This window comes from Jaculus jaculus, chromosome 10, assembly GCF_020740685.1.
Source record: "Jaculus jaculus isolate mJacJac1 chromosome 10, mJacJac1.mat.Y.cur, whole genome shotgun sequence".
Taxonomy (NCBI): Eukaryota; Metazoa; Chordata; class Mammalia; order Rodentia; family Dipodidae; genus Jaculus; species Jaculus jaculus.
Window position 1 is genome coordinate 63,285,445 of NC_059111.1, and position 72,089 is coordinate 63,357,533.

Below are 72,089 nucleotides of genomic sequence, written 5' to 3' on the forward strand. Positions count from 1 at the left end.
CAAGGACCCAGGACCCCACAAAGCTCAGATTCTGAGCCCACACCCAGGCTGCCAGAACACTGTGAAGAGACTGTCTACAGGTCCCTTGTTCTATAGAATTGAAAGCATCTCTCCCATAACAAAGGAAAACCTTATGATATGCAGGATTATCTGGATGAATCAAAACTACCAATGTTCACAATATACTGATATGCTAGTTTTCAGCGCAATGTAGGTACATATAGTAACTTAAAAATACTGTTTCAATACTTTTGTATAAGAATGCGCCTTTATTGCCTGAAGGTAGGAGGCTTTTCTTTTAATTCTATATCCTATGTTAGTGAACTTCAACTTCTCTCAATCTTTAAATATCTCCACATAATATCCCCCTGTGTCAGTGCCCAATAAAACTGCTAAGAATATCAGTCACTGGACTGGGCTGAGACCACACTAATTTGTTGAGACCTAACATTAACAAGGTTAATCTCCAAAGACTCTATTTCCAAATAAGATCACAGTTTGAGATTTTGAGTAGACATGAATCTTTAGGATGCACTCTGTTTAACCAGTAAATCTAAGAGTTAGACCAATTGTGTTAAACCTTCCACTAGTATTAAGATAGCATTGCGACAGGAGAGGTGAGCATTAATTGGAAATCCTGACTTGAGGTAAGACATCCCCTCTCTTGAGAAGGACACTTTCTTTCCTGGCTATGTCAGAAGCAAAGATAAATGCAGTGGTTTATAATAATAATAATAAAAGTGTTGTATTTAGAATGACAATCAGCTCATCATTCTCCCACTTTGTGACCATTTCTGTTACATGCCTATTAGCATAATTGGATACAAGAAAGCTCCCAAACTGTGTTTGTAAATGCCTGATGGAAATTCACATCAGAGTACTGTAGACTATTATAAATTTTATAAGAAAGAACACATCTTCCAAGAAAATTCAGACATGAGTTTCACTAAATGAATGGATGTTGCTCCCTAGAAATTTGAGTCATGTATTAAAACTACAGTGCTGCAAAGGGGAAAAGGAAATATCAAATATGGAGTTACACGGGTTTATTTCTAGCACATTTATGGTCAGGTAAGCTTCTGATTTCTAAAAATTAAATTTGTAGATCAGCAGGTTTCAATAGTTTGGCTTTTTAAAGGCATGAGAAATGAATGTCTGTACTCTATACTTTGAAATCTCTGAATTTTTAAATGAGGCTAAAATTTGAAGTGAGAGCGTCCTACTGACTGGTAGTTTGAATAGGAATATCCTCATAGCCTATTGGCAGTTTTGGAAATGGAGCCTTTCTGGAGGAAGTATGTTTCTGGGGGTGAGCTTGGGGTGTTAAAGCTCCAGAGCTCTCTTTTCCAGGGCTAGCTCACTCTTGCTATCTTCCACCTACTGTGGAAAGATGTGATGTCCAGCCTCTGCTCTCTTATCCTTCCCCTACCGTGATGATACTTCCCCTTCATGCTTTAAGCCAGATAAATGCTTTCCTCCCATCAGCTGCTTTTGGTTGGGTTTTGTCCCAGCAATGAAAAGGTAACCACAACACTTACTGTCCTATTCACTCAACTCCATGTATGTACCCTCCCCTACTGTCTCAGCCTCACCTCAAGAATATTATTAAAAGGCTAAAATAAGCTAAAAACAAGTGCTTAGAATATGCTGTGACAAGTTGCTGCTATTATTAGTGTGTATGGTGGGATAAAACAATGTTCTGTGTTCAAACTAAATAATGGAGAATTATGGGTATAAATATCACTGCTTATTATAGTGGGCTTCATAGCAATTTTAATACAATAAGATTCAATAAATATAGATATTCTTTTTTTCCAAATTTTTATTAACAACTTCCATGATTATAAAAAATATCCCATGGAAATACCCTCCCTCCCCCACCTTCCCCTTTGAAACTCCATCATCCAGCATATCCCCTCCCCTTCTCAATCAGTCTCTCTCTTATTTTGATGTCATGATCTTTTCCTCCTCTTATGATGGTATATGTAGGTAGTGTCAGGCACTGTGAGGTCATGGATATCCAGGCCATTTTGTGTCTGGAGGGAGCACATTGTAAGGAATCCTACCCTTCCTTTGGCTCTTACATTTTTTTCCACCACCTCTTTCGCTATAGATCCTGAGCCTTGGAAGGTATGATCGAGATATTGCAGTACTGAGCACTGCGGTCAGTTCTTTCCAGCACCATGATACCTTCTGAGTCATCCCAAGGTCACTGCCATCTGAAAAGAGAAGATTCTCTACCAAAAGTGAGAGTAGCGGGCTGGAGAGATGTCTTAGTGTTTAAGTGCTTGCCTATGAAGCTTAAGGACCCTGGTTCAAGGCTCAATTACCCAGGACCAATGTTTGCCAGATGCACAAGGGGGCGCATGTTTGCAGTGGCTGGAGGCCCTGGTGTGCCCATTCTCTCTCTCTCTTTCTCTCTCTATCTGCCTTTGTCTGTCACTTTCAAATAAATAAAATAAAATTTAAAAAGTGAGAGTAGCATTAATATAAGGGTATGAACATTAAGAGAAGTGCTTACTGGGCAGTTTGATAAGCATATTATATACATTTAGCCAGACAGCAGCAGACGTTACACCCCTAGGGTTCATGACTACCCCTGTTTTAAGTTTTCAGTATCAGGGATGTATTCACTCCCATGGAGCAGGCCTCCAGTCCAATTAGAGGGCAGTTGGTCCACCATGATAGACGTGCCACTATTGCACCTGTTAGCTCATTTGGCCTGGCTGGCCAAATATAAGGCTTGCAGTGTCCACTGTTGAGTATCTTCACTGGTGATTTCTCACTCTCCCATTGAACTGCATGCAGAATGGCTTCTTCCAGCTGGTCTACATGGAGGAGGGTATCAGCTCAGTTTCAGCAGGATTTCTCCATGGCCTTGCAGCCCAAGTATGTGGAGTCTTCAGCAATAGCGTCTTACTATCTATTCCTGGTGGGAAACTAAGGGCCTCAGCAATGGCCTATAATGTCTTGGGGACATCAGGGACCTCCCTGGCCAACAACTCACTGGAAGGTATCCCATCACTGGCACTGAAAATTTTCTAGCAACAATGGCTCCTGAGTGTTCCATTGTCCAAAAAGGTAGGATTCCATATGATTTATTTACATCCTCTTAGAGTTTGATTAGCCCTCCCTCCACCTTTCCTTGACTCGATCTCTTCCCCTGACCTCACTTTGGGCCTTAACCAGATTTCAAGCTCAACATAATCACATAATAAGAAGCAGTCATTCAAATAACTTTCTCCAAGCTGTGAAACAATGAGTGGAGTAAGGCAGAGACACAAGCACCTAAAACATCTTAGTCGGTGGCTATGGAGTTTTCAGTGGAACACAGATGTCCTTCTGTGATGTGATTTAAATATTTTCTCTTCCCACTCATTTTTCTTTTCTTACCAATTTTGCTATTTCCTGGGTGAAAAATCAATGGTGAGAAAGTGGACAATACAAAATGATTATAGTCAAGCCAGAAAAACATTTGATTGTTACTCTACCCATATGCACTTTTTTGATTTAACTAGTCTCCAGTTATCTTTTGATTTTTTCTAACCTGTGAAGATGTGCATGCCAGGACTTTTAACTTATGAAATATAATTTAATTAAATAATATATAATTTGCAACTCAAAGTTGTGTTATCTAACAGAGATATTAAACTCTGAAAATCCAGAGCATACATGGAGAATTGAGGTTTTTTATTTGTTTTGTTTTGAAATAGGGTCTTGCTCTAGCCTTTCAAATAATAATATAGAAAATAATCCATCAATTCTTGAAGAAATTTAATCTAATATGGATCATTTTAACATCCCACTGTAATTGTACTTATACTTGTTTTTGTATATTTACATCAAATAAGCAACTTGCCTTTATTCTTAAAAAAATTAAACATAAATGAAATTTATGTTTGAAATTAAAATATTAAAAAGGAAACTTTAAAAGCCACTAATTTTAAAATCTGTAAGAGAAAAATGCACTTTATTTCAATGACTTTTCTGAAAATCTTTATCACAGGTAGCACCAATAATTTTTTTCCTTGAAAAGTTTATCTTAAGTACTTTAGCAAAAGTGGGTTGTTAAAAAATGCAGACAGTAATAAATTACCAGACTCTAAGGGTATTTATGTATGAATAAAAATTGAGGAGAAAGGAATAGTTATATTATTTTAAAATGCAAGTCAATAACTTAACAAACCTTTTTATTGAATATTAACATGCGTTTATATAAATTTCTGGTTTGGCTCTTTTCCAAATTCATTGCAGGACCCAAGGATGCTATGAATACAAATAAAGTCTGGCTTCGCTGTGCATTTACGAGTCACCCCATGAGCACAGGGATTTGAGAACCCCACTAGGAGCTGTTGGAATGTATATAATTGTACAATACTGACACTTATGAAGTCTGTAAAGTTGAGTTAATTTGTAAAAGGAAATAGTGAGGATTCAGTTTTTAAGTGCCATAAGAACTGTAATTACATTTAACATACATACTGTGGCTATACTTAACATTTTACTTTAATTTCTAATGTAATGATTAACTACACTTATATGAATTTTAAACCCAGTCCTACTACTTTTTAAAAATATTTTATTTGTTTGAGAGATAGAAAGAGGCAGACAGAGTATGAGTGCACCTGGCTTTACGTGGGTACTGGAGAATCAAACCCAGTGGTCAGCTCTTGCAAGCGAGGTGCCTTTAAGAGCTGAGCCATTTATCCAGCCCAGTCCTACTACTTTTGAGTTATTTGGCCAAAAGTATCAATTATCTATCTAATCTATCTATCTATCTATCTATCTATCTATCTATCTATCTATCATCTATCTATCTATCATCTATCTATCTATCTATCTATCTATCTATCTATCTATCTATCTATTTTTCTATCATCTATCTATCTATCTACCTATCATCTACCAATCAATCATCTATCATTGATTCATCTATTTATCTACCTATCATCTATCTGAAACTTTCTGTTCATTTTGAACATTAAAGAAAGATTAAAACTTGGTCTTGATACATTGTAAATCTGTCTAGTTTATTATGACTCCTATAAAAGTTTGTGAAGCATTCATCTAAATAGTCACACAGATTGAATCCTGTGGTAATTTGCATGTCCTCAGTAGATTCAGTTTTATTCAAGATTGTAACTTGGAGGAGGTGTTACTGTGGATGTATCCTAAGGTCCAACACCAAGTTGTATTTGGAGGCAGATCTGGAATTTCAGCCTAAGGTATGCAGAGAGTAGTCTGACCACTGCCTGGGTTGCTTGCTGTTTGGCTGCTGGTTTTTTGCTCTAGGATCAAGAAAACTGCGGAATCTACGGAATGATGCTGGCACAACTACCTTAAACATATCACAGGAGGAAAACCAAAATATCACCCTTACCCAGTCCCCATTTCACCTGTATACAGCACTTGCACTCTTTGCAGATGGACAGTTAATAAATACAGTAAGAATTTTCCCATAAAAATTGAGAAGTTGGCATGTGTAAAATATTCAAATGACCTTCTAAGTTCCCATTGCCTTGAAAAACATTATTTATAAATTAATTTAATGTCTTTTGAGTAGTTTCTAATATAATTTAAGTGAGAGTGTCTCATTACGGATACAAATAATTTCCATGCTTTTTCAAAGAACATCAATCATTAGTATAACAAGAGTATATTACAGCTGGTTTGAACCAGCTCACAAGAGCTGACTGTGGTGCACTTCCAAAACTCCATGTCATCAGTGCCACTCTGGTGCCTGAAACCAAAGGACAGATACAGAAATAATCACTATGATTAGGTCTTCTCACCATCACCTGCCCCAAGACCTGCTTTGAATATACACATGTAATTAAAAGAAATGACAAACTTGCTTGAAGAAAAACATCCAACATTTCTCATTACAAAAAGATTTGAAATTTTTCAGAGCAGAATGTAGATTAATATGATTCTTATCAAAAGTCACTGACATATTAAAATATATCCAACTATTCATAATATATATATCAGATAGAGTTAATAAATAATAATATCTGTTGGCTATTTAAGCAGTAAAATACCCAAGTTATTAAAATAGTGTGGAAATAGTAAAAGTGGTAAAAGGTTAAAAAACTGGACAGCAAAAACAAAAAAGAAAGAAAAACCCACATCTGAACATGTCTTTTTATGCTATAATAAGTAGGAGATGCTGCCACAGAGAATAGAAACTTGAAAGGGATCTAACTCTAATAACAAAAGCCAGATGATCTCAAAAAAGATTTTTAAAAAAGTCCACCAGATTGCTGAGAATGCAAAGACACCCAAACAAACTAACCGCCCCCCAATACCAGATAAAAAGATGAAACTTTCCTAGAAAAGACAAGCAGCTGTTTTTTTATTCCTGGCAGAGTAGTAGGAGCGGAAAGCAGCCAAAATTCCCTCACTGCATGCTTGCTGGTTTAACAGATTAGAATCCCAAGAACTTCAGAATAAACAAAGGTGGTGGCTTTCATTCAACCCCTACTCTAAGCTTTTTCAGGTGGTATTTCATTTAATTGTCACAATCAGCTTATAAGTGCCCTACTTCTATCTGTATGTGATTTCTATTTCCCTGTCACTAGTAGAGATGAGAGGCCAAAGACAGGAAGGGGGTGGCAGAGCCAGGGTGTACACCTAGGTAATGTGACCTCACTCCTTTCAGTTTTAGCTTTTAATGATGTTCTGCTTCCCAATAAATGACCATCTATTATTGATCAATATGGCCTGGCATCATTTACTGACTGAACTCAAATTATCACTTTTCCACCTTTCTAAAAATTACATTCAGTGCACATGATTTAAACTGTAAAAACATTAACAAATGAGAAAATTATCTTATAGAAACAGAAGCTTTTTATGTATGTGCTAGTTTTCTGCTTCAAAATGATAGCACAGAAAATGCTGTGTAAATCAGATTTAACATCTAGTCTCAAGTCACATCATATCCAATAAGTAATGCAACTATGTAACTAATTTAAATCCATCTAAACACATACACACACACACACACACAAAATTCCCTCCCATTCCTTCTAGCAGAGACCTATGCCTAGTAACTATAGTTAGATTTTCTAGTTTGGCATGCTTCCAAGGTCTCGTGCCTAGTAAAACAAAGTGATTAGATGTTTCAGGAAAAATCTGGATATCTTGGATTTTTATGTTTCTCTTTTTGAACCTGCTTTACTGTTTAAAATATATAATGCTCTGAACACCTGCAAGTCTTAGCTGCACAAATAACTATGATAATATAAATATTTTGTTAATTGCATTTTTATAGTCAACTTCTCAGAAACCTATCAGGTCTTTTATAGTATTAGAAATGGGCTTATAATTACAAAGGATTAGAATGTTTTTATATTTGATATTTCCCCCAAAATTTATTTCCAGGAATACTAAACAAGAAGGAAAAGGAATACTTTCTTAAGGGTCCCAAAATAGAAGGGAAGTTCTGGCCAAGGATCCCTATTAGAGCAGACACAGGTTAGTACTTCCAGAGGACCTCCCTGCCTGCTAGCACCTCAGCAAAAAGCAGTGATGAGGAAAAAGAGGAAATACCAAGTGCTAAGCAATTAATTTTTAAAAATTCAACCCAGTCTGGACAGATGGCTTAGTAGTTAAAGTGCTTGCCTCCTAACCCTATGGACCCAGGTTCAATTCCCCAGTACCCACGTAAGCCAAATGCACAGGGTGGCAAATGCATCCAGAGTTTGTCTGCAGTGGCTGGAGGCCCTAGAGAGTCCATTCTCTCTCTTTCTCTAAATAAATAAATATTCATAAAGTCAACCCATGTTATATAAGAATCACTTTTCCATCATCCTAAACTATTTTTTCTTGAAAGTTTTTTGAGGCTAAGTCCCATCTTTATTTAAAGTGTTCTTGCCAGGCATGGTGGCACACACTTTTAATCCTAGCACTCAGGAGGCAGAGGTAGGAGGATCACAGTAAGTTCGAGGACACCCTGAGACTACATAATGAATTCCAGGTCAGCCTGAGCTAGGGTGAGATCCTACCTCAAAAGAACAAACAAACAAAACCAAATAGTGTTCTGTTACTTCACAAAGCATTTTCATAAACTAGCTAAATGTTAATTCTGACATACACCTTTCTCTTGGCATCACTCATTACCCTGTCATTCACTTCCTCTACTTCCATTGGTGATCCTCTTGTTTTCATCTTCTAATTGTTTACTTTAGTCTCTGTTTACTCCATTTCTTTGCAGCTCAAAATACCAGGGAAGATCCTACCTTGGCCTCCAGAGTGCTGAGATTAGTGTGCACCACCATCGCCAACTATGGGAACTTTTAAAATTGAACTAAATACATTGAATTTTACATCATGGATGGTTGTGAGTTATGGGTGCCAGGAGTAGAATATGGTGGTTTGAATCAGATGTCTTCCATAAACTCATGCACATGGAAGCTTGGTTCTCAGCTGGTAGCTGTTTGGGAGATGGAGTCTTGTTGGAGGAAGTGTGTTGCTGGGGGTGGACCTTGAGGTTCATTCAGGTTGCCAGTGCTAGTTGGCACACTCTCCCGCTGCTGTTTCCACCTGCTGTGGCAGAGGCGATGTCTGGCCTCTGCTCATGCCATGCTTTCCCCTGTCATTAAGAAAGTTGCCCTCAATGCTATAAGCCACAAAAAAAAAAAAAAAAAATCCCTCCCCCCCAAAAAAAAATTACCAGGAAAGAATTGATTGTTCCTTAAACTCTGATGTCAGGTCATTGACACAGAACACAACAACAATTTTTTTTGTTTTTGAACCAATGAGTCATGCCCCAACTGCCTGACTGAAACACCTACCTGAGAGTTACATCATCATGTCAAGGTCTGAAACCAAACGTTTTACCCTTAAAATTCCCCTTCCTGACATTTAATTGCTATTAGTGACAGTGCAAATTAACAGTAGAGTGTGGCCATTATTAGCATTTACTATTATGTGCCTAGTGCTATCTGCTCTATTACCTTTTCTCCACCTCACAGGAATCCTGTGTAAAGGTGATATAATGAAGAAACTGAGGCCAGAAGAACTTAGTGAAGAAATGATTTGAATGTAGGTCAGTGGAAACAAACCAATGTTCTTCACACAGATCCCAGTCACTCAGTCCCACTGAGATCTAGAGTTTTCACCTGACAGTAGAAGCTCAATTGATGACATATTCTACCAGGAAAAAGACCACCACTTGAGTTAACAGAGAACTAGGGATAAGTGAAAAGGAAAACTTCAGCAACACCAGACAGGGCAGATTCTTAAGTAAAAATATAAAAAAATTAAAAGATTTTAGAAACTACAGGCAAAATTGTTCTTATTCTCTGACATAAAACAAATTCTAATTTTGCTTTTGTGTGGCTGTGAGCTTTCAAGACATTTCTCAGATCCTATATAAAGAAAGTGAGAGACTTAGAAGAACCCTGTCACTGGGGAGGATGAGGAAAAAGGATCTCACTGAGTTGGAGCCAGCCTGGGCTACAGAGAGAGTTCCAGGTCAGCCTGGACTAGAGTGAGACCCTACTTTAAAATAAATAAGCAAGCAAGCAAAAAATAAAGTGACTTAGACAAAGAAACACAAATGTTACTTAATATATTTTCATAAAAATTTATTTTTGAACCTATAAGAAGGTAAATTCCAAAATAAGAGTAATACACAGTATTTTATAATATTTTAATGTTTCTTTTCTATAAGCAGATACACTAGATTAAAACCACAATACTCTTAACTCCACGTTCAAAGGCTGAATGCTTTTAGCACCTACTTTGAGCACATAATAAAGCAAAGACTATTAATTTTGCTTAAACACTTTATTTCCAGTCAGAGCTTAACAATTACTGAATTTCACATTATTCTTTCACAAATGATAACCAAGTGGCTTACCCAAGTAGCTAAAATCATACAACTATTATAAAGTAAGTCAATGAAATTTATAAAAAGTTAATATAAAACAATAACGATGCTGATACACATGCCTATTAGGCCCTGGTAGAAATAGTTGAAATAGCAAACTTTATTCAAGGAGTTGATTGTACAAAGAATTATTTTGATCAAAAGTTATTATGATTGTAGGTGAAAGGAAATAGGCCTACAATTTTATATAACCATATGAGGGGAAAAAAAAAAAAAGAGCATTCTATCACAATCTCAAAGTGCACTGTCAGGCTTCCCAGGCATTCTACTGCTTGTCTAATGGCTGCAGAGAATTACATTTACAGTAGCAATAGGATATTGTACTGCTATTTAATCTGACAGTTAGCAAACACAGGAATAAAAATTCAGAGCCACAGTGACTTCAGACCATCTCATTACCCCTGAAAATAGGGGTCAACTTGAGTCAGTAAGAGATAATATCCAAAAAGCATTGTTATGATCTAATACGATTTAAACTTCAATGGGAAAGACCATATATAGTATTTGAAACTTAGGAATGCTGTGGTGCTGACTGTCAGTGTACTCCGAGCATTCACTGGAACAAATTCAAGGCCATGCTTACTTGCATCACCTCAGTTTAATGATCCAGTAAATGACAAAAAAGACAAACAACGAAAACAGCATCATGTAGCACAGTAATTTGGTTTGGCTCCCTCTGGATAAAATTTTCAGTCTTCCCATAGTTTTACCTAGGAATCCAGTTGTAGAATCAAACTGTGAATCCTAGGAGAAGAGAAGAAAAACGTAATAAACTCTAATATGGTTCCTATGTACCTTCAGTCAAAATACTGTCATTAGTGTACACATTTTTAATAAAAAAAATTGTATTTAATCAACTCTAGCATCTATAACCCATGTGATCAGCCTGATTACTCCATACAGGAAAAAAAAAAAAAAAAAGAGTTCTCTTGATAACTAAAGAGCTTTCTTTTATCATCCCATGGAGTAATTCAAACTCTCTCAAATGAGTTAGGTCTTTTTTTTTCCCCCTTGGTTTTTCGAGGTAGGGTTTCACTCTAGTCCAGGCTGACTTGGAATTCACTATGGAGTCTCAGGGTGGTCTTGAACTCACAGAGATCCTCCTACCTCTGCCCTCCGAGTGCTGGGATTAAGGGTGTGTGCCACCATGCTCGTTAGATTTAGGTGTTTTATAACTGTAAGTAGCTTGTTCTCTGTCGTTCAGGCTTTTGCTCACTTTTTTTTGTGGAATACTTTCCAAGTTTGAGCAGCTGTTACCCTTGTTTCAATATGGTTAGCTTATTACAGTTTAGAATGCCTTCACTCTTTAGAACCTTCTATTTAAATACCTGACTTTGATATACAGTGAAGTTTACTGGGAGTTAAGAGATTATCCATGTTGAAGCAGTGAAAAGCGAAAAGGTTGTAAAGACAGATAAGGAAAAATAATATTAAAATACAAAAAGAAAAAGACTTTAAGAGGAGAGTAGCACAGAACAGAAGTAACATATTTTTATCTCCATCTCAAATTCTGAGGTAAAAGGACCTGACATAACTAAAGACTCTATATAATTCAGGCATGTTAGGTCTATGGTTTTTCACAGGGGTCATATCAGAATATCCTTGTATAAATTTTTTCAAAATATATGTCCTTAACCTTAGCTTTTGTAAAAACTATTTAACAATTCACCACTTATTCCTTGAATATATCTTGTATCCAGAACTGTTTTTATGTTACTTATTTCTTATTTCCTCATATACATCAATATTTTGAACAACAATCCAAAAAAAGCATATTATAGACTACTTTTCAGGTTTAAAAAGTACAGCTACTTAGAATCCCCTCTATGAAAATGTGAATGAGTTTAGGTAGAGCAAGAAAATAGGCTTATACATTTTCAAAGAGTCCTCTGGATGATTGCATAAATTTAAAATCATAAATACTTACCATTTCAGCTAATAGTTTATTTTGATTTTTAACTTCATGGCCTATTTCAATGGAAAGCTATAAAGAAGAAAGCATATACATTACCACTCATGTAAAGTTACTCAAGAGTTCAAAATAAAAATTAGTAATGCCATCTTAAGTACTCAGATTTGTTCAGTGAAACTATATTCTAGAAATATATGCTTTTTTTTCCCTTCTGATTCTTTGTCCAGTAAAATTATTGAAAAATAAATTGAGAATGTCTACTACTTCCAACAATGGATATTTTCTGTCTTCACTCTGACATCATCATAATAGTAAAGCTAAACCTGGAAATGGCTCAGTGGCTACAGCATAATAGTCAAGTTATCTGTTAATTTGGTATACTCTTCTTGCTTCTCTTATTTTTAAATGCTTTATTCTCTACATGATTCACATAAAGTACTGCATTCTTCCTTCTTACATCTTAAGATATGCAAAAACACATTTAACCAATTCCAATATAGAAAGAAGTATTAATATTTTTCTAGCAAACATATTACTAGGAATATATGTCTAGATTGATTACTTTAAAGATTCTTTTCTTTATAATAAAATTGGACAAAACATAGAACTCAGTTTATCTATATGCTAGTGCTATGTAGAAAGAGATAAACCTGTAAAAACAGTGGCACAGGTAATTATGGAAGCTATACTCATTTACACCTACATCACACAACAAATTTCTCTAGTTTCCTTCCAAAGTATTTGAATACACATGATTGATTACTAAAAATCTTTGAAAACTTTTATAAATGTTGTCTTCAACTTAATCTGTGTGCAAAGCATGATGATAATAGTGACACAAAGCCATATCAGAACTGTGTAAGTCAGAACACAAGCTTTACCTCAAAATTTAGTGAAACAGATATAATAGAGCCAAGTAGCCCAAATCACCCAACTACTCTCAAGAAATGTCACTCGTGTGAAAGAAAATGATTTCCGAAACTTCACTACTTTCTTCTAACAAGGAATCTCAATGGTCAACATGAGAGCTTTATTTTGTTCTTCAAAAGGTATTCAGTTTTTATGTCCTCCAGATGTCCTACTCTCTAAATTCCAAACAGTACATAATGTTCTCTAAATTCCTTTTGCTTTATTATGACTTTGAAAACAACACTGAATGTCAGCATACTACATAGTCTCTGGCTGAATACAATTCAGTTTTCCAAAGACTAATGAAATACCTGTTAAGTTTTGGCAACATGAGCTTTTCCACAATTCTTTGTAAGTGTACAGTGTTGACAGTAAAGGAGATACAATCATATACACTATTAACATCATCTCTACAATGCCATTTTGTAGTAAAAATTTACTCAGTCAACAAACATAGAAACAAACATAGAAAGAACTATATTAAGCTCAATATAGAATACAAAGAAATGTGCAAGAGAAAAATTCTACATTTTGGTAAATTTCTTTAATAAACAATTCTAATGTACATCACTACACAATAATGCTGCAAGAATGGTTTAGTGTTCAAAGGGAAAGAGTTAATTTTGGATGTCACCATGAGGCAGGTCAAGCTTAGAGGGAGGAAGATACAACTCAGTGGAGTCTTTCAGGAAGAGAACCACTTCAATGTAAAGTGGGAAAGGATGGTCATGGCAGAGGCACCGTGTGATCAAAGATGGGGGTGGAGGTGGGGGCAGTGTCCATGTGCAGAGAGCACCAAAAGGACTCACATTTGTTTGGCAGAAAACACATATGTAGTCTGGATGTGCAGAAGGAAGTTCTGAAAAGTTGGAGCCAACCTTTAAAGGATCTATCACACCAAGATACAGAGTGAGAATTGATTAAATAACAGAGAAATCCAAAAGCATATAAGAGGAAAGGAAGTCATTTTACAAACACTACAAAATAGCCTGTGTAAGCTTGGGCAAGCACAGAAAGAACAAACATTTCTCACAATTTTTCACATATACAAGTCAAGGGTCATATTAGAGATAGAGGAACATGAGAAAGCATGAGCCTCAAAAAAGGTTCAATGGTACAAACAAGACAAACTACAACTTATACCTTATCAACCAGAGGAAATGTTAGAAGAGATAGTTGAGAGTAGAAGATAGACAGCTCTGTTTGAACTGCTACAGATAACACACAATCTCATTAGATCCCACCCTGGACCCACCATATACACAAAGCTGAAGTTTGAGAGAAAAAAAAAAAAATCAAACAAAATTACCATGTCTGTTATTTGCCACATTCTCTAATCTTCTTAAAGCATGATCTGGATTTTGAGAGTACTTTGACCTCATACATTCCTTACTGTGATGCTAACAAATGCACATTGTATAAGCATTTATTAGAAGTAAACAAGTGAAATGTGATAACATCTGTTATATACTTACAGATTTTATAGCAGTTACTTTGCTCCTCAGACTTTCAGTAAGTCTCTCGTTTTCTTCTTCACAGGCATTATACCCACTATTGGCATAGCCATAGTTCCCATAGCTACCAGGAGGTGCTCCTTCACCTGCAAGGGTCAGTGGCACAAATATAGAAAAACAAAAATCAAATCTATTTTTGAAAGCTTAGTACTTAGGAAAAAACTGAAAAAGACCCCTGGAGGGCGTAGCAGACCATGTATATCTACAATATTCATATTTCTAGTAATGTTTTTATAAAAATCATGACCAGAGATTAGAGAAAGTCTTTCTATCTCCTCTCCTAATCAAGACTTTGCATAAAGGCAATGCATTTTTCTTTAATATCAATCTATTGATCACTTATTGGTTGCTCAGATGGTACCAGAAAAGGGACTTATATACAAGGACATTTGGGATAAATTTCTTGAACACTAAAAATATGTATGCTAATAAAAGATCTAAAAGTTGTAACATCATCTACTCATTGAAAAGGTAGGCTATAAAATAGGCTACCTGTTGAATGATGGTGATGAACTAAATAAACAATAGGAAATGCAAAGTAAAGTGACTGGAATTTCTCAGCATTGCTAGAATGAAAGCTAGTTGCGGCAATACTGTGGATTCCATTCTCCCAGTTGTGTGTTCGCTCAACAGAGGGGCTCATTGGTCTTAGCCCTTGTGTAGATTCTTCTAGAACTGGAGGTTTGTAACTGCAGAAGAATAGAGTCCCAATAATAAGATTACTTGATAAAGAGTAGTAGTAATGGGCTGGAGAGATGGCTTAGCCGTTAAGTGCTTGCCTGTGAAGCCTAAGGATCCCAGTTCAAGGCTCAATTCCCCAGGACCCACTTTAGCCAGATGCACAAGGGGGTGCACATGTCTGGAGTTCGTTAGCAGTGGCTGGAGGCCCTGGAGTGCCCATTCTCTCTCTCTCTATCTGCCTCTTTCTCTCTCACTTTCAAATAAATACATAAAAATAAAAATAAAATTGTAAAAAAAGAGTAATGAAAAGTATGGCCTATGGGGACTAGATTGCCCACATTTGGAAAACACATCCACTAGTGGTCTGAGAAAGCAGAAGAAAAGAGTAAAAGTAAACTACAAGCTTCCATGAGCTAAAAACAAAAAAACAAAAACAGAGAATAGCAGTTGATAGTAGGAGCTGGAAACATGGGGTAGCCATTAGGTAATGGCAGCTAAATGAAGGTCAAAACATGAACAGGAAGCCCTTTTAAGATACAGCATACTTTTTTTAAAAAAAAAATTTCACTCAGGAGCAAAACTCCTGACTTCTTATGGCTCTAACACTGACTTCCTGATTGTACTAGCAGGGCAGAAGCTAAGTTTGTTTCTCATCATCATCTCATCACTCTGTATTCTCATAAACACACAGATACCCACAGGATGTTCATTGAAAACTGCAAATTTGCTGATTATAAAACCTAATTTTAATTTACTGTTACTCAGCTTTAAGAACAGAATCATATGATTCTCTGAAAGGAGGTAATGCTTCATGCTTCTATCTCCCCCTGTACCTAATGAGGAGCTTAAATGCATCAGATATCTACCTATTTCACACATGTAGCTATTCCACATCACTATAAAGCCCATGATACAATGCTGAATGGGTATATAACAAACAGAATACTACAAAAACAAATTTTCCCTCAACTGCTGTCATACTATCCCAGGAGTTCTCCATATGTTATCATACATACAGGATCAGACATGCTTTTCTCCATTAACTAAAATCATAAATTGAAAAAGTAAACCCTTGCTTATTTATCAGTAGTATGTGTAAAGTCTATTGCAACCCATAAAGAAAAGGACAAAGCCTTTTACTTATTTTAAGTGACTAAGGATCCAAGTGTGTAATATTTGTTCAACAATCATTATTGAGGGACTGAATATAACCACTAAACAATGTCACCAAGAAATTAGTTCTAAATTAAAAACTATTCTTTCCTTTGTCTTGGTCCGCTGACCTATAATTCTTCCACAGTTCCACTGTTAAGTAAAATTCTATTTTATATGTTGTGCAAAATCTGTTTTTCCTTCAAACTATCACCCACCCCCAATATAGAAAAAAAAAAATAATAGAGCTGCTATTCCAAACTCAGCCACTACTTTTTGTATGAATTACTACTATGAAAAATTGTAGAAAACTTAGTGAGGGGTGAAGATAACCTTCAGCCTTTGTCAGTTTAGATACATTACACTTCTTTTGGGAGCCTCCATCAGTAATTGTACCAAATCATTTAGCCACTCATGTCAAATGTTGGCAGCATCTACAAATGAATACCTATCAGATTCAGCTTTCTCCTGCTTTTAAAACTTAAGGTTAATACATGAGATAACACGTACAAAGGCTTTGTACTTTTACACCAATACAAATAATGGGAACACAAACCTAATAATTCTGCTCTGAAACACTGGGAAGCTTTAAGAAGGAAAGGGGAGGGAAGGTTCTATTTTGGAGATCTTAACTTAATTCAAAATCAAATTTTAAAATGTCTCAGGTAATGCTAATATACAATCAGGTCTAGAGACCCTATGCTACAGTGTAACAAAGCACAGACTAACACAAAAGCATCATAATGGGCCTGTGGCTTGCTGATGAAATGTACACTCATTGGGCTGGCAGACAAAGATCTCCAGAATGTAGCCCCATGGCATGTATGACTCTTACTTCAAAGTGGCTTAATCATTAGTAAATCTAATCTTAAATCTCTTTTTTGCCATCTTTCCTTCTGGAACTTACTTTTATCATACTCTACTGTTGAAGGCCTATTTCATATTCCCATGTTGCCAGAATCATGTAATGATCCATCCACAAAATCTCTGAGCCACTCACTGTCTGAAGAACTTATCTAGCATTTGAATGAAAAAGTACCACCTTGTAGAAATTTTCTTTTCACATATTTCTACTACCCAACTGTGCTGGAAGCTTTGGGGAACAAAACCAGGGTGACATATGACTCACTCAAGCTACAATAAATGTTTGTTGCTGTCAATAATGAAAATGTTCAAGTATACAAAACTAAATTTGCTTGAAATTATTTTTGCTTCATTTTACATGACCTATTTTCTTTCTATGATCTAAAGTATCCATAGAACTACATGTAACTGTGTAAGTGTATATTCATTGTCACCCTTCATCAACTTTAAATATCTGAATATTATGGAATACTTCCTTATTCCAATTTACAATGAAAAGAAGGTACAATATTTTTTGAATGCTTCATGCACTGCCTCAAGTATACTGATTTAGTACAGCTTTCTTTTTTGTTAAAAAAGTTAATATACAGCTTCAGAACCAGAAAGTGTTATTGTAATAACTATGTGTTATTATAAGGGCTTGAGTCTAACTAATTCCTGCTGCTTAATGTGCCGATCTGATCTCCTCCTAATCCATAAAGGCAAGAACATATGGTAAGTCATTACAACTTACCACTGTCCGTCGCCTTAACAGTAGGACAGGGTCCAGATAAGAAATGCTCTAGTTAAAATCGCCTTTGACCCCGACCTTACTCACCAGGGCCTTTAATAATAATGACACGTACATTCACCTTTGTAACTCCCTGGTGCCAGCTCATAATCATCATTAGTGAACTTAGCACGCAACAGCGACTTTTAAAATGCCACTTGTAAGGAGAATAAGATCGAGTCGGTAGATAGAGGAAACAGGGGATGGGGGGGGGCGCTTAGGGAAACACAGCAGCTTCCTTAACCTCAGCTTAGACACTCGACTACAGAGCTGACACCAGCATCCCACCACTTTCGGTAACCTACTATTCACACTTCTGTCTGAGGTAAACTTCAGGTGATGGCTGAGATCTGGGACAAATGATGTGTTTCCACTTGGCGCCGCCTCCATATATGCCCAGCACACAACTCACTTTCTGTCCCAAAAGCCAGTGACAGATCGGACTTCCTCCCACAACCCTGAACCCAGTACCGCCGGCCCTCAGGGTCCCAAACTTGAAACTTCAGCCGTCTTCTTACCCAGGCCTGCACGCCTCATCCTGCCAGAGGAGGGAGGGGAAAGGCGGGCGAGGGAGGGGTGTGTAGGAAAGACCAGGAGTTACTGGGACCTCGCCTTCAGTCCCAGGGCCCTCAGAATACCAACTTCTTCATTCAAAGCGCCACGACATCAGACGAGTCTAAACAGCGCGCCGGCTGATGGCGTCACTCGCTCGCCTATTGGCGCCTCAGGAGAGGGTCGAAGAGCATTCTGGGAAATGTAGTTCTCTGTTAAGAAAGAGTGCGTGGCGAGGGGCGTGAGACCGGTTCCAGGAGCGGGCGGGGCTTCCGGCAAGAGCAACTATGGCGACTGACGCTTCCAAGTGCAGGAGTTAGAATCTTCTTGGGAGTTGCTGGAGGTGTCCAGGACATTACTCTCTGATGTGTGGCCTGAGGTTTAACTCAGTAGACATGCATTATTCCAGGGCTACAAGGATAATTGACTCATCTTTTCCTTCAGCCTCTTATCTAGTCAGATGATGGAAAGTCGGGAAACTTTGTCCAAGTTTCTGATCTTGCAAGCCAGCGGTCTGAATCCCCAGCAGGGAGAGGAAAGAGGTTGATTTGTGTGTGGTCTCACTCTGCGGGAGAAATCCTGTCTCCTTGCAGCAGGACTTCTGGTAGGGGAGCGTGGACTGTCGTCTAAGCCTTTTCATGATTTTTCCCTATTAAAGGGGTAGAAAGAACCCCCGCACTCCCTCGCACTTAGGTTTTTTTTTTTTTTTTTTTTTTGTAGTTACACAAAGGACACAGATACTGCTTACACATAGCATGCTGTAAATTCAGGGGTTAAAAGCTTGTTGGAGTGGGGAGTACACTGGTGAATTTTATCTCGAAGGCTTGATGTGAGATTACAATGAAATAATGGTTTTAGAAGGCTTACTTAGAAGATGTTTACAACCCACTTATTTTTAGACTCCTACGGCTTTATTTGGTGCTCTGACATGGTATTGTCTCCATACTGGAGCTTACTGAAAATATAATCTCTGTAGTGTAGTATTTCCCAATATAAACACTGACTATAATAAACATTGACTAAATTTCTCAAAAAACATTTGCCTATATTCATAGCTTAAGTTTCTACCTTAATGTTTTCATAAAATCCAGAGCTATTCTTACTAGGAAGTATTAATCTGGCAAATAAATTAACCCAACAGCGTTTTCAGAGGGGAAAAAAGGCTTTATTAAAAAATAAAATGTTATTTAAAAGCAATGGAACAGAATAATGATTACAATCAGATAAATATAACAAACACAGAATTTAGTAAGATAATGATAATGAGGCTATTTCACATACATATTGTGACATTTTCTCTTAGCATTCAAAATATAGGGCAGAAAAATAGCTTAATACAGAGGAATAATTATTAAACATGTCCACACTTGGCATAGAACACAGAATCTCTTTTCTAAAATTTTCATTTCTAGGTTAAGATCTCTATTTTTTCCAACTGAAGACAAATGGAAGTTCTGGAAGATAAATAGGATCTTTTTTTTTTTTCCTGTTTTTTCTCATAGGATAATCTTTACAGAAACATCTCATCCTTGAGGGTCACCAGTAGATGACTGAGTAGAAGTGACAAAATACCATTAAGTATATCCCTTGTAGTAATTACAGGCACAAGATAACAGGCAAAACATGCCTATATTTGTTAGGAAATTGGGACAGTTCATTTTTCCTGTTTTTTTTTTTTTCTGCTTTCTGTTCATATTTATTTTCTCTTTCTGACTAGATAACAGCACTACACCAAAAGAAGACCTCAAAGCTGTCAAACCTTGCTAAGTAAACACCAGCATGTGGCAATAAATCCCTTGAGAAAGTATTTCAACTGTAAGAGTTACAAATAGTCTATGAAACAAAAGTTAGTTTGTAAATCAGTTTTCCCTTCTTAGGAAATAAATTGTGTTAGGTTCCAAAGCCAGTGCAAAAACATGGTTATTATGGTTTCCTATGTTGGCTAATCAAAAAGCTATGCAACGCATAGAAGTAGTGAACTATACATTTTCAGTGAAGACCATGTGTTAAAATAGGCAATACCATAAAAGAAGAAATTGAGTTTATAGAAATTATTACTGTTATTCTTGCTTAAGAAAGAATGGACTTATTTAAAAGTTTTGTATACTGCAAAGAAAAAATTTAATGTTTTCAAAGGGATATCAATGACCTTCCCATTCCATGATTCATGAATATTACTAACATTGATGTAATATTTCTCAGCCTTACGAAAAGAAGGCACAAAATTTCAACCTGAAAGTCTTTAGTAGAACCAGCTACATAATTTGTAGGGCTCAGTGCAAAATAAAAATTCAGTACCACTATTTCAAAATAATCAGGAAAAATGTATAATAATAGAAACTAATGCATATCTTTTGTTTTATATGATGACCTCAAATTGTCATGCTGTGTTTTAAAAAATATTTATTTGCACGCAGAAAGAGAGAGAGAAGAGAGAGACAGAATGGGTGCACCAGGGCCTCTAGTCATTGCAAGCGAACTCCAGATGTGTGTGCCACATTGTGCATATGGCTTATGTGGGTACTCAGGAAAAGAATCTGGGTCCTTAGGCTTAACAGGCAAGAACCTTAACTGCTAAGCCATATCCCCAGCCCTCATGATCTTTTCTTCTTCTACCTCTTTATTAGTGAATATGTATGTGCTTGTTTGTGTGTGAGGGTACACATGCATGTATGTGCATTTGGAAGCCAACGGACAACCTTGGATATCATCCTCAGGAATATCATCCATCTTTATGTTTTTGAGACAAGGTCTCTCATTGGCCTAGAGCTTACCAATTATGCTAAATTGACTGGAGAACAGGGGATCTCTAACCTCCACACCCCAGAGCTAGGATTACGAATGTGTGTGACCAGGCCTGGCATTTTTATGTGAGTACTTGTGATCATTTTCAAGTCCTCAGACTTTTAGCACATGTACTTTACTGAGTTGTCTTCCCAGCCCCAGTTTGATGTTATCTTTACTTGCTATTTAATGGAAGATTTCTCTAATAAAAGGATAATTTATTTGCATGATTTCACCCTTCATCCTGATATTGTGCAATGATAGTTTAAGAAACAGAGTATAAAACTAATATGTGAAATCATAAAATTATACAATTTATATTTTATGACCCATTTGTGAGTATGTATTTCATTTTTACCAGAGCCATGTTCACTGCATAAAACTAACAATGCATTGCGTATGTTTATAAGCACATATTTTACTATCACTCTATCCTTACCTTGCTGACAAGTTGAGGACTGAAAGAAAAGGAAATAGGGATTTTATTGTGTTATCTTGTCCTTCTGTTTTACCTGAGCTAGAAGACAGCCCACTACTATAAGGCTATAAATACCTTTGCAAGGGGAGGGCAGGCTGTCTGACCACTTGAGAACTTCTAGCTATGGGTGAAATTTTTCCTTGGCTGACCCTGGGCTGGCTTGTCCTGAGAGTAGGCCCAACCCCAGCTGGGAGGGATCCCTAGCCCTTACTCTTCACATGGGCTCCTTTACCCTCTCCAGCTCCTCTCATGGCAGGAGCTCCTTAAAATTTCTTTTCTGTCCTTTCTTTCTATGGTTTTTCCAGGCCCTCCACATGAGATCTCTCACCACATGTGTGCCTTTCCTTGGCTGTATACTTCCCTCAATAAATAGAATAATGTAATAATTATCCTTCTCTGTCTTCTTTTTTATTCAATTCTTTGATTAATGAACCTAGGGTTTGGAGTTCAAGGACTTTCCTGGACCCCCTAGCACCCATTACAATTGGTGACCATGAACAGACAATCCTGAGAAGGAAAATTATGATTATTCTGGGAGAAAATGGATAGCACATTTTCCAACTAGAAGCATGACTCAGTGCCAGGCTCCCCCAGCAGGTAGTGCTGAGGAAGGACCAGGCCCACTGGTTCCTCCCAAGGGGTTGAGGAGGAGGATGAGTGTCAATGGCCAGGAACACACCACCAAGCCAGGAGTCTCATCAAAGCAAGAACTCACTTTATTGTTACAGGCTGTTGCCTATATAGCATTGAGAACGAGGGTGGGGATTCTAGGATGGGGGGAGAGGTAGTATACCGAAACTTGAAATGATTTCTAAGTGTACACACGTGGGAATTCCAACTTCTATGTGGAAGTAACAGGCCAGAGGCCATTAGGCATCTTGCTGAGTCATAGCTTGCCAGGGGGAGATTGCCAAACTTTACCTAGGCTCAGGAAGTTCCGCTAGGCCTTGCGTTCAGGCCTTTCAATGCCCAACATCTCAGGGTATTTCTATTGTTCTCTCCACTTGGGAATCAGTATCTCTGGCTAAGCTTCTGTGTCTCAGGCCCACCTGGTCCTTTCCATGCTATTGGGATAGTCCTATTGATAAGCATGCTGTCATGTGGGGTGGCCCTAGACAGGGCTCTTCTTGGAGGGAGATGCACTTAATTGAGCTTCTCTGACCCCCTTCCATACTTAAGAAGGCTGAACTCCTCCAGAGCTTGGGAGCTTATTCTGCTGAGCTGAGGGCGTGGAGCCTTCTGGCCACATGGAACCAAAGATCACTGGTCTGAATGTCTTCTAGGTTATTTCCCCTTTTTATGTTACATGCCACGGTGCTACAAGACACATGGTTGCCTGTGGGCAGTGGAAGGATGGATCTCCAACTCCTGTTCTGGGCTCCGCCCTTCCTGTAGCACAGGCCTCCGCCCATTTAAATTAGAAACTTGAGGCCATACCTCCAGAATGGAGGTAGCCACCTGCTCAAACCATGGGTCTATGGCCACCTAAATGAGGGGGAGATTTAAAATGGCCCTGACAAGCCCCAGCCAAGATGCTTGGCTGGAAAGGTTTCTTCAACAGGCCTGTGTCCCGGCCACATGCCTTTTCCCCACCATGGAGCTGAGGCCTGCAATTGTGTCAACTGAGTGAGGGAGATAATCATGCTGTCTCTCAGAGACAGGAGGATCACTAATTCAAGCCTCAAATGGGATAGCCTGACCCCACGTTTAAAAACCATGTGGTTTTAAATTTTAAATTGGTAAAAAATAAGCACAAAATTTAATTTGAACTGTGCCTGATATTTTCCTCTTTTGCTTTAAACTAATAAGACCTTATTTTATTTTTTGAGGTAGGGTCTCACTGTAGCTCAGTCTGGCCTGGAATTCACTATGGAGTCTCAGGGTGGCTGCAAACTCACAGTAATCCTCCTACCTGTGCTTTCTTTCTGAATGCTGGGATTAAATGCGTGCATCACCACACCTGTCTTCATAAGACATCTACAGACACCTTTTGATTTGTTTATTAATCCAAGCATTCCAATAGGTCTCTCCTAAAGTTTTTATTGCCATTTTATTTACTTCAAAGTTTGTTTTTTTTCTCTTTCTTTCTTTCTTTTGTTTTTTAGCTTTTGTCTTTGAAGGTCAGATTTAGCTGACACCTACAGTGACCTGAAATTTTATATAAACGGGCCATAGTTTGTTACATGATATCATAAATTATAATTATTGAGTCTATGTTCTAGGCCAACTTCAATCTATATAGAGGATTTTTAAAATATATTTTCTTTCTTTCTTTCTTTGAGTGGTTGGGAGAGAGAATAGACACACCAGGGCCTCCAGCTACTGCAGACAAACTCCAGATGCATGTGCCTCCTTGTGCATGTGGCTTATGTGGGTCCTAGAGAATCGAACCAGGATCCTTTTGCTTTGCAGGCAAATTCCCTAACCACTAAGTCATCTATCCAGCCCACTACATAGGATTATTGAAAACAACAAAATTCTCCCTCAGGTGAAGGCTTATAATTTGCTAGGTATTTTAAAGGATCGTAATGTCCTGCTACTTAAAAGTAGGAGACAACTGGCCTGAGTTCCAGGTCAGCTTGCCTCAAGATAAAAACAAACATTTGCCTTAGTTAGCTTCATACAATCATTTCCAAGTGTGTTAGAGATATCTCCAAGACAGTTGTCATGTTTTGCTTGTATTCAGTGGCGTATAGCTTTCAAAAATGTATATCATGGGGTTTATTAACAGGATATGTCTCAAATCAATAGGTTATAAAAAATGTTAGGTATACATACTTGTATTATAAGCCAAGTCTGACTGTCTTTTTTCTTAAGTTTCATTTAAAATATAGAGATTTTTGGTGATATAACAATAAGGAAATTCCAAGCTTTTCTGCTAAGGCTATTTCTCTACAAATTTCCAATAGTACAATGGTTATATTAACTCTTTGAAGCTAGACTACTTGCTTCCCTGTAAATGGGTCATAAGATTAAACAATTTGGTGTAGTTTCTCTTAATAGTCTTATAAGAAAGATGTTTAATTATGGGTTGAGATGAGATGATTAAAGAAACTTGGAAGGGATTTTTCAACTTGGACATAAAATGTTTGCTAAAAAGCTTTTTTTGAGTTGAACTTACATCTGAATGTTAAAATATGTATATATATATATATATATATATATATATATTGAAAGGATATAGGAGATCTAAAAAGACCAAATTTTGCCTAAAAATAATTTCCTTTTATAAGGAACTAAAAGCTAATTTTCAGGCTAAACAGATAAATACCATGCCTAAAATTAAGAATTTTTCAACTGTTTACAGACTCTTAAGGTTGCTGTAAAAGTTTTATAAAGGGACATAAACTTAATCTAAATTCAGATTACATTAGACACAGGTGATGTCTGTCCTAGGAGGGTCACAAAGTCATAAGCACAGATATAATTCACATTCCTTGGTGGTCCAATCAGGTTAGACATAACAAGACCCTATCAACTTGCATAAAAATGGGTAAAATAAGTTTCCTAGGTAAAAACAAGCAATTTCAAAATAAGACAAATATCAGGAGACTTAACTTTTGCTCTGTTATTTCCTTTTGCTCTTTCTTACTGTTATATGCTATTTAAAGTCATGGCAAGCTGGAATCTGAAAAAAGGGATGGTGCCCCCTTTATCTCACACCCCATTCAACTTTAAGCCATATGTCCCCAGACCCTGTCCAGAGACAAAATGGCCAATTGTCTCTCACAAGAAAAAGGGAGTAACAAGCAATATATAACTTTGCTTCTCTTTATAGTTCCTCTCTTTTGAACACCTAAAGTCACCTCTATCAGATAAAATTTCTCACTAGACAAAAAGATCAGGTGGGTAAACTGAGTCAAGATATTTGATCAGGTTACAAACTCCTTACATAAGACAAACATCTGACTTACCTAAAATGTATATCAGGATAGAAACATGATAAAAAGACATCAAGTAAGTGATCTCTGTGATTTATCAACAAAGGGTAGGATCCCTATATTTAAGGTAATAAAACTAGGGATTACCTTTAAAATAACTTTAGTCCTTAGAACATTCTGAAACATTCATAGACTAGGGGAGAACCCATATCCCAGGCTCCCATAGAGGGGAGAAGGAAAAGAGATCCCAAGAAACACCCCTTCCAGTAGGGCATCTAAAGTACCAAGGTGGGAGAAAGGGTAGAAACCTTCACACTTGGGCTTAGAATGACCAGTGGCTTATATGCTTATATGCCATGATGTAAGGAGCATGCAAGGGACTGGGGTAGAGATTCAGAGAAACACACTCTTGAAAGCTGGCCTTGTGGGTGAGCATAGATATCCTGTCTTGGACCTTTGTTGATCCAGGAGGCACATAGACTGTGCTATGTGTCCCATTTTGATTGAAGAGAAAACAGGAAAATTTAGGGTAAGATTCCTATAGAAAGGAAATTAAAAATCTAATTGCATTTTGTGGTGGTGGCACATGCCTTTGATACTAACACTCCACTCAGGAGGCTAAAATAGAAAGATAACCATGCATCCAAGGCCACCCTGAGAGTACATAATTTCAGGTCAGCCAGGTCTAGAATGAGACCACACCTCAGGAAAATAAAAAAATAAATAAATTAAATAATAATTTAAAAAACTAATTTCTTCTTCAAATCTAGCTGGAGGAATGCTTCCTTCCAACAAAAAGATTTGAGACAGGGTGGGGCATAACCTGGCTCTAGATTCTTCTTTCACTTTCCTCCACTTTGTTTCAGCTGGGGCCATCAGCTTCCAGGATAACCTAAAAATCTCTGCTAGCCTGTCTCCTTAAAAATTGAGCCCAGGAGACCAGAAAAGAAAACATACTAATGCAACTCTAGATACCATGGACGAGGAAATTTTTCTTAAAGATAAATTCTGAACTCAGTCAACACATGATATTTGTAAAAAAGTACAAAAGTTGGTGAGTGAACCAGATAAGAGTTTAAAACAGTTGTTCCAGGTGGCAACTTCTATCATCAGAAAGGAAAAATAAAAAGGATAAACATCACCAAAAGATCATAGCAATAATGAAGATTGTTCACAGAAAAGCCTCCTCATTGAAATATTTAATTGGATGAGATCTAAAATAGTTTTCCTTGATTCCAAAGTTTTAGCCAGTAGAAATACTGAGTCCAGCAGATCACAACATCAATTTGTTCATGGTTTAAGGGATTATAAAAACTGGCTTTAAGGCTCTCAATAAAATCAATTAGAGTTCTTCATTTTTCAAGGTTTTAACTATTGGAGAAACTAAATCTGAAGATAAAGGTTCGTATATAAGTGTTTAATTTCCAGAGATAAAGTACTCATACATAAAAACATTGTGACTTTAAAGATAGCTCCTCTTTTATTTATACTAATTATATCAAATGGTCATCACTAGGTTTAATCTCTTAGATTTAAGTGATTTAATTTCAGTCACTATTACATTTATCCTCCGGTTATGTAAAATATGTTGAGATAACTGGCCTAAGCTTTGTCAAGTTTAAGTAATGGGTAAGATATAAAATTGTTTTATGTTAACAAAAATTTATACATAATATCAGTTGCTATCCAAGAGTAAGCTAAAAACATTGGTTTTCAAATAGTATTTTCTCTTACTAAACAGATTTGTAAAGGGTTGTATTAGTGCTTAGCTGTTTTGGCTCAAAAATGACCAGATTCTGCTCTATTATATATAAAGTAACTGTCTTAAATCTGGCATCTCAAGTCCATTGCTTATAACAAAATTAACTCTTAAGATATATTTTCTGCTTTAGGGTACAGCCTCATGTTCAAATAATGGTCCTCATTTGAGAGAAACAATGTCAAGCTCTGAGGTTCTGTTTCCAACATTCCATGGATAATTGGTATCCACACAGGTATCTGGGTTAGTCAAAGATATTTTCAAACACACGTGCCAAGACTATATTGTCTTACTTGTCATTTTGCTAACAATTTCTAGGTTAAATTAACTGATTTAGAATGATAACAGATTCAGCCTGTACTTATAGCTACCATATGTTTGAAGGGTAAGATGTACCTGCTTTCTATGCTTCAGATATGGTCTATGTTACCATAGGACAACTAAACTTGAAAAGGTTGGACAAAATGAATTTAAGCACCTATACCCTTCTTTAACTAGATATGTTTCAGTAATCAAATGTACAATACATATATCCAGGCTGGTGTAACTTCCTTTCTAAGTTTTCTAATAACCTATGTAAAAGTCAAAGCCAATTAAATTCACTGGAGCTAAAATGGCCAATATTTTGGTCCCTAATCCCAAGTCATGAAGCCACTGGAGATGATGGAACACTTCTACACTGGTCCCCTGGTAAGTCACTTGTCTGTTTTATACGCCATACAAAAACAGATTCAGGCCATGTCAAACTGAAAGAAATTATCTGCCACATCTCTGTGCCCCATTTAGCAGGAAATAGTTCACAGTCTGACACTATCACCCCTTTTCCTCTGACAGCAGTTAGTGTGCCTTCTCATAAGAGGAGTGAGAGAGGGGTGACTAGACCCACGAAAGTAAAAAAAAAAAAAAAAAAAAAAAAAGTAGGAAAGTTTGCACTTGCTAGAAATCAAAGATGATCTGACAACTTAACTCTTGCCTAGTTCCATAGCCTTTTTTTTTTTTTTTTTTTTCACAAACAGCCAGGCCTACTCCTGAGAGGGAGGTCTGTCATAGGAAACATTGTGGTTGATCAAGTTTAGCCCTTGGAACATGCAGGGCTAGCCTCTTCCTGTGATAGCCCCTAGCCCTAACCAACCAGCTGTTCCTCTAGTTCACCTGAGCTGGAAGACAGCCCTCCACTATAAGGTTATAAATATCTTTGCAAGGGGAGGGCAGGCTCTCTGACCACTTGGGAACTCCCAGCTGTGGGTGGGTTTCTCCCTCAGCTGGGCCTGGACTGCTTCAGTCTGGGCCTAGGTCCAGGCCCAGCCTAGAGGGCTCTATAGCCCTCTCTGTCCACATGGGCTTCTTTATCCCCTCCAGCTCCCCACGTGCCAGGAACTCTTTGAACTTTCTTTTCTGTCTTTTATTTCCATGGTTTTTCTAGGCCCTCCATGTGGGATCTCTAGCCACTTGAGTGACTTCCTTGTCTCTACTTCTCAAGGTAAATATAATAATTTAATAATTTTCTTACAATTTTTATTCATTTATTTGATTAGAATTAGAAACAAACCTCGGGTCCAAGGTTCAAGAACTTTCCTGGACTCTTAGCACCCCATTACAGTAACTCAAGGAGAAAGGATGTCTACAGTGGAATCAGATAAGGACAACTAACAGAAGCTCTGCATACAGACTGAAGGATGTGAGATTGTGATGAACATTTAAAAAGAGATGGAGATGAAGATGCAAACAGCAACGAGATACTATGACACTGCTATTTGGCCTCTGAATGTACCCATGGCAAACACCAGATTTCTTTGTGTTGGTAAAATCCTAGAGATTTGTTTGATTTTGCTTCATTTATATTATATTTTAATATGTACAAGCAGAAATACCAGCAAGTGCTATAAATATATCAGGTGAAGGAAATTTTGCTACACTCTGTATTTCTTTAGAATATATATATATCCTAAACCAACTTAAAAACAATACTTATATTTATTTATTTGCAAGTAGAGAGGAACAGAAGAGAGACACAGAGGATGAGGGTAGCAGGGCCTCTAGCCCCTGCAAATGGACCCCAGGTGGATGTGCCACCCTGTGCATCTGCTCCACATGGGTAGTAGGGAATCAAACTCTGGTTTTTAGGGTCTGCAGGCAAGCTCCTGAACCACTTAGCCATCTCTCCAGCCCCTAAGTCAATTTTAATTTCCTAATGTTGACCAAAGTTCAGTTTTTCCTAGTTCATGGATAAACACAAGCATACATGAAAAAATAGCCATGGACAATGTTATAATGTAAGAGAATAATGCAACAGGCTAAAATTAGAGCTGTTTCTTTAGAAGTAAAAGATTATGTCTCATACTTAAGGCATTAATTTTGATACTTAAAATGAAGTGGGGTTTTGTGGGTTTTTTGTTGTTTTTGTTTTTGTTTTTCAAGGTAGGGCCTCTAGCCCAGGCTGACCTGGAATAATTCACTATGTAGTCCCAGGGCAGCTTCAAACTCCTACCACTGCCTCCCAAGGACTGTGATTAAAGACATGTGACAACATGCCTGGCAAAGCAAAGTATTTTAAAGTAATGAAAATATTTTTTTAGAGGCTGGATAGGTGATTCAGTAGTTAAGGCATTTGCCTGCAAAGCCCTAAGAACCCGGGTTTAATTCCCCAGTACCCACATAAAGTCAGATGCAGAAAGTGGCACATGCATCTGGAGTTTGTTTATAGCAGCTGGAGGCCCTGGTGTGCCCACTCTTTCTGTCTTTATCTTTTCTCCCTCTTTCTCCTTGCAAATAAATCAATAAAATATTTTTTTAAATAATCTTTAATTTGAATGAAAATTTTGCAGTTGATATTTGAAGTATATCTTAAGGATGAATGCTAAAATATACTAGGGAAATTAGTTTTCTAGGTGTAAAATAAAAATTTTTTTACTGTGGTTTCATCATATTTTCATCCATTTCAAAGAGCAAAACAAAACTTCCACATCAAAACCCTAAGACTCAAATAATATAACCATCAATATCCTTTGGTAAAGAGTTGAATTCATAGTCATATTAACATCTTTATAATAAAATATTTATTTTACTTATTTTTGGTGTGTTTGTATATGTAATGTGTGTAAGTGTGTTTGTGTGTGTGTATGTGTGTGTTAATATATATGTCTGTGAACACACATGTGCCATGGTGTATGTGTAGAGGTCAGAGGACAACTTCAGGTGTTGTTCCTTACTATCTACCTCATTTGACAGAACCATTTGCTGTTCTTCATCACTGAATTCACTAGGCTAGCTGGCTCACAACTTTCCAGGAGATTCTTCCGTCTATTCTGCCTTTGCACCAAAGGTGCTCTGGATTACAGATGCTCACCCCTGAGTACAGCCTTTACATGGTCTGAGGGTCTGAACTCAGGTAATCACCCTTGTGTGACTAGTACTTTAGCCACTTAGCAATCTTCCCAGCTCTGGAATACATTTCTTAGTAGGTGGAAATTCCACGTATCTTTACAATCAGTTTAAATGTCACTTAACAATCTTGTTAGCATTTTGACAAGGGTTACATAGGTCAGTGAAATCTTTACAATATAGAGTTTTCAGTTCTTAAAGTCTATGTATCCCTGTAAATATACAATTTCTACAATTTTACATGGTAGTCTATACTTTATAGTTATCTTTCAGCATTTTTACTACATATATTAGCCTATATAAGTATTTTTATTTATTTATTTATTTATTTGAGAGAGACAGAGAGGGACAGAAAGAGACAGAGAGAATGGGCACGCCAGGGCCTCCAGCCACTGCAAACGAACTCCAGACGCATGCGCCCCCTTGTGCATCTGGCTAACGTGGGTCCTGGGGAGTCGAGCCTCGAACCAGGGTCATTAGGCTCCACAGGCAAGCTCTTAACCGCTAAGCCATCTCTCCAGCCCCCTATATAAGTATTTTGATGCTATTGTTAATTATGTCTTTCTTAGACAATTAATTTTTTAACTTTAGATGATAAATAAAATTAAATAAAGCTCTTAGATTGAATATAAATAACCTATCTAATAAGTGTATATGTTTATTTCTTCATTTTCAATCTGTAGGAATTTTATTTATTTTCCTTCATTTTTCTCTATTATACTGTCTAAGACCTAGAGGAGAATTGAAATATAATGATTCTATTTTAAAAATCCAAGCAAAGACATTCAATATTATAGCAGTAAGTATACTGTACTCTTAGATGTTTTGACAAATATTTTATCATATTAAAAACATATTGGAGCAATGAGAATTGCTCAGTGGTTAAAGTGCTTGCTTCACAGGCAAAAGAATCTCAATTTAGATCCCCAAAGTCATGAAAAATGTTGGGCATAGTGTTATACACTTGTAATCCCAGCTTGCCTAACCTACTCATTAAACTCCAAGTTCAGTTTCATCTCAAGAATAAGGTGGAGAGCTACTGAAGAGGACCCCTAACATGTACCCTCACACACATGCACCTGCATGCACAGTTCATCCACAGACACATATCATCATATATATTCATGTATACCAAACATATATGCACATGCTCAAAAACTTATAATTTTACAATGCTTTAAACGTTTACCATTGTTATTTTTTAATTTTAGCATACTAATTTTCTTCATTTATTGATATGACCAACTTCTAAAATTTTCTTTTAAGATGGTTAATTACATGAGTCTCAAATGTTAAAACAACTCTACATTCCAAGGTAAACTAAACTTGTCCTAATAGTGTTTTTTTTTTTTTAAATACCAGCAAGTTTGATTTGTTAAAAAGTTACATACCCTTATTTATGACAGAATTTTACCTAGAAATTTCCTTTCTTGTAATGACTCATGAGGTTTTAAGATTAAGATTATAGGAGCCATATTACTTACACATATGGAAGGATTTCTCTGGCCAAAACATTTGGTTCTGATGAATTTTTATCTATTTTCTTAAAATTATTAGTTATGACTATTTTAATGAACATACTCTTGCTTAATCACCTATTGGCCTATTTCTGTTATTTTCCCCTTTTATTCTTTATTTTACTCTTCAGTCATATTTTTTAGCATCTGTGTTGTTAACTAAACTGAACTGTAGAGTATTTATAATGCCACTTCATAAAACCTGTAATTCTTCTTGTCGTTGTTGTTTTTGTTGTTGTTGTTGTTTGTTTTACAAGGTAGGGTCTCACTCCAACCCAGGCTGACCTGGAATTCACTATGTAGTCTTAAAATGGCCTCAAACTCACAGAAATCCTCCCATCTCTGACTCCTGAGTGCTGGGATTAAAGGCATGCACTACCATGGCCGGCCTGAAAAGTTACTTTATTTTAAAAAAAAGGTAGGAAAATTTGCACAGACACACATAGAAAAGACTTTCTGCCGAAATGTATATTTCTAGGCTCTCACATCATATTACTTAAAACTCCATTTTATCCCAGTAATATAGCATATTTGTCAAGATAGAATTAGAAATTAATTTTTCTTGGTAAACACCTTCTACAGATTGGCTTAGTTATGTTTTGTTCACTAGAATTATGAAAAATGTTAGCTTTCCAGCTGTTTCCTTCTTTAGGTTTTTCCTAAAAATGAAAATGGAAACTATTTGCAGAAAATATTAAAATTATTTTTTATTTGGAATGTGATTTAAAAACAAGGAAATTAGCACATTTAAGTCAATGACAGAGAACAAATATGAAACCAATGTCATTGATAGAATATACCTCCCCACAATCAGTTATATAGCAAAGCAGTAGAAGTCTATTGAAATAAGGGAATGGGACTACATTTTGATATTAAATATGTTAATGACCTCATTTGTAGTTTGTTTGTAACCAAAAAGAAATCAAACATGAATCATCAACTGTTTCATTATATTCATGGCTCACCAAAATGAAATAAAAGAAAAGGAAAAATATTTTTATGATACTCCACAGTGGCTACTTAACCTCACAGTAAAACAAACAAATTGTATTCTACTGGGAAGAAAACAACAATAGACAGTCTGACAGCTACAAGGGAATTCACCAGCATTGTTTCCAATGTTCAAAACAAAATCAAAAGATGAAGGGAGGAGAGAGAGAACTACTCAATGATTGTGAGTTTCCTCTAAGTAGTTTTGTTGTCCTAGCCATAGGCAGATTCAGAGAAATGATTTAATTTTGTTCTAGCTCTCACTTACATGCAACTGAACTGCTCCACTTTTCATTTGCCCTTACTTTTTAAGCACAGCCCCTTCTCTGTGTTTCTAACTGGAAATAGGGGCCATTCATTCTGGTTGGCCATGAATTCAAAACTCTAGTTTCATGGCACTATCCAGCTACTGTATTCTATACTTAAAAGTTCAGACTTTGGGCTGGAGGGATGGCTTAGTGGTTAAGGTGCTTGCCTGCAAAGCCAAATGACCTGGGTTTGATACCCCAGGACCCATGTAAGCCAGATGCACAAGGTGATGTATGCATCTGGAGTTTGTTTGCTGTGGCTGGAGACCCTTGTGTGTCCATTCTGTGTCTCTGTCTGCCTCTCTCTCTTTCTCTCTCTCATAAATAAAAATAACTAAAATAGTTTTGTTTTTAAATTTCAGATTTTTAGCTGCTTTCTGAACTTTCTCAAAGCCACTGACTACATCTGTGCTGCTTTGGAATTAGCAAATTCCAAAATTGCAAGAGCAGATTTGTGTATATGTAAGTCTGAAGTTGTGTCTCTGCAGGCCCCTTTTTCTTGGATCTTGTCTTCTTGTCCTTCAATTCCAGGTGGTTTTGTTCACTTTTCTTTCTGTAAGTGAGCCAAATTTTATTGTTTCTTTTTTTTGACAATTTAATACACACACACACATATATGTATGTTTCTGACAATTTGACATATATATATATGTGTGTGTGTGTGTGTGCATATATATACAATATATATACATATATATGTTGAATTTTGATAATATATACTCCCATATTATCCTACCTTATCTCCTCAGCCCCACTGTAACTATTATACCACACCACCTACTAGTGGCTACACCTAGAAGAGAATGAATCCCCCTCTTCTAGCAACCTTTAACTGTCATTAGTTTCTTTGGGAGAGGAGTGTCCAATCAGCCTCCTCCCCTATCCTCAACAGAATGTTGACTGGCCCCAGTCATATGCAAGACTTGCACAGGTAACCCCAGCATCTGTGAGCTCATGAATACAATGGCCTTGTCATGCCCACATGACAGAGTCCCACAGCATTTATTCCCATCCTCTATTTCCATATTCTTTCTGTCCCTTCATAATGTTCATGGAGTTATGGCAGGGATGATATATAAATCCTGTATATGGCTAAGCATTTAGTTTTAGCACTTTGACCATTTCTGAGTCTCTGCATTAATGGCCTCCCACTGCTAGATGTTTGTGTTGTGGGTAGCTTTTCTGACCAGGGCTGAAAACAGAACACATATGTGGCCATAAAAATAAATGTTTAGATGGTATCTTGCAAATGTATTTAGACACAGAGCCATATTATAAGACCTTTCCAAGGGCAAACAGATCCATGATCATATGCCCCAATGACACTCCTGGGTATCTCTCAGGATATTTAGATGCCAGAATATAATATTTCTGTACTGCATATCCATATAATATTGAGTGATAATGATAAATTATCCTTTAAGAACTATCATTTCAAAAAGACAAAACTTGTTTGCCCTTGATGATTTGGAAACCTTTGTATCTCCTCATTAAAATGCTCCATCTATTATGTGTTCTTCCAGAATAGTGATCATTGTTATAAAACAAAATATTCATTTTAAGCTGGAAGGTTGGATATATTTGCTGGGTACTTGGATTTTTTTTTTTTTTTTTTTTTTTTTTTTTTTTTTTTTTAGCCTTTCAAGGTAGGATTTCACTCTAGTTCAGGCTGAACTGGAATTCACTATGTAGTCTCAGGGTGGCCTCGAACTCATGGTGATCCTCCTACCTCTGCCTCCCAAGTGCTGGGATTAAAGGCATGCGCCACCACGCTCAACTTGGGATAAAATTTTTGAGCATATTTTCTTTTTAAAATATTTATTTGCAAGAAAAGAGAGGAAAAATGAATGAGTGCACTAGGGCTTCTAGAAGCTACAAATGAACTCCAGTTGAATGCACCAATTTGTGCATGGCTTTACATGTATACTGGAGAATTAGGAATTGAACATGGGTTATTAGGCTTTGCCATGTCACCAGCCCTGTAGCTCATTTTATTTAATGTGATCCCAGCATATCTTCTTCAGTGTTTTACTTGACTTTCATGTGTTTGCTTTCATTATAACAAAATTATAATCGTTTATTTTTATTTTTTGTTTTTTTTTTCCTTACTCTGGCCCAGGCTGACCTGGAATTCACCATGTAGTTCCAGGGTGGCCTTGAACTCACAGCAATCCTCCTACCTCTACCTCCCTAGTGCTGGGATTAAAGGCATGGACCACCATCCCTGGTTCAAAATTATTATCTTGTTTAACTATTTACAAATGCTTCTTCTGTAAACTCTACTTCCTAGGCACCATCACTATCTTTTACCTTTTTTTTTTTTTTTTTTTTTTGTTCAGGTCACATTGCGTTTTTTTCATCTTATTAAATGTTATCGTTCCTTAGAATTTCACATTTAAAGTTTGTGGAGCAACAAATGTATAGAATATTCTTTCACTCCTAAACCTTGTTAAATTAATGCTATCTGCAAATGACACCAAAATGTTAATATGTACTAATATCCAGAACTTAACAATGTATACATGGTAATCAAGTTTGCAGATATATTAATGTCATCAGTCAGCTGACCTTCGAAGAGAGAACATAGAGTGAATTAGTGAGGTGAGGCCAAGGTGATAAGAATCCTCAGAAGGGGTAGATAAAAGACAGTTAGAAGATGATATGGCTAAAGGGGAAAAAAGATGAGGTGGAGGAAGATACAATATTGCCATAAAAATGGTGGAAGGGCCGCCATTTCGTGGACGCCGTAGTGGATAAAGAGAGCGGCCTGTAGGGTGGGAGGGAGAAAAAGAAAAGAAAACAAAAAACAACCAAGCGGAGCCCGAGGATCTCGAAATGCATCGTGATTCTTGTCCATTGGACTGCAAGGTATATGTAGGTAATCTTGGAAACAATGGCAACAAGACTGAATTGGAACGGGCTTTTGGCTATTATGGACCACTCCGAAGTGTGTGGGTTGCTAGAAACCCTCCCTGCTTTGCCTTTGTTGAATTTGAGGATCCCCGAGATGCAGCTGATGCTGTCCGAGAGCTAGATGGAAGAACACTATGTGGCTGCCTTGTGAGAGTGGAACTGTCGAATGGTGAAAAAAGAAGTCGAAATCGTGGCCCACCTCCCTTTTGGGGTCGTCGTCCTCGAGATGATTACCGTAGGAGAAGTCCTCCACCTCGGCGCAGATCTCCAAGGAGGAGAAGCTTCTCTCGCAGCCGGAGCAGGTCCCTTTCCAGAGATAGGAGAAGAGAGAGATCACTGTCTCGGGAGAGAAATCACAAGCCGTCTCGATCCTTCTCTAGGTCTCGAAGCCGATCTAGGTCAAATGAAAGAAAATAGAAGACCAGTTTGCAACACAAGTGGTGTACAGGAAATAACTTCATTTGACAGGAGTATGTACAGAAAATTCAAGTTTTGTTTGAGACTTCATAGGCTTGGTGCATTTTTAAGATGTTTTAGCTGTTCAGATTTGTCTTTCTCTTGGAACAGTGACACATGTAACAATGTCATTCTCTATGGTTTGAAATGGATCATATGAGGCATGTAATACCAAGAATTGTTACTTTACAATGTTCCCTTAAGCAAGATTGAATTTGCTTGGAATTTTAGTTTCTCATAGTCTGAAATAAACCCAAATCCTGCCCAGCTAAAGTGTGACATGTTAATGTTGTAGAAACAAAACTGGCAGAAATTAAACAGATGTAGGCTCTTCCGTGGCTGGAATAGTGTGCAGCAGCATATAAGTCTTTATAAGCTGCCGTGAACATAGGCCAACAGGTAAAGAGAAAAAGCTGCGCCATTCATGAAACTAGAGGTGGTGGGAAAATCCCAACTGGGCAGAGGTTCCCTAGTTGGTATAGAATCTGAAAAACTTAAAAGAATGTTTACCTTGGTCTGGGTCCTAAGTTCTGTATGTGATCACTATATACATTTGTAACATTTGAAAATTTCAAAATACCAATGTCTGTCAGTTTAAGGGTACATTGTAGACCTGAACTATTAAGTTACTGTGCAAGATTTTTTTTTCATGCTGTCATTTGTCATGTTTGTGAGAATCCTTGGGATTAAAGTTTTGGTTACAAATTGTTGTTTAAAAAAAAAATGGTGGAAGGGGTTCTTGGGTCAAAGAATGAACAAACCTTCTTGATACTGAAAGTGACATTGAAACAGAGTTTCTCCTAGAACTTCCAGGAAGGAATGTGTTCATACTGACACCTAGATTTTAGTCCAATGATCTCAATCCAAAATTCTATTCTAGCGATTTGTGTTACTTAGTGTGCTAGGTTTGTGTAGTTTGGTATAGAAACAACAGAAAACTAATGGATCCTCCCTCAGATTTCAATTTAAAATCTACTTCTGAGTGTCTTCAGATAGTCAGATACTTGTTATGTCTTTTGCTATCACCCTATTCATTCCCTTTACAATATTAAAGCATGCAAAAAAAAAAAAAAAAAAAACTTACCAAAATTTGCCTTAGTCTGTATTGGTGTATAATCTCCAAGAATCTTATCCTTTCAATCTGTGTCTTGCACAAAATAGTTGTTGATAAATGTTTTTTGAGGGATTGACTTTTGTGTTAGTTTCTTTTCATGTTTTGGTGGGGAAATATGTTAGAGAAGCAAATTCAAGAGAGTAAGTATTTATTTGGCTCATGGTTGAGAAGGTATAGTCCATCATGGTGGGAAAATAATGAAGACTCTGGTTATGTTTACAGAAGCAGAGCTTGTGGCATGGGCTGTTACATGTCAGCAGATCCGAAAATGGAGAACTTGGGAAGGCCTTTCCCTACAGTCTTTATGTATGTCAACTGGACCCCATGTCCAAAATTCCCACAACCTTGGGTGTTCAAAAAGCACCACCAGCTAGGGATCAACTGGTCAAACACATGAATCTGTGTGGGAACTTTCACACTCAAACCTTAGAACCTCTCCACTTCTCTCTTCTCTATGTATGCATATTTCAAAGGAAGTCAGATAAAATCTATAAAAGATCGCAGGGCAAAGATAGTCATTTTTTTAAGCTATTAGTTCTGAAAATGCAATCATTTGATTATAAATGCAAACATCATCCTAGCACCTCTGAAACAGGGCTTGAGCCAAGCAGTTTGTTCTTTATAAAGTTCCCAGGTGATTTTCTTTCTTGAAAATGTTTGACAATAACTACATTTATTCTGACTGCTGGGCCTCACTTACAGAATTTCTAGTTAAGAGATCCAAGGTTGGTCTAAGGTAATGAAATTATAAAAAATTTTAAAGTGATAATTATAGTGCTGGACTTGAAGCATTCCCTTGAGTAAATTGACCTAAACAAAAGATATTTAGAGGTTTTTCTAGAATTTGATCCTGAAATTTGAATAGCATATAAGGCACTATGATTTTGTTTCATATACATGAGCCTTTTAAGGAGCATTTTCCTTTCAAATCAAAGATCAATATTCAAAAATGGTTGGGCTCCAGCCTTCGGTAGTATTGGAAGATGATAGAACTTTCTTAGATGGAGCCTTTTGAAAGAAAGTTAAATAATTGGGGGTGGAGTGTGCCCTCAATTGAGACTTTGAGATCGTGGCACCTCCTCTTGTCTCTTTCTTTGCTTATCAAGCACCATAACTTAAAAGTCTTCTGCCTCATGTTCCTATCATAAGGTGTGGTATCTCCATAGCAGAAAGCAATATGGCTAGGACACTATAGACTTCAAACTGTGAAACTGTGAGCCAGAATTTTCCTTTCCTTCGTGTCAATTATTTAAGCTATTTTGTCATACTGACCCTGTGTTTACCAATACATAAAGTCTTTATCACATATTGCTTTGTGGTTTGTTAATGTTCTATTCTATTCTATTCTTTTTTGTTTGTTTGTTTGTTTTTCCCGAGATAGGGTTTTACTCTAGTCCATGTTAACCTGGAATTCACTCTGTAGTCTCAGGGTGGCCTCAAATGCACAGTGATTTTCCTACCTGCCTCCTGAGTGCTGGGATTAAAGGCATGTGCCACCATGCCTGGTCATGTTCTATTCTTAACCATGAATCTTCTCACTTTTAGGGTAAGATTAACATTGAAATTCATAAAATCTTGTTAGCTCTAACACAGCAAATGACAATTAGGTCAAGCCATCCAGCTAATACATTTAAAATAACTATTTTTCAATTGTACATATTTAGGATATTCAGGATGGATTTTCTAGGACAGCAATAATTCTTGCAAAATATTTTAATAATGTCTGTAAACTCATTCAATTTGCTCTATAATGTACTGTTTTATTATTTTCCTAAGAATTAATATCAAATTTCCTCATGTTATTATATTTCTGACATAATGACAGCAATTCTTTTAAAATATTCAGCAATGTGTTTCAAGAACTAGAAATAAAAGTTATAAATATTTTAAGAAATTATTTGGTTCCATACAAAATTAATAATGTGTAGAGTATATAGATTTTCTTGAGAAAAACCTTCTCTTTTATTTCAGTAACTATGAATGATTGTGGCACCAGTGTTATGGAGGGAAAGTCATCACAGAAAGTTATTGCCTTAAATCAGCATTCCAGTAGTTGTGAGAATTGTGAGGCCGATCTTCTTCACCTCACTAGCAAAGGGTTACCTCTGAAGCAGATTTCCAGAAGCAAATGGATTATCTCTGGTTTGATCTACCTGTTCCCAAGGGTACCAGTTCTTACAGTTCACAGTTAAGGGTGCCATCACTTGCAGCATCAGTGACTGTGAAAGATATCTTGCTGCTTTGCATCCTCTGATGATACATCAATTTGATTAAAGGGTGGGGCATGAAAGCTGAAGAGGAGGACATGCTTCCACAAAATGCAAAAGACAGAAAGCAGAGGGAGAAAATAACAACATAATTAGGTGCCTGGGGAGATGGCTGTGTGGGTAAAATGAGAACTGACTTTGGATCACCAGCACCTACATAAAAGGTAACATGTTCTGGTGCTCACTCAAAATCACAGTGCTGGGAAGATGGAGTCAGGGATTCCATGAGGCTCACTTGCTAGCCAGTCTGATAGAATTGGCGAGCTCAGTGCAATGTTCTATCCCAAGGAATCAAGTGGAGAGTGATTGAGGAAGACACCTGATTTGGAGCTCTGCCTATACATGTGCACATGTAGGTTTGCACACACACATACATATTCCACACACCTACAAACTCACACAGACATGAATCTGCCACACACATACACGTGCAACATCAACATGAAAAAAATATAGCTAGGCCTGAAAAAAACCGGGAAATGGACAGCTTAGATAATAAAATTTGAGCTTTCTGTAAATATCAGTGAGTAGTTTATGGTGACAATAATGAGGTAATTAGGAAGGGGAAAAATGAGGATAGGTTTATAAGAGTTTGCAACTTAAAAATGAGGCAATTATTAACTCAAAAAATACAAACGTAATATAATATCTATCTCTAATGAACAATATTTATAAAGTTGAATTAGTTAATAACATGATTTTCTATAACTTAAATAATGCTACAATTAGATTGGGAGAAAAACAAAAAAAGAAGTAGGCATGGATAATTTTCCTACTTTTACCATAAAAGGAAAAGTGATGACAGTATGAAATAACAAGCTCAGAAATAGTGGCATATATTTAGCAGCATGAAAATATTTGCATCTGGGGCCAAGGAATGGCAAAGTGTTTATATAACCAAGGGCATGAGTAAAAGTAATTTCTTAAGCCGGGTGTGGTGGTGCACACCTTCAATCCCAGCACTTGGGAGGCAGAGGTAGGAGGATCGCTGTGAGTTCAAGGCCACCCTGAGACTACATAGTGATTTCCAGGTCAGACTGGGCTAGAATGAGACCCTACCTTGAAAAACAAAACAAAACAAAACAACAACAACAACAAAGTAATTTCCTTACAGAGTAGAGGTAGGGTAGGTATTTTCAGGAATGTATTTTAGAACAATACCTGTAGAACAAGTGTTAAAATAATAAACAACAAACTTTGGTGCTTTATTTTCTGCTTTTGAAAAACTACTCAAAAGTGATTCACACATTTATTCCATTTTCATTTTTAAGGGGTATTTTAACCATGAATTTAAAACAAATGTAGATGATGGACAACAAAATCCTATGAGAAGTCTTTAATGTGGAGTTCTAGCAAAGCTCTCTTACAGACTCATGTCAAGGTGGCAAGCCTTTTAGTCTTTCTGCTGGCAACTTCGCGTCCTCTCCTTAAGAGTTATTGTGTGATTCAAGGAGATTGTGTCTGTGAAGCACAGGGGAAGAATATGGCACATTATCACACCAGGGCATTTGTTCATTTTTTGCTCTTTCCAGTATTCTGTCCTTTATGTCATTAAAAATAAATCTTAAGCCTGAAATCCATAAATATAAAAACACAATGTTTTAGTGATTCCTATGCTGAGAATATCTATTCTATCAGTCTTCCAAGATGGCTTCTAGTTCTACAAGCATATCTTCAAAGTCTTTTTTGGTGGTTTACTCATCTAAAATCAGTTTACTAAGAACTGCTATGTTAGAGCCTACTCAATGATCATAATTCTTTTCATGGTGTTAAAAGTCAGAGGCTGACAACTCCCATGCATATGCCGCACATAGATCCCTGTAGATGTACCTGCCTTTCTTATATATTCTTGAATCCAGATATGCCTCAAACACATACTATCTAAACCTAAACTCATGGCTTACTTTCACCAAATGTTCTCTTCCACTATTTCCTAATTACATGTGTAGTACCTTCATTCTTCCATTAATGTATCCAGAAAACAAGGAGTCCCTTGACACCTCTGATGTTAGAAATTAAATCCTGTCTAAACCCCAGATATCTTACATTGACATAAAGAGTAGATTTTACCTTTTAATTAACTCCAGCTCTGCCTCTTCTCCCTTCCTCCACCCCTAATACCACTCTCCTCCATGGCACTGCCCTTTCTCATCTATAGCAGAAAAATTTTCTAATGGTTCCATGTCTTTCTCCTCTTGTACTCTGTCTCTGTTTTGCACAGAGCATCTCAAATGTTGAACTTTTATCACTGCCTGTTCTCCTCTTGGCAATTCATGAGTTTTCAATGCAGACCTTTGAATGAATGGATCTTAGATGAGGTCTACTTAGGTAGTTATGACTACGAAATGAAATAAAGATAGTTTCTATTTTGATATGTTTAATAATATTGACTTTGATAACTTAGATGTAAATTCTATTAATTCTAGTAATTCCTTAGGAGGAAATTCCCTACTATGGTTTGAAGGAAAAATAAGTTTTAATATATGGGAAATAAAGAAAAGGTTTAAATGCTGAAAGTTTAATTTTACACTCTTGCTATTGCATCAGTCTTTTATTTTTGTTGTTATTTGTGTTTGGGGTTACTTCTTGTTTGGTTTGTTTTGATTTTAAGATGTCTAGAACTCATAATAATTCTACTTCAGCCTCCCATACACTGGGATTATAGGTGGGTACTACCAAGTTTGTTATAGTGTTTTTACTTTGTTCCCTGTATTGTGTTTTCCTTTTTGATTTCTAAAATAACTCTTGATTTAATTATATAGTATTATCGAGGCAAAAATTTATCTTCCATGATAAAATAATTTGTTCCTTAGTTTCAGTCTGGACAGGATTAAAATTCAGTAAAATATTGAGTTGGTAACTGTTGAGAACATACAGTATAAGGACCAATTTGAAGGCACAAGAAAAGAGAAAAGAAGTCATGCCTAACAAGGCTTAGTGGATGTGCACTTGCCATGGGAGAGACAGTCCAGGGAGACTCCCAGGTTCTGGGTGAACCACAATCAACTGGAAACCCTCATGCTGTGGAAGGGCAGAGTCTGGGAGGTCCACTTGAAAGCAGTTTATGAGAAATGTGCAGCATTTATTCCATTAGGACCTACACTGAGCAGATCAGACAATCGTTAATTTTCAAGGAAGGCAGGATGTGGGAAATATGTGTGGGGGTTTAGAAGAAATCCACAGGCATGAGTAAATTCAGAGATCACTGAAAGTCTAAATGGACTACTTGTACACACACACAAAACAAAAAAAAAATCCTGAGAAAGAGCCGGGCATGGTGGTGCACGTCTTTAATCCCAGCACTCAGGAGGCAGAGGTAGGAGGATCATCGTGAGTTCGAGGCCACCCTGAGCATAGTGAATTCCAGGTCAGCCTGAGTTACAGTGAAACAGAGATATAGTGAGACCCGACCTTAAAAAAAAAAAAAAAATCCTTGGGCTGGAGGGGTGGCTTAGTGGTTAAGGCATTTGCCTGCAAAGCCAAAGGATCTAGGTTCAATTCTCCAGGTCCCACGTTAGGCAGATGCAAAAAGTGGTGCATGCATCTGGAGTTTGTTTGCAGTGGCTGGAGCCCTACTGTGCCCATTCTCTCTCTCTCTCCCTCTTTCTCTGTCAGATAAATAAATATTTCAAAAAATCCTAAGAAAGCTTTGAAGAAAGGAAGACAAAGTTTTTTTGCAGCAAAAACCTTGTTAGTGGAAAGAGGATTTTATTTGAATTTCTCCTAACATCATGATGACACCCTATATGTACACCTACTAGTGGAATCGCTGTGACTTCTCTCTGAAGTTGATAGAGGTATTCTCAGTGTAGAGACACAGAATAACTTGAAAAAGATGAGTCTGTAACAAGTGTACTACTCCATAGGTTGAGGCCAGCTTCCCATTTTCCTTTATTTTCTGCTTTTTTTATTTGGGTAGTATTTTTTTTTAATTTAACTTTTATTGTACTATAACATGGTAAAATATGACTTTCCCCCATTTCTCCCAGATTTTGCAGCTGTTTCTGTCTTCTCATTTTTGTTGTTTTATTAGCTTTCTGACAAACCTAATCTAACATATCACCTATCTATAGGAAATTGTGATGTATCATGTTATAGCAGGACAGTGAGAAAGCTTTGCCACGGTAACAGGCCACGCTATGATGTAGATTGTGTGGGCACAGGTTAAGAGGGAGGACCTGCCCCTGGATGGACACCAGATGCCATTCCATAGCTTTTGGAGTTTCTATTTTCCTTCTTCATTTCAAGAAGAGCTGTCATGCTATCTTTTCTTATTACATACTCTCTCCTATGGTATGTATCTATACTACAGAAGTTGACTGATGTTTGATTTCATAGCAGTCTTCATGGTATCCTAAGATCTTTAAGGCTGTGGGGGGAGGATCAAATGTATCTTTATCTTTTTTTTCTTTCTTTCTTTCTTTTTTTTTTTTTTTTTTGATTTTTGAGGTAGGGTCTCACTCTAGCCCAGGCTGACCTGGAATTCACTCTTTATTCTCAGGGTGGCCTTGAACTTATGGCAATCCTCCTATCTCTACTACTCAGCTTTCAAGTTAAGAAGTTTTAAAATAATTTTAATTGATATTTTATTATGTTGATATCTGTCTCATTCCACATCATCTTTGGCCAAGCTCTGAGCACTTACCATTCTCTGACTAATGGTTAGAAGCTTGGTAAGAAGCATCTGGAATACTGGAGGTGGTAGAGTCTGCTGTAACACCTGCAGTAGCTGCTGTGGCTGTCCACACACAGCAATCGCATTTGTCAGAGATCCACACCCTTCTCATATTCACCTTGAGCTAGCAGTTCCTCTCCCAGCTTCATTTCTTCAAGGAAGAACTTCTGAACAGCCTCAGCATCTTTAAGGTCAGGTAACTTGGAAAGCCCAGCTTTCTCCTTGGCAAGCTTCTGTTTCTTTCTTCACTCTGGAAGCCTGTTCTTGAAGTTGGGGTCACTCTGCCTCTGGCGGTCGAAGTAGATGCAGTAGCCAGATGCAGTAGCCGATGGCCCGCCGCGATGGCGCTGTCCGGCCCACCATCTTCCCTCCGCCAGCGAGCGCTCAGCCCCCGCGACTAGCGTGCCAGCCGCTCGCAGCCGACACCCACCAGGACGTGCGGAGCCTTTTTTTAAGTTCTTAATGAGTTCTCTGCAGCCCCTACCTGGATGGAGGCCAGAAATACCAGAAGAAATGTCTGGTTTTACCTGATCTCTTTTCCCTAAAGGAGTAGGCCTTCCTTAGAAACCAGATGTGAAGATAAGATTAAGACGACAAGGCATCTGGCCATGTGGTGTGGGAAATATACTCACCAGCTCACCTGCCTTTCCCTCCAATAGCACATTTCAGCAAAGCCTTATTCACTCCAAAGCAACAAACTTCAGTGGCATCCCAATTTTGGTGACACTTTGGGGTACACAGGAATGAGCTCTGCCTTATTTTCTTCTCTTAAGATCTGTAATAAGACCTTTCTAAACCTCACTTTCCATAGATTTTGTTCTTTGAATTCATGAAAAAAGGACATGGAGGACACTGAATCGATGGGATTTTGTGTGACTGTAGGTGCCTGGTATCCTATCTCTCCAGTTAATAGGCCTACCAATAGCAGAAAAATGTATTGTTGCTCTCAAAGACACCCCAAATTTCCGTGTCACTATTTCTCTTGCCTTTCATTGCTTTGCAGAAGTTCTGCAATACTCTCACAGACTTCTTTTAGAGAGGGACCTCACTGGAAATGTGGGCAGTATTTTGTGTCTTGGCAGTGTTACTTGGAATGATCCTGTTTTATTCCTCTTAGAGTTTGTAGTATCTGCTGACCTATGGCAATTGTTTTGTTGTTTATTAGGTTGTTTGTTGAGACATGTACTTACTGTGTTGTCCAGGCTGAGCTGAATCTTGTTATATAAGTCAGGCTGGCCTCAAGCTTATTATGCTCAGTCTACTGGGTGCTCAGATTACAGAAGTGTGCCACCGCACTTGGATGATTTATGGCTTTTAGAGGATTCAATTCAGGATGTTTTAGACTTAGCCTTCCCATGGACTTTTTCTTTTCCCCTTCATAGTCTTTTCTTATTTTCAGATGAATCATAATATTACTTCCCCTGCTCTTCAGGACCCATCCAGGTCAATACCCTTTCCACCCTGGCCATGGCTCTGTTTTCTTTCTTTCTCAAAGCTGTATACATGCTCAACAAAAACAATTCATCTATATAGCAAACAACTTTTGATACTTATGAAGGAACATAAAATGCTCTCATGTAAATTATCCTTTACCTATGCTTCTTTTAGCAACTCTAATGAAACTTATTGGGAAATTTTTTTTCTTAAAAAGTCATGAAAGTCAGAAAGGAGTTTATCAGGAGTGGGAATTAGAGCAAGTGAGAGTAATAGGTGAAGATGATTAAAATACATTATCTACTTGTATTAAATTGTCATAATAAATCCATTATGCATAATTAATATATACTAATAAATATCACTAAATATAAGATTGATTTAACACAGACAAATTTATTATATATATCTATGTATCTATATTGGTCAGAATTCTCTTGATCACATTGCAAGCCAATGCAAGCATAAAGTAATTTATTAGCTCACTTAAGCAGGAATGATGCCTTCAGGCATGACAAGATCTGAAATTTCACATTTTCTTTTTACCAGTGTCTCTTCCTCTGGATATTGTGCTTCTTTCTGTTTCTCTCTTCTTCCTCAGCATGACATCTTTACTTCTTATCTCCAACAGCTTCCTGCCTGTGGCCAGACAAGATCATCATATGTAACCATCCTTTCAAACATCTCCCTCTGACAAGTAAAAACAAAAAAAGGAGCAAACTTCTAAATACATATCAAATTCAGGTAAAGCTTTTATTGACTCTGCCTCATGTGTGCATATATGTCCTCCAAGGTGTTTTCATGGGAAGCAAGTATTTTTGTCATCCAGGGGTAGGCAGTCTCTCCGTCCTGCTTTAGAAGTGAAGAAAAAACATTGATATCTTATAAATGTATTAAAGAGGGATATGTTTTAGAAAATATCCCCATTGAAAGAAGGAAACTATTTTACAAAATCAAAATTATAGATGTTACAGTGTCACACAGAAATTGTCTCAAATCACCGTCTTCTGGGGCTAAATATTTCTCTATTCTTGTATGGTTTGGAGAATATAGTTAAATTTTTTACCCAAAGACCATTTGTTGAAAGCTTGGACCACCCCAGCTAGTAGTGTTGTTGACAGATGGTAGAACTTTTAGGAGGTGGCAACTAGCGGAAGGAAAGCAGACATGACCCTGAAGGGAATATTGGAACACCAAACCCTTTTCCCATGTCTGTTTTGCTTCCTGCCCATCATGAAGTGAGAAGCCTTTCTCTCTTACATACTCTTTAGATGGAGCCATGCAACCATGAACTGAAACTGTGGCCTAAAATAAATCTCCTTAAGGTTTAGCAGCCTTATGAGTTGTTTTTCCTTAGGTCAAAATGACAGAAAATTGACCAATACATGATTTGCATGTTTGTGTTACCTCCAAATCCATATGTTGAAACCTAATCCCCAATGAAGAAATGGGAGGGCAAACCTTTGGGAAGAATGCTTTATGAATGGGAATTAGCTCCATTACAAAAGAGAGTCCTCCCCTCCACCCTTAGTCAACTTACTGGTCCTTTTGCCATGTGTGGTTATAATAGAAAGATGTATGTATATGAAAGAAGTAGGCTCCTCCAGTGACAAAAACTGCTGGTACCTCAACTTGGACTTTCTAGTCTCCAGGTCATGAGAAATACATTCTTGTTGTTTATAGGTTACATAGTATAGTGGTTTGATTCAGGTGTCCCCCATAAACTTAGGTGTTCTGAATGCTAGGTTCCCAGCTTATGGAGGTTTGGGAATTAACACCTCCTGGAGGGAGTGTTGGGGGCAGGCTTATGGGTGTTATAGCCAGTGTCCCTTTGCCAGTGTTTAGCACACTCTCCTGTTGCTCTTGTCCACCTTATGTTGGCCAGGGGGTGATGTCTACCTTTTGCTCATGCCATCATTCTCCCCTGCCATTATGGAGCTTCCCCTCGAGTCTGTAAGCCAAAATAAGCCTCTTTTTTCCACAAGTTGCTCTTAGTGGGGAGATTTCTACCAGCAATGTGAACCTGACTGTAACACATAGTATAAGGAATTTTATCACAGAGGCACAGATGGACTGAGGAAAATATTATCATCTCTTATAAGCTACTTGGTAGCTAATATCCTATCTTGATCTGATGTGATATTTGAGCAGCAGAGAGGAAGGAGAATGTGTGAACTATGAAACCGAGGTTGATGTATTGTGTTTTAACTTCAATTATCTGTTGTTGGAATATTGCTATTTTTCACTTTTGTGGTTTGACTATAAAAAAATCAAAGTAAGAGACTTTTGGCTTGGTAAGTTTATTGCTTCCTCAGTAATGCTCTTTTAGATATTTATATGAGACAAAAGATCGCATAACACCAAAATGACATTAAATGTTAAGGAATTGTCCTGATTCATAGGTTGTGGCATGATTGGATATACATTTCTTTTCCTGAGAACTCAAGGGAAAAACAAAAGGATACAATCCAAAGCATTAATGTTTCATGAATACTAGGGAGGACTGCTAAGGGCAAACTAGGGAATACTAGGTGAATCTAATCATTTTCTTTTTTTTTAACATTTAAAAAAAAATTTTATCAACAACTTCAATGATTTTAAGCAATATCCCATGGTAATGCCCTCCCTCCCCCCACTTTCCCATTTGAAACTCCATTCTCCTTCATCTCCCCTCTCCCTCTCAATCAGTCTCTCTTTTATTTTGATGTCTTTATCTTTTCCTCCTATTATGATGGTCTTGTGTCTACTCTTATTTTTGGTAGAATCTCGTCATTGTCTTTCAACTATGTGCCAATATTGGAATAAGAAAAAATCTTGTTTATATTTGTAACCCATGAAAATTAGAAAATTTTAAACTTGGCAAACTACCTTTTCCAATTTCTAAAGAATAGGATTTTAAATGAATTCAAAAGAACATCAGGGGAAAATAGAGGAAGCATAGTTAACTGTGACAAAATATGAAATAAATGGCAAATTTAGAATGTCATAGTACTCCACTAACAAAATCTCATTCATGACTTTCATTAATGAGTTTCACAGTTTGCAACTGTGTAAGGTTTCTTATATTCTTGAGATCCGAGGATCATATGTCACTCCAACATTTATCTGGAGACCTAAAATTTCATTTTATTTTCAGACAGACTGACTTAATTTTTGATGTTGTTACCTCCAATATTGGTGGTGGTGGTGGTGGGGGAGGGAAGTTGGAGTATACTTTTCTGGAGCCATGGTAACAAACTTAAGAGCATATCAGAAACAGAAAGGTGTTAGATTCCCTGCTCTAGTTTTTAGAATGGACTGTACGGACAATATGATATTTGTACTTATTAGTCACCAGACTAAGTTATATCACTGGATATTATAATGCAGTTCTAATTAACTGATAGAATACTAGGAAGTACACTTTTTTTTAACCATGGAACTTTGTTTGCTCAAAGATTAAAATTAAAGAGTAAAACTGGTAAACCTTGAACTTCCTGAATAATTAGGGAAATTATAACTGAGAAATAAATGCTAGGTCAGAAGATTAAGCTGAACAATTCATAAATTGGGGATTATCAAAATACTTCAAATTAGCCTTCTTTTATGAGATGGGTTTTTGGTTGGGGTGATTTGAATCAGATGGGCCCCAAAGACTCAAGTGTTTTGATTCCTTGGTTGCCAGTTGGTGACAACTTGGGAGGTGGGCCCTGCTGAAGGAGTTGTGATGTTGACAAGCTTCTCCCTTGCCTGAGCTCAGCTCACTTTTGCTGCTTCCTGCTACTAGAGTGAGATAAGATGCCCAGCCTCTGTTCCACCACCCTTTTCTAGCCTAACAAAATTTCTTCTTGAGACTCTAAACTGAAATAAAACCTTTCCTCCCATCAGCTGCTTTTGGCAGGGTGTTTTGTTCCAGCAGCACAAAGATAAGTATAACAGGTGGAAAATTTCTATAATTGGAGATATATTTTCATCTGATCTCTCCTTATAGCCACCAAATGGTGTTCACTTTACCTGGGGCTTTGTAAACCTGAGAAAGGCAACATTGGAGAACATATACTCTCATCAAACACTTCCAAGTCTGTGATAAGTCTCTTCTGTGAAACAATTATAATGGGATTTGAAAGAAAATCCACTTTAAAATGTATGCCAGTCCCCTTGGATTGAACTTGGCTTATTAAAAAGTATTCTTTCCACCACTCCCAATCCTTATGTGAGAAAAACCTCAAATAAAAAGCAACAAAAGTCCAACCCCCCCCAAAAAATATTAAAATTTGAAGTACATCAGAAACCATGTGGGAAGAAAGCTTACTTGATGAAAGGATCCAGTATCTGGAATAGTGGAAGTAGATTCTACAACTCAGGACCCAAGAATCCCATTGATTGGTCCTTACTAAGTTGATAAGATATCATGAGTGAATTGTATCAATTCTATTAGGTCAGGAATTCTATCTTTCTCAAAGAAGTCTGCCTTTTTTTCTCTCCCACAAAATCTCAGAGTGCTATATTAAAGAATAAAAAATACCCATCTTAACATGGTATAATCAATGCATATTTTTTCAAACAATCACTAAAAATACCAATTTTCTACATGAAAATGTCAGTAAAAATTAAACACATAACATAAAAGACAATGTACTATATGAGTCTGTGAAGCTCAGCCATGAATGATACAGGGGATGTAGGTTCACTGGTGGCCCTTTCACATCTCACAAACTTCTGGCATGTATCCTACCCTGATGCCTAGCCATAATGAATGTATGAATGGTTAAATTGATGAGAAATGGTTACAAGACACCTACGGACTCTTCTAGATCTACAGTTGTAGAGATTTGAGCACTTTGACTATAACTATCCCAGCAATGGGAATTTCAAGTGATAAAGAATCCCTCACTGACTAGACCCATGTGCTTTTAGGAGCAGGTAAGTCCTAATAGTGCCTCCTGTACTAGGTTAACCAGATGCTCTAAGTCCTCAGGAAGATATAAAAGACATATAGGGCCTGGAGAGATAGCTTAGTAGTTAAGGCACTTGCCTGCGAGGCCTAAGGACACAGGTTCAGTTCCCTAGTACCTACATAAGCAGGATGCACAAGGTGGTGCATGCATCTGGACTTTGTTTGCAGTGGTTAGAGGCTCTGGCACACCCATCTCTCTCTCTCTCTAGCTGCCTCTTTCTCTCTATCTCTACCTATCTGCCTCTTTCTCTCTATCTCTCTCAAATACAGACAATATTTTTAAAAGACATGTAAAAGACTAAATGGCTCTCAAAATAATTCAAGTTATTTATTATTCTTCAGTAAATTTGTTTTAGATTTACCCAAGATTTGCAAAGCTAGGCCAGAGTTCCCTTATACTTTACATTTAGTTTTCACTAATGTTAATATTTTACATAATCATGTTATAATTTTCTTTTTTTCTATTTCTAATAATTTTTATTTTTCCTTATTTTTATTTTTTATTATTAGGTATGGACATATTTTGTATGTAAATATCACATGCTGGTAACATCCTTTCCTTCCTCCCTGCCCCTTTTCTGAAGAGGCCTTCCTCATTGGGGATGCAGGTCAACCCATGGGAATTGTGGGTCATCCATTATGGGGCAGCAGTCAGTTATGGGGGAGAGGCAATGTCTCTGTGCAAAATGTTCCAACTTGTGGCTCTAACAATCAGTCCACCCCATCTTCCCCCAAAATCCCTGCTGGGAACATTTTAAGTTTACTTCAGTAATGGGCACTTAGGAGCGTCTAGATGTCTGGTTTGGTAGGTGTTGATTGTCCTCAGCATCTTTCTCCATCACCCTTATGCTGATACCAGCTTGACTAAGAGAGCAAAATTCTTGCTCATTTCCCCAATTTCTCTGTGGTTTCAGCTGTGGCCTGGGTGAGTGTGCTGGGTCATTTATCTCCTCAAGTCCACTTCTTATCTGAAACAGAGAAGCAGATTCTACAATGGAGAGTGAAGTCAGCACCAGTTAAATTGGGTAACCATTATTAATTTACAGACAATTAAAAAGGTTTAAACACTTTCATAGTCTAAGGTTAATGGGAGATTGAAAATGGAAAGCAGAATCATTATCTGGATATGATTCTGACTTGTTTCTCATTTCCAGATATGGTTTCCTTTCCACTGAGCAGATCTGTTAGCCAATCCAAGAGCAGTTGATTACCCACCATGTCTGTTGGCCACTTTTGCACTTGGGTGAGCATCATGTCAGGTTTACTGCTTCTTAGTTGCTTAGACTTTGAGTTGCTTGGACAGATGTTGGCCACTTTCCCCTGGTAGCTCATGTAGCACCTTCCAGCACTAAATGGGCTAATTATTTGAGGACTAGCTCTCCTTCAGATTCCAACCAGGTCTCTCCATGGTTCATGCTCCCTCTAAGGTCCACTTGAGGGTTCCACATTTTAGTCTGATTTCCAGGATATAGGATTCTATGGTATCAGTTCAATTTGGGTTCAGATTTTGTGCCTTCCCCTACCTTTTCCTTTCCCCAAGCCCTACTCTCACTATTGTCTAAGTCTCAAGATGCTATTCAGTTATGTCAGCAACTTGGACTGATCCAGGTTAGGAACTGCAAATGAGTGAGATTATGCAATTATTGTCTTTCTGTGATTGTGTGAGTTCACTTAAAACATTTTCAGAGCTGAAAAATTAATACAGGTACAATATTATTAATTCAACTATAGACCCAATTTATAAATATTTACACTTCCTTTTGTTTTCAAAAATGTTATGGACATAACAATACTACTTACAAAAAGCTTTGTTTAATTTTTCAAAATCATTGGAGGCTATAAATAGGTATATATTCTTTTCTAAACAATGTTAAAAGCTTGTTGAGTGGCTCATTTAATTCAGTAAGAAATTTAAAACAGCATAACAGGAATAGAGGCTCAAGAACCACACTCATTTAAGGCAGCATGCAGTCTCTTTCCTTCAGGCAAAATCCTTTCACCTAGGCAATGATTTTTTTTATAAGCTAGATTTGATTGATTGATTACAACAAAGCAGTACTGTATGTTAGGTATTTTTCAACCCATTTAACAGCTCAAACTATCACTCTCTTAAGGCACAACATTTTGAGGTCCTTGGAGGCAATGACCTGTTCTTACTCAGTTTTATATTCTAAACACTGCCTTAAACTTGATAAATATTTGTAGAATTAACGAATATATAAAATGTCCTAGAATCTTCAGGCTAGAATGAATTTGAAAACTTGACACTTTCAGGTTAATTAGACTCCAGAGCCTTCACCTCTGGCTGCCTTTGGGATGTTTTGGTGTAGGTAGTGTCAAAGAGGTTGATAGGTGACGTGTTATATAGACAGCTTCATGGAAATGTCATGAACCTGTGTAGAATATCACCAGAAAACTTGCCAGGTTTTAAATATCCAATATTTCGTTTCTGAAAGAACTTACAAAAACTTTTATATTCTCATTAAAGTGCACTCAACATATGATAGAGAAATGAGACCAAAGCATGATAATAGACAGTAAAGAAGTGCTTGCCATAACTTGATTATGAACAGTTTTCAAGTAGTGAAGAGATCATTCAGATAGCAATTGGGCTCTGAATCCTGACAGATGAAACAGACGTGCAGAACTGTACCCAGTGATCATGGTACTTAACATGCTGGTGTCTGACAATAAGATGCAGGTCAAATATTTATGAATGGCCTCTTTCCTTACAACTACCATACTGAGTATGAGAGATGCGGTTATTTTTGCTAATGAATTAAAAGTCTTTGCAGCAATGATTTCAGTTATGGGCAGATATATGATGGTCATCATTATCTCAGACTATCATTTCATTTGATTCATACAGTACAAGGGTGAAAATTCAAACTTTAATTTAGCCAGAAATATCTGAAGAATGGGTTTCTATCTTCCAAAATTTGTACAGAACATGGAGTTTGTCTAATACTCATTTATACCTAATATCTCACCCTACTGGCAAGCATGTTTCTCTCCTAAGTAAAATAAATTTCATTTGCCTCTGGAAACACTATAAAAGGTACCCACTACATTGTCTTTGCTTTTTTTGAATTAAAACCCTCCTCTGCTTCCACTTTTACTTTGTTGCATACCTATTCTATGAGATAGATGAGGAAAAGACCTAGGGGCATATATAAATCAGCCACCTAATGGCTGAGAGAGTGGGAGGCATTTTATGTAGTGTTGTGGCCACTGGTAGGACCCATGTGCTCTGGTAAATACTCTCCTACCTATGCCCATGCAGGAAACCCTAATTAGACTGAGAAGGACACACACACACACACACACACACGAAAAAAAAGAGATGTCAAAGTAGAAGAACAGTTAGTTGAGAAGAAGATGGGATTCAATGGAATGGGAGAAGGGAAGAGAGAGACAGGATAATGGAAGAGGATTATGATCAAAATACAGTATATACATATATGAACATTAGCAATAAAAAAGAGACAAAGGAGTAAACTGAGATTAAAGAAGAACAATGTGGGCCACTTATAAAAATGTAATATATAAGTATGAAAATGTCAAAAGACAAATTAAAAAATCATATTAAAATTTAGCCACCAGGCTGGAGAGATGGCTTTGCAGTTAAGGCACTTTCTGTGAAGCTTGAGGACCCAGGTTCAATTTCCCAGTGCCCACATAAACTAGATGCACAAAGTAGTGCATGAATCTGGCATTAATTTGCAGTGGCTACAGGCCCTGGCATGCCCATTCTCTCTCCCTTTCCCTGCCCTCAAGTAAATAAATAAATAATTAGTTAAAAAAATTATCCACCTATCAGTACATAAGTAAAACTTGTACTTGGCTATACTGAATAGAGCCATCGACTCTATCCTTTATCTCAGTTTTATGAAACGCTTGCACTGGGCAGAATTGAGAATTTCTCACACATTTCCAAATCTTTGCAAGCAGCTTCTGTGAGTAGGAAATTGGCTTTTCATCAGTCCAGTCAGTTTAACTTGAAATTTCTTGTTCTGCATGCCACCTCATAAAAGTCAGTATTTAGTCTCAGTTGAGATGCCCCTCAACTGTTTCTGGCATCAATTGATATTAACTTTGTTCTCTTCCTGTTCAAAAATTCTTGTGGAATATTATTTCTTCTTAATTCTTGACATATTAGTTGTTTACATATAACCTGTGCTCAAAGTCTTCCAGCCTGGCAGCCAAGCTAATTCCTGAGGAAGGAAATGGCCCAGCAGATAATCCAAGATGTGAAGCAGTATACCCTAGACTCAAACTCATTTAGGCTCTTCCTTTGCCCTCTTTCTAATATTTCACATGCTATTTGGAAAACTTCTTAAAAAGATTATTGTGAAAATTGCAACTTCTATTAAAAGGTTATATATGGTGGTCAGAAAAGATAATCAGAGTGACACAATTTACACTTTGGCTTTACCCCTTGTGTATTGGGACAAGTCACTTAATCTCTCTACCACAGTCTTCATCTAAAAAATGAGAAATTGTCATCTACTACAGAGATAGGTGTGAAGGCTATGCATGTACACATGAATACACATATGTCTTCTCTTATATGTTTTTTTATAACTCTCTGAAATGGAGATGCAATTTTTTTAAAAAATATTTATTTATTTTTTATTTTAATTTTTATTAATAAAATACTTTTGAATGTGTTTGTACTATCTTTTCACTCCTCCCTGCCCCCATTCTTTAGGGAGTCCTCAGAGGGGTTGCTAGTATTCCTCATGGGGCTTTGGGTTATGCATTGTGATAGTATCAGTCAGTTATTGTGGGGAAACAATGCCCTTGGGTATGATGTCCCAACCTGTGGCTCTTACAATCTTTGTGCCCCCTCTTCCACCAAATTCCATGATGCATGATGGGTGTTTTGAAGTCTACTTCAGTGATGAACTCTTAGGTGTCCCTGGATCTCTGATTTGGTGTGTATTGAGTATCCTCAACATCTGTCTTGTTCATCCTGGCACTGGTTGTCAGGCTCACCATGGAAGCAGCACTCTTGCTTGTCTCCCCAATTCCTTTGTGGTTTCACCTAGGCCTTGGCTGAAATGCGAGGGGCAGTTTATGGAAAAGTATTTTTTTAGGCCTAGCCTAACAGAAAGCTTTGCTTTCTGAAGCATGTCCTCTTAAAATACACACATTTTCTCTCTCTCTCTATCCCTCTTGCCCTTGCACATGCTAGGCAAGTACTCCTCCACTGAGCCTCATTCTCATCCCTTCCTAGTCTCCTTAAAAAACTGAGTGAAAGGACAGCCTTCTCAGGTCTCCATGGGCCTGTGACAAGGAATGATTTAGAGCTTGTGACCAGAGATTCTCACATTTGAACCACAACTTGTGGAGGACTGGATGGTTCCTGATCCTTTTCTGTCATGTGCTTTGTGTAATACCATTACATAGACTTCTCTGTAAACATATTCTATGTGGACCCCTGGGACTATAGCACTAATGAGTTTATTTTTTAATGCAAACTAATATGAAACAGAAGCCCCTAATTAAAGAGCTCAGTGAGGGCTGGAACAATGGCTTTGCAGTTAAGCCACTTGCCTATGAAGCCTAAGGACCCAGATCTGATTCTCCAGGTCCCACCTAAGCCAGATGCACCTGGTGGTACATGTATCTGGAGTTCGTTTGCAGTGGCTAGAGGTCCTGGCATGCCCTTTCTCTCCCTCTCTCTCTCTCTCTCTGTCTAATAATTAAATAAATAAACATAAAATCTTTAAGAAAAAGAGCTCAGTGAGATCATTGCAAGCTTTCAGGTCTAGACACAAGAGAATAGATGTTAGGAACTCAGGCAGGAGGAATCATAAGAGGAAAAACACTGAATTTGCTTTTGTTCTTAGTACGTTTTGTCTGTCTTCTCTTTAGGCTCAGAGTTGTGTTGCTGGGACTAGCCTTATTTCCTAGCATACTACTTAAATATCTCACCTGGTCTCTCAAATGCAGTCACCATAGACCCAGTGACTAGACAGGTTTGAACCACACTGGAAGGTCATTAGCCTTCACCCCGATTCCAGTCCCTATTATAGAAGATACCCAAGTTCCAGAATGGTTCTGATCTAGGGACCAGCCTCTTGAAATGTAAAGGAGGAGGAGACTCTGGAAGTGATTATTTTGAGATATCACTCTTGCCAGTAACCATGTCTCAGAGACCTCCACATGGGCATTTTTAAGTTCAGTTTGGGGTGATGGCATTGCAACCAGCTGATGGAAGAAAACATTAGAATAAAAGTTCTGAACAGTGTAATGAGCTTCCTATCTGCAGAGCCACCCTGATGAGCAGATGTATTCTAAAGTTTCAGGACCCAGGCAGTTCCCATTTAATGTATTAAGCAAGATTGGACTATGTCTTCTGGATAAAACCAGATTCCACACAGCAGCAATGGTCTGACTACATGACCCTCTTCTTCCCTTTCATCATTCTTCCCCTGCTGTTCATCTTCATTGTGGGCAGGTTCAATTATGTGTCTATTTTTGTCTTCATTGAAAGCTAGAGATTACAATGCATTTTCTTTTCTTTTTCAGTGTGTGCCTCAAAGCAATTGTATCTGTTCCATCTCCTTGCTAATAGTTTATTCAGTACAGTTGCATTTACTGAGCACTAACACCAGCTATGTTCCATGTCACACACTGGGTTTCCAGTAGGGAGCTTGGCAAGATACAAACTGAAAAAAAAAAAAAAAAGATGAGCAAGTCACTATAAACTGCCATCAGTGCCACAGATGAGAAGACAGAGTCCAAAGCTGGGATCAGGAGAGGGCTAATGAGTCACGGAAGCTATCTAGAATTAACTTTTGGATAAGACCTGAGTGATGTATAAGGGTAAGCAAGAGAATGATTGTATACAAAGGATTGGGAACAAAAGGAATTAAATTTTTAAAAAGCGTCAGAATGAAAGCCTTGGCTTTTTAATCTTCAAACCAATGAGATACTATCAAAATATTAAGAAGAATAGAATCATGATTAGATGTATTGCTCAAAGATAAACATGCCTGTGATAAGCAGAGGTTGTTAAAGGCAGTGTGGTTGGTTTATGTCTGATCTCTATTTCTTCACTGTTCCTTGCTTGGAGAAATGAAGCCTAACTCTCCCTAGCTTCAGTGTGAATTATGCCACTTATGCTTGTTGAACAGCTATGGTTAAAGTGCATAACTTATAAAATTGGGACAAGCAGACTAAGTAGCCTCCATTGTACACTAATCAGCTGAAGAAAGTCAGCAGCCCTGTCATGAGGAACAAAGACTTCCTGGCAAGGAACTGGGGACATTTGCCAATAGCCCTTAAGGAAGCCAACTAGGGAGGCAAGTCCTCCAGTCACAGTTCAACCTTCAGATGATGAGAGCCATAGCCAACATTCTCCAAGGTCCAAAGTCATAACTAGTCAGCTTAATGATCCCAGGATACTGATTCTCAAACACCATAAGATAAGAATTGTTAAATTAAGCAGCTAAACATTGAGTCGTTGCACAGTAATGTGAGGTAAGATTACAACATGGGTCCAAGCAGATGATGATGTTTTGACTTAATTTCATTGTTCCTCAAGTGTAACCTCACTCTAACTTCACAAGACCTGATCACTCAAAAGTTATCTTTTAATCTTTAATACTACTTAGTTGTAGGTTACTTTGCAATGTCTCTTCATATAAACATTTATTATTTATATGATAGAATGAATATTATTTTCATTTTAGGTTACATGAACGAGTTCATGTAAAGTTTGCAGAAGAGGTGCTAGAACCTAGTATCTGCCAGTTGTTATTACCACAATTTAGTGTCTGCCTATGTAGATGACCATTTCATTCTTCCAATCTTGCTCTCTGAGTCTAACACAAATCTGCAATAAGCATTCTTATGCTATAAATTTGTAGGCTGGGAAGATGGCTCAGTAGGTTTTAAAAACACTTGTTTGCAAAGACTGCCAACCATAGTTCAAGACCCAAGCCATTTATACAAACCAGTCACAAAAAGTGGTACAAGTATCTATACCCCTTCCCACACAAATGCACACTAAAAAGAAATAAGTTTAAAAATTGAGTTCATAGAGTCCCACTGCTTTTGTTGCTATAGCCATGCATTAAAGTTTTTCTTCCTTGAGTAGAGATCTGCTTCATTCAAGTTCATCTTCCCCTCAATTAATTTCTTTCCTTTTCATTTGCTCATTTTGTTTGTTTGCTTTTTGACATTTGGTTGAGTCACTTAATGTCTATTATCCCCAGTTTTCTCATTTGTTTATTGTGCATAATAATAAATACCTATGCTTCCTCACTGTGCAAGGAAGTGGAATAGCAATTTATTTGCTGTGCTGTAACCAACTCATTCTAATTATGAGAGCTGAACTTTCTGAACAGACACACCTAAAATGACACAGCCACCACAGAGCATCATCCAGATGTTATGCCAGCTGTGCAAAGGCCCCTGGCCTAGGCTGGTGTTAACTCAGTTTTAGGAGATGGAGCATGACATTCTTACTTCTTGTTTCCAGGCAGAAGTTTGAGATGTGATTAATCACTGCTTATACATGCTCAATCATGCTTTGTTTCCGAGTTTGCCTGTGGCATCTTCAGCCATTCACAGAACAATCCAGCATGCTGTTACTCTGCAGAAATAAGATTGGGCCAGGCATGGTGGTACAAGTCTTTAATCTCAGAACTCGGGAGGCAGAGGTAGGAGGATTGCCATGAGTTTGAGGCTACCCTGAGCCTACATAGTGAATTCTAGGTCAGCCTGGGCTAGAGTGAGACCCTACCTCAAAAAAAAAAAAAAAAAAAAAAAGATTGGCTGAACAGTTGGAGAGGAAGTTTCCTTCACAGACCTGAGCAATAGTGCCTCTATAAACAATAGGGCCTTCAAATTGGTGAGGCCCCATCACTAAAGGTGTTTGAGTGATGGGGATGTTTAACCAATTCTGAATGAATCCTAGATCTGCCATTATAAATAGTGCTCATATAGGATAACATTCCATTTTAATAACCCTGGTAGATTGGCTCAGAAGCAGTAGACATGCATCATTTTCTACTATTTGCTCCCATTGGAGGTGATTACTCCTGGTAGAATGCCCTTCAGAGGCCAGAAGCAGTGCTCTGGACATTATTTATGATTTTTATTTATTTATTTATTTATTTATTTATTTATTTATTTATTTATTTATTTGAGAGCGACAGACACAGAGAGAAAGACAGATAGAGGGAGAGAGAGAGAATGGGCGCACCAGGGCTTCTAGCCACTGCAAACGAATTCCAGATGCGTGCACCCCCTTGTGCATCTGGCTAACGTGGGACCTGGGGAACGGAGCCTCGAACCGGGGTCCTTAGGCTTCACAGGCAAGCGCTTAACCGCTAAGCCATCTCTCCAGCCCCGGACATTATTTATGAATTCCTTTATAAATCTCCTTTAGAAGACAGGAGTCTTTCCAAAAAAGAGGCCTTTTAATTTCCTAAGGACTAATCCCAAATTGCTTCCAACTTGTAATTTTGGTTGTCTGAGTTAGCCTCAACATAAGGACATTTAATTGCTTTAAAAAATGGCAAGGATTTTGTAATATGGTAAATAATGGGGATTCCATGGAAATCTTTGCAACTTTTCTAATACTCATGTTTCTAGTAGCTACATCCTAAACTACTCAGCACAGTTTACATATAAAACATAACTGCCAGTGAAAAAGAGCAGTCTAATAGCTTGATCGCTCATCATGTTTTTATCATTCCAAGCATCAGTGCTTCAAATTTCTTATCTATTTCAGATGTAGTGAATGTGTCTGTTGCCTATAAACAAAAATCTTGTTATTTATCAGTATAGTGTACATGCTGTTTCAATGCCAGTATTAAAAAAATGAAAAATATATGACTATCAAACATACATCTCAAATTTTTAGAAAATGAACATACTAATATTACAAGTATACACATTTATTTTCAAATGTGTATTTCTTTGTGAGTCATAAAAAACAAAACATTAACACCAATATTGTTTGTTTTCCTTTAAAAGTATAGCTATATAATTGAAATTTTTAAAAAATAATTTTGTTCTCAGTGAATTCAGTCAAGTTGGTACCATTCCTGTCTTCCTCCCTCCACAGTGACCATCCTTGTTGGGATATATGGGTTGTGTATTGGGGAGTTAGCCATCAGCTTTGGATAGGAGGAAATGTCTCAATGTGTGGCTCTGACATACTTTTTGCCCCTCTTCTGCAAATTTCCCTGAGCCATATTGAGTTCATTTTAAGTCTGCTTCAGTGTTGAGATCTTAGGTGTCTCTGTGTCTCTGGATATCTGGTTCGGTAGGGGTTGATTGTTCTCTGTGTCTATCTCCTTCACCATTGTGCTAGTTCCCGGTTTGCCAAGAAAACAGCATTCTTGCATGTTTCCCCAATTATTCTTAGTTTCAGCAGGGGCCCTTTTGAGGTATGATGGGGTGGTTATCTCCTTAGGATGTGAGTCTATCTGAAAAAGAGAAGCAGAATCTATGATGGAGAGTAAAGTTAGCACCAGATAAATGTGATAAGCTGCTGGGGTCCAGCCCTGGCTTGAAGGAGGGTCCCCGAAGAGATGTGTGAAAGGGAGCAGTGAAATAACGATTTGAAGTCAAGTTCTGGTGCACGCTGACAGATTAATGCTGAAGGCAGCTGAGTTTTTCCATCTCTTTCTCTCTCTCTTTTTTTTTTTTCTTGCCACAGCTCTTAGCCTAAGTCTTTTATTTTCTGATCACGTCATGTAAGAACAAACTTCAACAAAGGTACAATTTCACAGAATTTATAGAAACTTTTTTTTATTCCTTATCATCAAACAATCCCATAATTATTCACCTCAAGTAAAGTCGTCAGGCCCCTATAATGATTAACTGTTTTTACATTTTCCCCATGTATGTGCGGTCAAGCACTTGTGATTTCCTGTGCTTCTACTTTCAATTACTATATTAAAGGTGAGAGGAAAAACAACCACAAATGGAGCTTCCCATCATTAATCACTGATCCAGTAGATCCATTTATCCTTTAATTATTTATTTTGAATTTTCCTCTTCACATCCCTCCAATACTTAGACTTTGGTCCCCCCGATTGAACTCTTTCTGACTTTGGTTGTTTTTCTGTAAGGATTCTTGGTAAAGAGTCATAGTTTGTTGCAATTGCCACCATTTAGAAAAATTAGTCATAGAACAAGTTTTACATTTTTCCAGGAGGTTCATTGTTTCCTCCTAAGTGCACTGTACTCCATGCCTGACTTTCTTTAAGGCCTTTAAGGAAAACAATTATCTCTGACCCATTTTCTTGTTTTTCCAATTCTATGCCAGAGCCTCTTTCAGATACATTGATCAACCCTTCACCAACACCAATTTTTACTGGAAAAGTAAACTTAGAGATTGGGACACCAAGTGAAAGACAGAGAAAGACAAACATTCTACAGAAAACCACATATTTCTGTGGCATAGAGAGTCAAAGATTTTTCTATAGAGGGGCCACATTGGACTTCAAGGAAGAGGCAGCTGGGCTGGAACTGTGTCAAGCAGCTCTTCAGCGCTCAATTCCTTGTGATCCTGAAGTGGCATGCTTGCCGTCTCCGGCAATAAGCATTATTTTTTAGAGAGAGTTTAATAGATGTAGGCCTGCTTGTTGCCCACAATTGGTGGGAGTTTGATAATGGAGAATGGGCTCATTTTTGCATTTGGTTCTGACTTGTTTCCCAGCTCCAGCTATGGGTTCTGTTCCACCTATCAGATCAGTTAGTCAAATGAAGAATAGTTGGTTTCCCATCATGGTTGTGCACCACTATTGTACTTGTGTGAGCATCATGTCAGATTTTTTGCTACTAAGTAGGTTAGATCATGAGTTGCTTGGACAGATATTGGTCCTTTTCCCCCAGTTTCCCATGTAGCACCTTCCTGCACTAGACACACTGTCTGGGGACTGACTCTCTTCCAGCTTCCAGCCCTGTCACTCTATGTTACGTGCCAACAGCATATGGTGTCTTCAGCAGTAGGATCTTACCACTAACCTTTTGTGGGGCTACATAGCAGTAAGGAAAAGTGACACAATGAAATTTGAAGAAAAATGGTCTAATGTGAAACGGATCATTCTCAGTGAACTCACCCAATGACAGAAAGATAATCTCACATAATCTCACTCATCTACAGCTCCTAACCTGAATCTACTCAAGTTGCCAACACACCTAGCAAGCATCTCCAGGACAGAACAGTAAGGAGGGTGTGGGGGAGGGGAGGGTAAGAGAGGGGGTAAGGGACACAAAACTGGACCCAAACAGCAATGGTACCATAAAATTATACATCCTAAAAGACAGACCAAATGGTTGAAACTTCACCTGACCCTTAGAGGGAACACCTGATTCACAAGGCCCTGGAGAGGGCACCATGAAAACTAACCTTTATTTCCCATTTCTCTCTCTCTCTTTCCCTCCCTTTTTCTCTCCCTCCCTCCCACTTCTCTCTCATCTCTCTATCTCTTTTATATCACTTATCTTTTTCTTCCTTATCTTCTTGGATACTTGTAACTCCCAGTACCAGCAAGTGGATGTCATCCACAATGAGCTTTTGATAAGAGAGACCTACAAGTTTTCCAAAAACAGGACAGATTTCTGTCAGAGTGCTTGATGATCCAACAGAGGTTAGTTTTAATTGAAAATTTTTAAATGGAATTATGATGCATTCTTGATTTTCTTCTTTTTATACTGCCCATTTTTTATTAGGTATGTACACAGTGTGTATACAGTCATGTTGGTACAATTGTGTGCCTCTTCACTGTCCTCCTTCCTCCGAAGGGACTCTCCTCATTTGGGAATATGGATTGTGCATTGTGAGGTTAGCCATCAGTTATGGGTAAGAGGCAGTGTCTCTGCATAATGACCCAACTTGTGGCTCTAACAACTTTTCTGCCCCCTCTTCTGCAAATTTCCCTGAGCCATGTTGGGTTCATTTTAGGTCTACTTTAGTGAAGAGGTCTTGGGAGCCTCTGTGTCTCTGGATATCGGGTTTGGTAGGAGATGAGTGTTCTCTGTGTCTATCTCCTTCGCATGTGCCGGTACCAGGTTCACCAAGATAGCAGCACTCTTGTTAGTTTCCCCAGTTATTCTTGGCTTCATCTGGAACCCTCTTGAGGTGTAATGGGCTGAGTCTTTCCTCAGGATCTGCATCCATCTGAAAAAAGAAAAGCAAATTCCCCAATGGAGAGTGAAGTCAACACCAGATAGATGGGATAACCATTATTCCTTTAGAAAGAATTTAATAGGTGTAGGCCCTCTTGGAGCCCACGATTGGTGGGAGCATGATAATGGAAAGTGGGCTCATTTTTGAGGTGTGGGGCTTTTATAGTAAATACCCAGTAAGGGAATAATTGGTTATGTTGGAAACTTTATAGTCAGCTTTATTAGGAGTCTCCATATTGCTTTCCATAGTGGCCGTACCATCTTACATTCCCACCAACACTAAATGAGGGCTCCTATTTCTCCACAACCTTACCAACATTTTGTTTTCATTTGATTTTTTAATGTTTGCTATCCTTACTGGGATAAGGTGGGATCTCACAGTTGTTTTAATTTGCATTTCCCTAATGATTAGGGATGATGAATGTTTTCTTAAGTGTGTGTTTGCCATTTGTATTTCTTCCTCTGACAACTGCCAGTCCAGTTCTTTGCCCAATTTTGTGAGTGGGTTTTTTGACTTTTTTTTTTTCTATACAAATACATTTATCCATTTGTACCCACATAAACAATAAACAGTAAGATTGAAGGACAATTACTTTGAACTGGAAACTTATGATTCATTAATGTACACATAACTAGCAGAGTAACTAGCATATCTGTATGTATGTGTATATATATATATATTTATATATGTTATAGAAATAATACATAGTTAAACAAAAACTTTTCTCAGGAAACTTTTCTCCCTGGGATGATACAAACACACATCTTTACCCCAGACAGGGAACAGATAGATAACAGAACAAAATATGATTACACCAAAAAGCAGTCTGATGAACCAGTGATCTTTTGGGGGTTGCTTACAGGAACAATGGATGACTTAAAAGCAGCTGTGTCATGGGAAAGCCCATCAGAGCATAGGCGATGCCTCACAGAAGCTACATCTCTGGAGCACACTGTAGAACCTGTAGGCAGCTCAGCTGGTTGGAGCCTCTCAAGCACACTGCATAACTTGCAGGCAGCTCAGTTGGTAACTCTCTCATCCCCAAGCAGTTGTTTTCCATTTACATAGCTTTAGGAAGGGATGTTGTAACCATGTTGACTGCCTGAGTCTCCTGAGCTTCCTTCTTTCCTTTCCACCCCCATCCTAGGAGGGAATGTTTCAATTCCTAATTAACACTAGTCAAAGTCTGCCCTTGGTTTTTTGACTTTTTATTGTTTAGGTTTTTGAGTTCTTTGTACATTCTAGAAATTAGGCCGCTGTCAGTTGTATAGCCAGCAAAAATTTTCTTCCATTCTGTGGGTAATCTATTGGCTCTGCTTATTGTATGTTTGTCTGTGAGGAAAATTTTCAGCTTCATGAGCTCCCCATGGTTCAGTGATTATTTAAGTCCCTAAGCTACTGGGGTTTTATTCAGGAAGCCTTTTCCCATTCCTATGTCATGGAAAGTTCCTCCTATTTTTTTTTTTCTTCCAGTAGTAGCCAAGTTTCTGGTCTTATATTGAGGTCTTTGATCCATTTGGACTTGATATTTCTTCATGGCAAAATGTGTGGATCGAGTTTCATTTTCCTTTATATGCTGCCTTTTGTCCAGCATATATTGTTAGGGCCTTTGTCAAGTACCAAGAAGTTGCAGTTACTTGACCCAAAATCCAGGTTGTCAATTCTGTTCCATTGGTCTATAATCCTGTTTTTATGCCACGTCCATGTTGTTTTTATTACTATGGCTTTGTAATATAGCTTTAGATTAGGTATGGTGATGCCTCCAGAGGTTTTTTTTTTTTTTTTTCTTTTTCTGAAGATATGCTTGGATATCTGAGGCCTTCTGCCATTCCATATGAATTTTGACATCATTTTTTAAAAATCTCTGTGAAGAACAATGTTGGGATTTTTATTGATATTGCATTGATTGTTATTGCCTTTGTAAGATGGTCATTTTCACAGTGTTAATTCTGCCTATCAAAGAACATGGGAGGTCTTTCCATTTTCTCAAGTCCTCCTTGATTTACATCTTCTTTCTTTCTTTCTTTCTTTCTTTCTTTCTTTCTTTCTTTCTTTCTTTCTTTCTTTCTTTCTTTCCCTCTCTCTCTCTCTCTCTCTCTCTCTCTCTCTCTCTCTCTCTCTCTCTCTCTCTCTCTCTCTCTCTCTCTCTCTCTCCCTTTCTTACTTTCTTTCTTTCTTTTTTGTTTTTTTGAGGTAGTGTCTCAATCTAGCCCAGGATGACCTGGAATTCACTATGGAGTCTCAGGGTGGCCTCAAACTCATGGCAATCCTCCTATCTCTGCCTCCCAAGTGCTAGGATTAAAGGCGTGCACCACCACACCTGGCTCAATTTCTTTCTTGAGTGTTTTTATATTTTCATTGTATAGGTCTTTCACATCCTTGGTTAATGTTATTCCAAGGTGTGTTGATTATTTCTTTCTCTGTATCTTTATCTTTTGCATTTAGAAAGGCTACTGATTTTTGTACATTGATTTTGTATCCTGTTACTTCTCTGAAGGAGTTAATCACCTTTAAGAGTTTTGAGATGGAAGTTCTCAGGTCTTTTATGTATAGAATCATGTTGTCTGCAAATAGGACTAACTTAATTTCATCCTTTGCAATTTGTATCCCTTTTATTTCTTTCTCTTGTCTTATTGCTTGAGTTAGTACTTCCAATACTATGTTGAAGAGCAGAGGTGAGAATGGATGTCCCTGTCTTGTTCCTGATCTCAATGGGAATTCCTTCAGTCTCTCCCCATTAAGTATTATTTGGGCTTTAGGAGCCTTTATTATACTGAGATATAAACTGTCCATGCCTATTCTCTCCAATGTTTTGATCATGAAGTGATGGTACATTTTGTCAAAGGCCCTTTCTGCATGTATCAAGATGATCATGTGGTTTTTGTGTTTGAGCTTATTTGTGTGGTGTATTACATTGATAGATTTCCAAATGTTGAACCACTTCTGCATTCTTGGGATAAAGCTTACTTGATCAAGGTGGACAATACTTTTGATGTGTTGTTAAATTCAGTTTTTAGGGATTTTCATGATCTTTGCATCTAAATTCATCAGGGAATTAGGCCTATAGTTTTGTTTTCTTTTCTTGTGGCATCTCTGCCTGGTTTTGGTATTAGGCTGATACTAGCATCATAGAAGGAGTTGGGAATCTTTCCTTGTTTTCTGATTGTGTGGCACAGTTTAAGAAACATTGATTTCAGGTTTTCCATGAAGGTTTGATAGAATTCAGCTGAGAGGCCATCTGGTCTTGGGCACTTCTTTTTGGGGAGGCTTATGATTACCTTTTTAATCTCGATCAGCATGATAGGTTTGTTTAGGAGATTAATCTGCTCTAAGTTTAGCTTTGGTAGGTGATATATGTCCAGGAATTTAACCATTTCCTCCATATTATCCAATTTTGTTGAGTAGAGGTTTTTAAAATAAGTCCTGATGATTTTCCCAATTTCATTTATGTCTGTTTTGATCTCTCCTTTTTCATTTCTAATTTTGTTAATTTGAAGTGTCACTTTTTTTCACTTGATTAAATTGGCCAGTGGTCCATCAATCTTGTGTGTTTTTTCAAAGAACCAGTTTTCTTAGTTTCCAATTCATTAATTTCTGCTCTGATCTTAATTATTTCTTTCCACTTGGAACTTTTTGGGTCTTATTGATCTATGGTTTTGTTGAGCTCTCTCACTTCCCTGTTAATTTTTTGTTTGGATAATCTATCTGCTGCTGATAGTGGATTATTGAAGTCCCCAACTATGATAGTGTTGGTGGTTATTTCTGTTTTTTTTTTTTTCAAGTAGGTTTTATGAATCATTGTGCACCTGTGTTTGGTGCATAAAGATTGATGATTCTGATGTCTTCTTGTTGGATTTCTCCCCTGATAAGTTGGGGGTGGCCATCTTTGTCTTTATTGATTACTTTTGGTTTGAAGTCTATTTTGTCCAATATTAGTATAGGTACACCTGCTTATTTCTTATTTCCGTTTGCTTGGAATAACGTTTTCCACCCTCTTACCCTGAAGAGGTATCTGTCTTTAGTGGTGAGGTGGGTTTCTTGAAGACAACAGATTGAGTGGTCTAATTATTTGATCCACCCTGTTAGTTTATGTCTCTTGATGGGTAAGTTAAGGACATTTATATTTAGGGTAACGACACTGAGGTTTGATTTAATCCCTGCCATACCATGGTGATTTATGTAGCTTGTTGTTTTCTTAGACTTTGTAGTTTTTTGTGCCTTCTCTGAGTTTGATTATTTTGATTTTCTTCTTGTAGGCACTTGAAGTTGATTATTTGATTCTTCTGTGTGGAGCATTCCCTGAAGTACTCCCTACAGATTTGGCTTTGTGTTCTTATAGTTGTAAAGCTGAGTTTTATCATGGAAAGTTTTTCTTTCACCATCTATTATGAGGAATACTTTTGCTGGGTAGAGTAGTTTGGGTTGAAAGCCATAGTTTCTTAGACTTTTCAGTGTTCCATTCTAGGCCCTTCTGGATTTCAGGGTTTCCATTGAGAAGTCTGAAGTAATTCTAATGGGATTACCTTTATATGTAATATGTTGTTTCTCCCTAGATGCTTTTAGGACTTTCTCTATGTAATTGATGTTCAGAGTCTTAATGATAATATGGTCTTGGAGATTTTTTCCTTTGGTCCAGTCTGTTTGGAGTTCTGTTAGCTTATAGTATCTTTTTATTATTTTTTATTAATTAGTTTTGTACTCAGCAAATAGTCAATTTGGTACCATTGTTAGGCTCATTCATGTCCTATCCCATCCCCCTGGCCCCTCCTCGTTGAGGTATATGGGTCATGCATTCTGGAGTTAGCCCACACTTATGGGTAGGACAAATATCTCTGCTTCTTATATATTGATGGGACTTTCTTTTGAGAGAGTGGGAAAGTTTTCTTCGATAATGTTATTGAATAAGTTCTCCATGTCTTTGGTCTGAATTTCTTCCCCTTCTTGTATTCCCATGATCTGAATGTTGGGTCATTTAAGGGTATGCTACAGTTCCCTCATCTTCTGTTCACAAAATTTTTGAACTTATTGAAACTTCTGGACTCATGAACTAGTTCTTCTGTTTTGTCTTCCAGTTCTGAGTTTCTGTCCTCCACATGACTGACTGTATTCTTGTGAGCATCTATAGGGTTTTGGGCTTGTTTAACCTGGTTTGTATTTTCTACTACCTTTTTCTGTATAGTTTCTATCCCTCCGTCGAGTTCCATTTTCACATAATTTTCTGATTTTCTTAATGCTTCATGGAATTCATTCTTGCATTTCTTTATGTCTTCATTGAGCTTAGCCAGCTGGATATTGAGATCCTCTTTATTTCTTGTTCTCCTTCAGATCATTTTACTCTCTTTGTACCCCTTCCTGGTTCTTATCTATTAGGTCTAATCTAGCAAGGACAACATTTGTATGATTATAGGTCCTTTGATATTTTTCTACTATTTGCTTGGTCATGGTTGCATAGCTTTTATCTTTATTTTGGGCTTCTGATCCTAATGTTTCTTATATAATTTTATTAGATACATCCATTGTGGGACTGGGCGGTCTATTTGGATTTATTTGCATTTGATTTTTCATGTTATTCCTTTTGCGCTGTGGTCTGCCCATCAAAGTGTAGGATACTTATTTAATTTAGGAGGAAACTGTAATCTACCCTGTGGGTCAGGTGACATGCAGGATGGGGCATAGAGGTTCACTGTGGTGGGAAAGCCTAGGGAGGGGGAAATCCTAGCCTGCAGGCCTGACTCTTCTCAAGAAGGGGCAGTGGCATGTGGAGGTCACTGGTTGTGGAGGGGAGGGGGTGCTAGCCTGCTGACCTGGGTCTGCATAGGGAGGTGAGTGATGGCAGTGAGTGGGGCTGTGTTCTCACATGGAGGTTCCTTGGGGGAAAGTTATTCTGCTGGTCTGGATCCACACACAGGGGTTGGGGGGCAGCAGTGACTGGGACAGCATTCATGTCTTGAGGTCTCCTGGAGAGATGCTAGCCTTCTGGCACAGGTTCATGCAGTGGTGGGGGTGTTGGCAAGTAGGTCAGCTGTGGCTAGAGAGGCTGCTTGAGGGAATTAAGGTGCTGGTGGACTACCTGAGAGTGTGGGAATCAGTGGATTTTCTTTTCCTTTTTTTTTTTTTTTTTTTGCTCGTCTGTGCCCTCCCACTGGAGGTCAATTACAGTCTGCTCACCCCTAGAAGGCCTAATGAACCCTCAACATCTTGCCTTTCCTTCTCTAGGAGGAGGTGTGGTGTGGTGTGGTTAGGTAGATGCCATCTTGACTGGAAGTCCAAATTTCTTCTTAATAAGATTTTTTATTATTTTATGATCATTACTCATAAAAATGGTATACTTAATGCATTTATGTTCACAGTGATGTGTGTGTGACTGCATGATCAAATTTGTTCTGTGATTGGAATAAGAATGTGTTAGATTGGGCAGTAGGATTACCAAGTCTGTGACATAGATTTAGGTATTTATGGCACATAAAACCCCACATACTTAGTCCTGAATATAACAACTTATGGATGAAATTCCTTCAGGGTTTATCTATTGAACATACAGATTCTGATTTTAAATGTGTAAAAATGTTTCTTATAGAGGTCACCTTATACTTGCAGAAACATTCACATATTTGAATAAGTGACCCATGATCAGACATTATTTAGAGGTCCATCATGGCTTTCTGACACCCCACATGGTTACTCTTCACAGGTCATGTGGGATGATTTGAATATAAAATATCCCCTATACATTCATGGGTTTGAATACTTAATTCCTAGTTGGTGGTATTGTTCTTAAAAGGTGTGGAACCTTTAGGAGGAATAGCCTTGCTGGAGAAAGAATGTTACTGGGGGCAGGTGTTGTAGACTGGCCTCCTTTACTGCTCTCTATAATTCCTTCCTGATGACATGATGATGTGACCCTGGTTTCCTGCTCCTGTCATGCTTTTTGCTATCCTGCCCTAGGTCACCATGTTGGAAGTGACAGTGTTAGCAGATTTCTGAACTGTTTCATCATCTTAATGTTTAACAATGTGAGAAAAAGTCACTTCTTAAGATGAAGTTTGTATTTTTCTTATAATTGTAGTCTAGCATTAATGTTTCTAATGCATGTTTCTCTTTTATTCTTTAAATGACAGTCACACACTCGTGGCCTTTATTTTGTCCAAACTTGTCTCAGGAAGTAGACTGGACAAAGAATTTCCAAAGTGAAGGGAATAATTCTGGTAATAGATGGATAGAGGGTGCATATGGTAGCCAGTAAGTAGGTGGCTTCTCATCCAGGAGGTTAGTCAGATTAAAGGGTAGTGATTAGAAATATTTACATAACTATTTAATTTTTGGTGTGCACAATGAACATTATTGTGTCAAAGAAATTATGTTGACATAATCTAGAAGTTATGTATTAATTATGCAAATTTTTGGCTTGTCAAGGTCAACACTGTTGACATAGGACAGTGTATTTTGACTTTTCACAAACTCAGTTACATGCAAGCTTTTAGTAATAATGATCATCTAGGCTTATTTTGGTCTGTTAGTTTTTATTTTACAATAATCATTCGCTGTGATGATTAAAGCCAGTTGACTGTTCTCAAATATGATTTTAATTAAATTGACAAATCCTCAGGGGAAAAACATCTTACAATGAAATGCTTACAATGTGAGCTTTATCTCTTTCAAAAGCCTGGCAACAAATGGCAATTTTAAAACAAACTTTTAATATTTTACTTGTGTAATGAGCAAATTTATGGTTTTAGCCATGATGAATAAATAGTTAGTATTTGAATTAAACTTTCACCTTAAT

The 72,089-nt window shown here is 37.6% G+C and overlaps 2 protein-coding genes and 1 pseudogene across 2 annotated transcripts; 1 reads left to right on the top strand and 2 right to left on the bottom strand.

Moving 5' to 3' along the window:
- Positions 1-9,644: 9,644 nt before the first annotated feature.
- Positions 9,645-18,377, bottom strand: Bet1 (Bet1 golgi vesicular membrane trafficking protein). Its single transcript, XM_004656220.2, has 4 exons — positions 18,218-18,377; positions 14,195-14,319; positions 11,826-11,882; positions 9,645-10,642 (listed from the first exon to the last, which is right to left on the bottom strand). Exons 1-4 carry the CDS (start codon positions 18,234-18,236, stop codon positions 10,487-10,489), a joined length of 357 nt encoding a protein of 118 aa, XP_004656277.2. The 5' UTR covers positions 18,237-18,377; the 3' UTR covers positions 9,645-10,486.
- Positions 18,378-36,184: 17,807 nt separating this feature from the next.
- Positions 36,185-36,993, top strand: LOC101607537 (serine/arginine-rich splicing factor 3-like). The gene has a single exon (XM_045160700.1). It carries the CDS (start codon positions 36,185-36,187, stop codon positions 36,677-36,679), a length of 495 nt encoding a protein of 164 aa, XP_045016635.1. The 3' UTR covers positions 36,680-36,993.
- Positions 36,994-44,701: 7,708 nt separating this feature from the next.
- LOC101603583 lies at positions 44,702-46,243 on the bottom strand (annotated as a pseudogene).
- Between the last annotated feature and the right edge of the window lie 25,846 nt (positions 46,244-72,089).

Excerpts from the sequence above, each read along its gene's own strand:
- Bet1 (XM_004656220.2), bottom strand. Across the intron at positions 11,883-14,194 it reads AAGTAACTGCTATAAAATCT|CTTTCCATTGAAATAGGCCA; the intron begins GTAAGTATATAA and ends TCTTCTTTATAG. Across the intron at positions 10,643-11,825 it reads ATAAACTATTAGCTGAAATG|GATTCACAGTTTGATTCTAC; the intron begins GTAAGTATTTAT and ends CTCTTCTCCTAG.
- LOC101607537 (XM_045160700.1), top strand. The coding sequence starts at position 36,185 with ATGCATCGTGATTCTTGTCCATTGGACTGCAAGGTATATGTAGGTAAT.